General features: G+C 46.1%; 2 protein-coding genes across 17 annotated transcripts in view; one reads left to right on the top strand and one right to left on the bottom strand.

Moving 5' to 3' along the window:
* The window catches only part of PTPMT1 (protein tyrosine phosphatase mitochondrial 1), a 5,939-nt gene extending 1,849 nt beyond the window's left edge, over positions 1-4,090 (bottom strand). Inside the window, exons 1-3 of the mRNA XM_040409235.1 lie at positions 3,869-4,090; positions 2,287-2,367; positions 1-142 (exon numbers count right to left, since the gene is read on the bottom strand). The exon at positions 1-142 is cut by the window's left edge and continues 50 nt beyond it. Of these exons, the coding sequence (XP_040265169.1) occupies positions 1-142; positions 2,287-2,367; positions 3,869-4,021 (376 nt within the window). The 5' untranslated portion in view covers positions 4,022-4,090. The remainder of the gene's footprint in view (positions 143-2,286; positions 2,368-3,868) is intronic.
* A 21,597-nt stretch (positions 4,091-25,687) lies between these two features.
* CELF1 (CUGBP Elav-like family member 1) lies at positions 25,688-70,465 on the top strand. 16 transcript variants are annotated; one of them, XM_040409218.1, is made up of 16 exons: positions 25,688-25,782; positions 29,817-29,882; positions 50,287-50,377; positions 50,784-50,971; positions 51,179-51,261; positions 52,490-52,646; positions 53,055-53,189; positions 53,302-53,381; positions 57,757-57,918; positions 58,544-58,646; positions 58,848-58,976; positions 61,768-61,878; positions 62,074-62,259; positions 63,299-63,442; positions 64,253-64,419; positions 69,117-70,465. In XM_040409218.1, the coding sequence occupies exons 3-15, from the start codon at positions 50,307-50,309 to the stop codon at positions 64,378-64,380; spliced, it is 1,677 nt and encodes a 558-aa protein (XP_040265152.1). In that variant the 5' UTR covers positions 25,688-25,782; positions 29,817-29,882; positions 50,287-50,306; the 3' UTR covers positions 64,381-64,419; positions 69,117-70,465. The 16 variants fall into 16 exon arrangements, with proteins under 16 accessions (XP_040265152.1, XP_040265164.1, XP_040265160.1 ...); XM_040409230.1 differs by lacking the exon at positions 69,117-70,465 and having other exon boundaries at positions 52,490-52,538; positions 58,556-58,619; positions 64,253-64,391; XM_040409226.1 differs by lacking the exon at positions 69,117-70,465 and having other exon boundaries at positions 52,490-52,538; positions 58,556-58,646; positions 64,253-64,391.
* The last annotated feature ends 1,624 nt before the right edge of the window (positions 70,466-72,089 follow it).

Here is a 72,089-nt window from a genome sequence, read left to right as displayed (position 1 = left end):
TACAGTGGATGTAAACACTGTTGCCCATTTTCCTATGCTTGTGAACAAACTCAATACCGTTTTGTAAGTGCTCAAGGGTTGGCACCCCAGTGAAGTCAACAGTGCCAAGTCTCAGCTGCTCCACGCCCAAAGCAGTCCAGTCCTGTAGAGAGAAAAGAAAGGACTGTGACTGTCTGATACATGGAGAGCAAATGAACGGGCAACTGTGTACAAGGGATAGAAATAAGCGGGCTGCTGGAGCTTATGGCACGCCGCTCTGAAGTAAGGAAGGAGGCGCACGATCCTCACTGGCGGCGTAAGTGGCCTTGCTGTGATATTTATTTAGCAGGGATCCCAGAGATGAGCGCCTTGTTTTTCCCTATAGTGATGAGTCTGAAGCGCTCAGCCGAGCGCCGTCTCTCCTCCTTGCTGCGCGGTACTGAACACGGCCTCAATAGAAGGTCTATGGGACCGTCTTCACTACCGCGCTCAGCAGTGAGGAAAAGTGGCTGCGCGCTTGAGACTCCTGCTCATAGAAGTCAGCGGAGGTCTCAGCGCTGGACACGCCAACAGGAGACCAGCAGCAAGCAACACCATCCTCTGACTTGGGTCGGACAGCGAGGACACAGAAGGGAGACCCTCAGGGCAGGTCATTCTGTTGTCCCATAGCCATAAAAATAAAAGGAGGAGCAGCTTATAGATGCAGCACCCTGTGATGTGCCTGTGCACCCGCTGCGGGGCCCATTACATGCCTCCTGGCTGATACACAGATATCACAGCATGACTGACTTACAGATACCCCTACTCTCATTGCCAGTGCTAATCCTGGAGATAACAGGGGAGAAGAGAGGAGGCTGCAAGCACCATGGAACAGGAGGCTGCATGAGCGTTAGGGTCGGGTTCACACACAGACAGTAGTGGCCAAGGAAAAGCATCACTGTCCCTAATAGTATAACGGTACACAATCACACTACATCCCACGATGTGCTCTACCAAATTGCCCCTAAACTCCATTTCCGCTGAGTGTAACAGTGTCCCCAGCTTTAGGCGTTGACTGTAATAAGGAGTCTACTGTTCGCATCTATACCGGCAAGAACTGGTGGCAGTGGTCTTATGTTTAGTATATGATGTCAGCTAAATTTAAAAGTGTCCACATTTCCTATATATGCATGGAAGACAGTTCTAGAGTACTAGTAATGGTTTTCCTGCATAAATAGCAACCCCTTAGGCTGGGTTCACACCCGAGCGTTTTACAGCGCGTTCCTACGCGCTGTAAAACGCTCAACGGGCAAGAACCAATGATTCCCTATGGGAATGGTTCTCACCTGAGCATTTTACAGCGCGTACGAACGCGCTGTAAAACGCCCTACGCCCCAAGAAGTACAGGAGCTTCTTTGGGGCGTAGTGTCGCGCGTTCCCGTACATAGACTTCCGGGAACGCGTGACAATGGGCGTTCGCTTGCACAGGAGCCGCGTGTGTGAGATGCCCGTTAAATCGCGCATACAGAGCGCTCCATCCAGTTCGCTCAGGTCTGAACCCAGCGTTAGGGTACATGCACACGTTCAGGATTTATGTGCGGAGAAATCCGCACCGCAGGTCACAATCCGCGCGGACAAAATCCGCATTGTGCGCATTGAGAATTTCAAATTCTCATAGAATACAATGTACATGACCTACGGTGCGGATTTTCCTCACGCAAATCCACGCGCAATCCTGATCGTGTGCATTTAGCCTTAGCCAAGAGGTCAGACCTCCAAAGATCACAAAGTGATTGCATATCTTGTGTAGTAATATGCCATTCCTTTAGGGCTCATGCACACGACTGTATGCCCTCCGAGACATACGGTCCGTGAGCGGGCCACATGTCCCGGAGTGGCATGCATCGTGCGCACAGCATCACAGGTTACTATGATGCTGTGCGCATCGGGCCACCCGCGGGACTATTGTCCTGCACTCATATCATATGAGTGCAGGACAACAGTCCCGCAGCCGGCCCGACGAGCACAGCATCATTGTAATCTATGATGCTGTGCGCTCCCGTACGCACGATGTATGCCGCTCCGGGACATGTGGCCCGCTCACGGACCGTATTTCTCGGAGGGCATACGGTCGTGTGCATAAGGCCTTAAGGGGATATATTGGGAAATAAAAGCAGGGGTTCCCTTCAATATGCCCTGCCCACACAAATCTGTGTACAATGAAATTCCTTTACTCCGGCATCTGGTACTGCAGGAAGTCCTCCATGCCGCCCAGTAGATGACCTTTTCTACAGTGACATTCACAGGAACTGAAGAACGAGGACCCACCTGAGAAGAGTGACACAGCAGCCTTGTCTCATACTCTTCATTCATGGTGATGACTCCGCTTACGTTCTCTTCTTTAATTAACTGCGGGAGACATTGTCAGATTTACTTCACATTCACAGCATATAAAAGGGTGGATTTACATCATCCGTTTTTGGCCGAACGAGCCTTTTCCTGCAAATTGCTGTGGTTTTGCATTGCGTTTTTTTTTTTTTACACGTGAGACACATATACTTTACATGTTTTACCTGCAAAAGTACACGCATCAGGCAATTCGCAGAGAAACCGCTTGACGCAAAGGAGTACACAGATCTCATCGGGCCCCAAAGCTAAACTTATAGGGGCCCCCTGCACTTAGTTTTTTTTAATCAAGTGGAAAAAATTTGAATTAGATATAAATTGTATTTTACAAAAAAAGAAAGTTGCCTTTGGCCTCAACCACTTTATCCGACTTTTGTGTCGCAAAAAGTGGAACAGGTGCTTCAAATATACACATCGTATTTCTCAATGTATGTGAAACCAGAAAAATACATTGATAAATCTCCTGTTTCTCTTCTTTAACAAACATGGCTGCCTGCAGCCACCACTAGGGGGAGCTCAGTGAATAGAAATTAATATAAACTACAATGGAAGCTGTAATAATCTCTTTGCACTGAGCTCCCATTAGTGGCGGCTGCGTAAAAATGCAGTGTTTTCAAGCGGGGAAGAGAAAAACAAGTTCCCTCCCTCCCCCTGGGCCCCATAGCAGTGTATGAGGTGAAAACTACAAGCGCTTGAGGTAAAAGCATTGTCTGCAGCATAGGGGTGCAACTGAGGGACAGGCAGGCTTCATGTCTATGGAAGACACCCGTGACTGAGGCACTTATGGGGGGGGGGGGACTTCAGTGACTGAGGCATTAATGGATGGAAGACACCAGTGACTGAGGCACTTATGGGGGGAGGAAGCCCGTGACTGAGGCACTTATGGGGGGAGGTCGCCCGTGACTGAGGCACTTATAGGGGGAGGATGCCAGTGACTGAGGAACTTATAGGGGAAGGAAGCCCGTGACTGAGGCACTTATGGGGGGAGGACTCCCGTGATTGAGCAATTAATGGGGGGAGGATGCCCGTGACTGAGCAATTAATGGGGGGAGGATGCCCGTGACTGAGGCACTTATGGGGGGAGGACGCCTGTGACTGAGGCACTTATGGGGGAGGTCGCCCATGACTGAGGCACCTATGGGGGGAGGACGCCTGTGACTGAGGCACCTATGGGGGGAGGACGCCTGTGACTGAGGCACCCATGGGGGGAGGACGCCTGTGACTGAGGCACTTATAGGGGGAGGTCGCCCATGACTGAGGCGCTTATATGGGGAGGACACCTGTGACTGAGGCACTTATAGGGGGAGGTCGCCCATGACTGAGGCGCTTATATGGGGAGGACACCTGTGACTGAGAACTCTTCTCATTTATTATCAGGGACTATATATAATATTGCAGCTATGCTGTGCAGCGCCCCCTGCAGCCAGTTAGAGGTGCACATCTCATACACTGGCTGCTGTGACACTTCTGCAATACAACTATTACTTTGAGCATGCGCATTTACCGTGTCAGTCATTCCACGGAAGGGCAACGCTCCAAGGATAACCGTCTCGTCGATCCTGTCATACCACTTCCGGCTGGATATTTTCTCCATGATAACGTTATACAGCAGGGTCGGATAAAATAAAACGCGCGTCGCCGCCGACTGTAAAGACATGATTCTGACAGAGCATATTAACCACTATGACCCGTGAAAGCTGCACCAACCGCCTTTGTCACTGGCACTTCCGCCTCAACTCCTAACATGCCTAACGGCGAGTGTGACCGGAAGTAGGTTGCCGCCATGTTGTGTGAGGGCAGCTGTGCTCACTTTGCTTTAGATGTTATTAGTGCTGTATGATAGATCAGAAACGACTCTCATAATAGATACATTTTCACAAGTAAGGTGAAGCCACTTCATTTATATTTAATACAGGGAAAACACCAACAAACTGCTGTTGATGGATCTTGACACAGCACATGTGTGACTACTGTAGTTTCAAGTGTTGTGTCTGTGATTTACATGGACCCACAGACTATAATGCGCACGAGGGATCCGTAATCACAGACAAACTAGGGCGTGCTTGGGGGCTGTCGCCGCCAACCCACAGTCCATAGAAAACTACTGATGTGTGACTTGCGACTATTTTAGGCGTAAAATAGTCCCATGTCCCCTTTTTTAATCGTCCGTGCGGCTGGTTTTATGCCGTGTTCACCAGTTGGGCATGACGGGGAGGGGACTGTGTCTGGAGCTGGGACTCTAGTCCCGGCAAATTTACTAACATTCACGCCTGGAAAAAAGGCGTAAATGTAAGCAAAAAACTACTCCAGCCCCTGGCAACAGGCACAAGGACTGCCACAGATGCGCCAGATTTATGAAGAAATGCACCCTCGTCATTAGACAAATCTAACGGCAAGGGGGAAACTAAGGTCTAAAATGCTGTTCTTAGTAAATGTGCCCCAGTTGGTATATGTCCTGTCCGTGGAGATCACATACAGTCACATCCATGATTCACTAACATGTGAAAGAGGTCTGAGGACCCATGCACATGGCCGTTACCATTTTGCAGTCCACAAATTCGCGGATCCACAAAATACGTATACCGGCCAAGTGCATCCCGCACTCTCTTCGGTCCCTTTTTTATAGAAATGCCTATACTTGTCCGACATGTTCTATAACTTGCGGAACGGCCGCACGGAGTGGGCAGCAAACGGATTATATCGGTGTGCTGTCTGCATTTTTTGTGGGCCCCAAAGAAATAAATGGGTCCGCGTGTGATCTGAAAAAGATGCAGGTCAAACGCGGACCCTAAATACTGTCCTGTTCATGAGGCCTTAGGCTCAGTTTACACATTCGCACCCACCATGTTTGCGTTGGCAAAAATTCCACTACAGAGGTGACGCAGGCACCATCTGTAAACCCGACCTAAAGTGCTGAACAGAAACTCGTAATACAAGCTTGTCAACAACAGCTTGCTGACAGATTCCAGGTCCTTACAGATTTCTTTAAGGCAAAAAAAAGGGCAAAAATGCAGTAAAGGTAACTAAGATGTTGTGTAGTGCCCTGGAGCAGGGATACTTTGAAGTCTGGACATTTGCCACTGTTTCCCCTTTGCAAAGACAGGAACTTCTTACTTCATTTAACTTTAAAGGGTTAACTTGCATTGATTTGTACTGTTTAGTACTGTGTTACTACATTTTATATGTATGTTGTGATATATATCCCGTTCATTTGCACCATATTTGCGAGGCTCTATGGAAAGGTTATTTATTGAATACTGAGAGACTTTTGGGACTTTGAATGAGAAGCTGGTAATTTTCCACAGCTGCCATAGGGTTTAATGAAGAGCATGTTTTTGAAGGGAAAAAGCCGGACTTGTTTACAACCAAAGCCAGACAGACTGACCTTTTGAATGCCTGCTTTAGCTATGTTGTTATGTCTTGAAAAACTGCTGTGTCACTGCCATTGAGTATCATTGAAGCTCTAATGTAAGTCTATGACAGACGGGAGGTGCAACATTGTAACTGTTTGTGCTGAGTTTCTCCACTCCACCAGCAATCAGAGCCCCTAGTTTTCTGCAATTAGGGACCAGTGCTTGGAGGGGGAGACGCATACCAGTCTGTATGTGTGACCCGAAGAAGACGTTGAGATGGGGATGCTGAGCCACATACCATGGGTCACCAGCCCTGTGGCCAAGGAGCCACCCGGACTACTGAGCGACAGACCGTAGGCCTTCTGAGAGAGAGACGGACAGCTAGCTCAGGCCTTTCCTTAGCATCAAACTCTTCTTCTGCCAGAATGGAGAAGCCGGCCCTATGCCTGGCCTCTTGTGTTTTGCACCTGAATCCAGTAAAGAAGCACACTGGTTTACTGCAGACCCTGACTCTATGGACTTATTTACCATTAGGGTGCACCACGCTTTACCATCCCTTCTGGAGAGCAGCAACACGTGGTGACACCTCAACGGTGTCCGGGAACCCAGCGTAGTGTTGGGGCCACCCCAAACCCGGCACCTGCAATTGGTTTGCTGGTGATAAACATTATTACAGCAGCGTTGTAGAGCAGCACATGTCACTCGTCACCTCTTTTATGGATCTGACTGTGCCATCTTTGAGGCTTCATCTTGGAGGAGATGTGACACAGAAGCCCCCTTACCGATGCATCTCCCTAAATCCTCTCCAAAAGTCCAACCCCTTACCGGCCCAGTTTTTCTGCAACAGATTTTTCAGTTCCTCTATACTGACCATCTTCCTTTAGAAGACCACCTGTTAAGAAGACCACTTTTCAGTACAATTTTGGTTGGACACCTCCAAGAGGTTTCACTTTGCTTAAAACAGTAATTTGATATTTTTGCATTTTTATTGGCAGAGAGTTAAAGGGGTTGTTCGGGTTCAGAGCTGAACCCGGACATTCCTCCATTCCCCCCCCCCCCCCCCCGGCAGCCCCCTTGACTTGAGCATCGAAGCAGTTCATGCTCCGATGCTCTCCTTTGCCCTGCGCTAAATCGCGCAGGGCAAAGACATTTTTTGGAGATCCGGTGACGTACCGGGGCTCTCCATGGGGCTGCCAGGAATCCCGGTGGGCGGGATTTAGCGCTGCTCTAGCCAGTAAAACGGCTAGGGCAGCGCTAAATCCCGCTCATCAGAGCCGGTGACGTCACTGAACACACCGCCAGGGCAGTGTGTTATTGAAAACAAAATAACCTGTGCCCTGCGCGATCTAGCGCAGGGCAAGGGAGCGCATCGGAGCATGAGATGCTCCGATGCTAGCCTCAGGGGGGCTGCCTGGGTGAAAATAAGGGTATGTCTGGGTTCAGCTCTGAACCCGGACAACCCCTTTAAGTACATGGCGTCCTCTGCATGCAAAAAAAATAAAATGCACTACCAGTGATGACCACTAGATGTCATTACAGATTAAATCTTATATTAGTCCCCAACATAGAGTGAGGCTGGCCATGCTTACCAGATACCACCTGTAGGCTGGACACCACCTGTTTCTTCTGCCCCCCCATTCACATGCACTCTTGTCTAAGCCAAGCATGCATGTATTCTAAATGAGGAGAAACACCTCTGGCAGCAGCTTATCTACCAAAGAACAAAAGGATCAGGCATGTTGATATCCAACAACCCGATCTATAGCTGTCAAGTGAGAATCAGGAAGCCCCTGCACATTAGATGGCTGGCCAGTCCAGCCAACATCGGCGTGTTCAGCTGATGTGTATCTAATGTTGTACTTCGTGTCTGCCAGCGATCAGATTTGCCATGCTTTTAGTCCATTTCCAAGAGGATGCATCATTTGATATTCACCATTAAATAGAGCGTCGAATATGCTCTCGTAATAAGCTGGGCTGTGGGGAATATCATATGCATCGACCATACCCTGTCTGGAGTATACAGGCTGTAATAGAGCTGTGTCTGATGAAACCTAGCATTGAATCTGATGAAAATATCAATCCCCTGGCAGGTTGTCTGTCTACAATGACATAAGTTGATATGTTTGCATTAGGGAGTTTCTATTTAAGCAATATGCTGACATATTCTTCAGTATAGGCTTTGTCCTGCATGTGCAGAGACTGTTCCCCAAAAATGTATTGTAGGTCTAGCTTAGCTGAAAGTATTGATACCTTTCACTTACAGATACCTTTCACATAGCGATGATGTAGGTACAGATAGTACTGCCTCCCTGTAAATGATGTCAATACAGATATTACTGCCTCCCTGTAAATTATGTAGGTACAGATAGTACTTCCTCCCTGTAAATGATGTAGGTACAGATAGTACTGCCTCCCTGTCTCTCCCTGTAAATGATGTAGGTACAGATATTACTGCCTCCCTGTAAATGATGTAGGTACAGATAGTACTGCCTCACTGTCTCTCCCTGTAAATAATGTAGGTACAGATAGTACTGCCTCACTGTCTCTCCCTGTAAATAATGTAGGTACAGATAGTACTGCCTCTATGTATCTCCCTGTAAATGATGTAGATACAGGATAGTACTGCCTCCCTGTCTCTCCCTGTAAATAATGAAGGGACAGACAGTACTGCCTCTCTGTCTCTCCCTGTAAATGATGTGGGTACAGATAGTACTGCCTCTCTGTAAATAAAGAGACAGACAGTACTGCCTCCCTGACTCTCCCTGTAAATAATGTAGACAGATATAGTACTGCCTCCCTGTCTCTTCCTATAAATTATGTAGGTACAGATAATACTGCCTCCCTGTCTCTCCCTGTAAATGATGGAGGTACAGATAGTACTGCCTTCCTGTCTCTCCATATAAATGATGTAGGTACAGATAATACTGCCTCCCTGTCTCTCCCTGTAAATGATGTAGGTACAGATAATACTGCCTCCCTGTCTCTCCCTGTAAATGATGTAGGTACAGATAATACTGCCTCCCTGTCTCTCCCTGTAAATGATGTAGGTACAGATAATACTGCCTCCCTGTCTCTCCCTGTAAATGATGTAGGTACAGATAGCACTGCCTCCCTGTAAATTAAGTATGAACAGATAGTACTCCCTCCCTGTAAATGATGTAGGTACAGATAGTACTGCCTCACTGTCTCTCCCTGTAAATAATGTAGGTGTAGGTACAGATAGTACTGCCTCCGTCTCTCCCTGTAAATGATGTAGGTACAAATAGTACTGCCTCCCTGTCTCTCCCTGTAAATTATGAAGGGACAGATAGTACTGCCTCCCTGTCTCTCCTTGTTAATGATGGAGGTACAGATAGTAAATGATGTAGGTACAGATAGTACTACCTCCCTGTCTCCCCCTGTAAATTATGTATGTACAGATAGTACTCCCTCCCTGTAAATTATGTAGGTGCACATAGTACTGCCTCCCTGTTTCTCCCTGTAAATTATGTAGGTATAGATAGTACTGCCTCCCTGTAAATTATGTAGGTGCACATAGTACTGCCTCCATGTTTCTCCCTGTAAATGATGTAGATACAGATATTATCTCCTCCCTGTCTCTACCTGTAAATCATATAGATAAAGATTGTACTGTCTACCTGTATCTCCCTGTATATGATGTAGATACAGATAGTACTACCTCCCTGTCTCTCCTTGTAAATGATGTAGGTACAGACAGTACTGCCTCCCTGTTTCTCTGTGTAAATGATGTAGGTACAGATCGCGCTGCCTCCCTGTCTCTCCTTTTAAATGATGTAGGAACAGATAGTACTGCCTCCCTGTTTCTCCCTGTAAATGATGTAAATACAGATAGTACTCCCTCCATCTCTCTTTGTAAATGATGTAGGTACAGATAGTACTGCCTCCGTCTCTCCCTGCAAATGGTGTAGGTGCAGATAGTACTTCCTCCATCTCTCCCTGTAAATGATGTAGATACAGAAAGTACTGCCTCCCTGTAAATTATGTAGATACAGATAGTACTGCCTCCCTGTCTTTTCCTGTAAATGGTGTAGGTACAGACAGTACTGCCTCCCTGTCTCTACCTGTAAATGCTGTAGATAATTATAGTACTGCCTCCCTGTAAATGATGTAGATACAGATATCACTGCTTCCCTGTCTCTTCCTGTAAATTATGTAGGTACAGATAGCAGGGGCATAGCTATAGGGGGTGCAGAGGTAGCAGTCGCAGAGGGGGCCACTCAAGTGTGACACCAATATTATAGAAAATGCATGATGGCCAAGTTACACCTCTGGATGGAGGGAAGCGGTTGGGTCAAGAATTTGGCATGGGGGCGGTGCAGTTTCAATTTCTGCCTCAGGCAGCAGGAAGGCTATGTGCTTCCCTGCCCCTAGCCACAAAGCACTGAGGGAAGGGGGTCCAAAGCTGAACTCTTGCACCAGGGCCCATGAGCCTTTAGCTATACCCCTGACAGATAGTACTGCCTCCCTGTGTCCCCCTGTATATGATGTAGGTACAGATAGTACTGCCTCCCTGTCTGTCCCTGTAAATGATATAGATACAGATAGTACTCCCTCCTTCTATCCTTGTAAATGATGTAGGTACAGATAGTACTGCCTCCCTGTCTCTCCTTGTAAATTATATAGATACAAATAGTACTCCCTCCGTCTATCCTTGTAAATTATGTAGGTACGGATAGTACTGCCTGCCTGTACATGATGCAGGCACAGACAGTACTACCTCTCTATGTAAATGATGTGGGCACAGACAGTACTACCTCTCTATGTAAATGATGTAGGCACAGACAGTACTACCTCTCTATGTAAATGATGTGGGCACAGACAGTACTACCTCTCTATGTAAATGATGTAGGCACAGACAGTACTACCTCTCTATGTAAATGATGTGGGCACAGACAGTACTACCTCTCTATGTAAATGATGTGGGCACAGACAGTACTACCTCTCTATGTAAATGATGTAGGCACAGACAGTACTACCTCTCTATGTAAATGATGTGGGCACAGACAGTACTACCTCTCTATGTAAATGATGTAGGCACAGACAGTACTACCTCTCTATGTAAATGATGTGGGCACAGACAGTACTACCTCTCTATGTAAATGATGTGGGCACAGACAGTACTACCTCTCTATGTAAATTATGTGGGCACAGACAGTACTACCTCTCTATGTAAATGATGTAGGCACAGACAGTACTACCTCTCTATGTAAATGATGTGGGCACAGACAGTACTACCTCTCTATGTAAATGATGTGGGCACAGACAGTACTACCTCTCTATGTAAATGATGTGGGCACAGACAGTAATACCTCTCTATGTAAATGATGTAGGCACAGACAGTACTACCTCTCTATGTAAATGATGTAGGCACAGACAGTACTACCTCTCTATGTAAATGATGCAGGCACAGACAGTACTACCTCTCTATGTAAATGATGTAGGCACAGACAGTACTACCTCTCTATGTAAATGATGTAGGCACAGACAGTAATACCTCTCTATGTAAATGATGCGGGCACAGACAGTACTACCTCTCTATGTAAATGATGCAGGCACAGACAGTACTACCTCTCTATGTAAATGATGTGGGCACAGACAGTACTACCTCTCTATGTAAATGATGTGGGCACAGACAGTACTACCTCTCTATGTAAATGATGTAGGCACAGACAGTACTACCTCTCTATGTAAATGATGCAGGCACAGACAGTACTACCTCTCTATGTACGGTAAATGATGTAGGTGCAGATAGTCCAGTAAAAAATTAAAAAACAACAAACATTGAAAGCAAGGCAAAAAAAAGGAAATTGCGTAAAAAAACATGGGAAGATGAATATCTTTGACATTATATGGTTATTACCACAAATAAGGACATGTATTGCATATGAAGGCTGTGGCTACATCTCCATCGGAGCCTCCATCATATTTTCTGTCACAAAAGCCAGACAAAATCACGCCATGATGGACACCATGACGGAAACCTGTTGAACCCCATTATAGTCAAAGGGATTCATCGGAAGCCATTGGTGTCCGTCATGCAGCAAATCCGATGTTGCTGTTATCTTCATTGTTCTGATAGAGCAGATTAACGGAAATAAACACGTATACTTTTTTGCTGGACTCTGCAGGATGGTAAAGCATAGTGTACTACGCTTTTACATCCTTTTTTTCTAATGTACGGTATATGTTAAACTTGGGACGTGATATGAACCCACCCTTAAAGGGCATCTGTCAGTAGTTTTGCACCTATGACACTGGCTGACCTGTTACATGTGCGCTTGGCAGCTGAAGGCGCCTGTGTTGGTCCCATGTTCATATGTGCCCGCATTGCTGAGAAAAATGATGTTTTAATATATGCAAATGAGCCTCTAGGAGCAACGGGGGCGTTACCATTACACCTAGAGGCTCTGCTCTCTCTGCAACTGCCGCACCTTCTCCACTCTGATTGACAGGGCCTATTGTGATGATGTTTATACTGCCTGGTCCTGTCGATCAAAGTGCAGAGGGGGCAGCAGTTGCAGAGAGAGCAGAGCCTCTAGGTGTAATGGTAACGCCCCCGTTGCTCCTAGAGACTAATTTGCATATATTAAAACATCATTTTTCTCAGCAATGCGGGCACATATGAACCTGGGACCAACACAGATGCCTTCAGCTGCCAAGTGCAGATGTAACAGGTCAGCCAGTGTCATAGGGACAAATATGCAGACAGGTGCCCTTTAAAGTGACCGTGTGCCTGCCGGAATGTCGCCAACTATTAACAACAGCTACTTTGTAGAAAATAAAATGGCGTGATGTATGAAATGTGGCGCAACATACGTCAGCACTGAAAGAAACAGCAAACAGAAAAAAAAAAAAGAAAAATCTCGGATCAATAAAACTTAAAAGGCACTTAAGGTCGCCGCGAGAGGATCCTCCTGAGTGAACTCCAGTGGAAGAAGAGCCGCAGCAATCTGTGTGGTTTTCTCCTAAAGTAGTTTGAAAGCTAAATTGCTTCTCTATATTAAGTAGCCATTTTAGTGTTCCGCTCTGCGGTTTCCATGGCGACAAGCGAATTTGTACATCTGAAGCTCTATTCAAGGGTTCGATACGAAGACTCGACGACAAAGCTCCATTCTGTGGCAGATTATTATGTGCACCGCCGGAGACAACAATACGATTCACCTGCAAAATGCAGCAAGTGCAGAATAAAAGACGCGAGGGTGCGAGGTGTAACGTAAGAAGGAAAGCGGCATCATTATGCGTCTGATGATTAGATCGTAGAAGTACTGTAAACAGCATAAAAATAACTCCAGTGGGTGCAAGGAAGATCGCATCCCCCATATCACATCCTACACACGACGCTTTCCTGAATGCTAAGTCTGTGCTGCCTGCGCTTAAACTTAAAGGAGTATCCTTCCCTTAGTGCATCTGTTGATAAATAGTAAAAAAAAAAAAATTGATGGCAGTTGTCCCTACATTTGACCTCACCTTTACAAGCAACATCTCACTTCCCCAGTAGGCACAGCAGTCTGCCACTTCCCTAGTAATCACAGCAGTCCCCCACCTATGCAGTAGTCACAGCCGTCTCCCACTTCCCCAGTAGTCACAGCAGTCTCCCACTTAGGCCTCTTTCACACGAACGTGTGCACTCCGTGGCTGTATTGCGGATCCGCAATACACGTGCACCGTTCCGTTTGCATTCCGCATCACGGATGCGGACCCTTTCACTTGAATGGGTCCGTAAATCCGGAGATGCGGAACGGAAGCACAGAACGGAACCACTACGGAGTGCTTCCATGGGGTTTCATCCCATACTTCCGTTCTGCAAAAAGATAGAACATGTCCTATCTTTTTGCAGAACGGGCGGATCGCGGACCCATTAAAGTGAATAGGTCCACGATCCGCTGCGGCTGCCCCACGGTTGGTGTTCGTGCATTGCGGGCCGCAGCACGGCCACGGGGCGCACATGTTCGCGTGCAAGAGACCTTACCCAGTAGTCTGCCACTTCCCCAGTAGTCACAACAGTATCCCAATTATCCAGTAGTCACAGCAGTCTGCCACTTCCCAGGTATGCACATTAGTCTGCCACTTCTCCAGTAATCATAGCAGCCTACCACTTCCCCAGTAGGCACAGCAGTCTGCCACTTCCCCAGTAGGCACAGCAGTCTGCCACTTAGCCAGTAGTCATAGCAGTCTTCCACTTCCCCAGTAGGCACAGCAGTCTCCCACTTCCCCAGTAGGCACAGCAGTCTCCCACTTCCCCAGTAGGCACAGCAGTCTCCCACTTCCCCAGTAGGCACAGCAGTCTCCCACTTCCCCAGTAGGCACATCAGTCTCCCAATTACCCAGTAGTCACAGCAGCCTCCCTCTTCCACAGTAATTATAGCATCTTCCAGTCTCTTCTACTTTAGTCACAGCATTCCCTATTTATCCCAGTAGTCACAACAGTCACATCCTTTGCCAGTAGTCACATCAAGCTTCCATTATTCTCCAAAAATCACTGCTGCTCTCACCCCACTTCCCCAGTAATCTCATCAGCCCCACAGCCTCAAAATTCACAGCAACTCCCCCTTACTTCCCCAGTAGTCACTGCAGTCTTACACTTCTACAGTAGTGAAAAGAATCCCACTGTCTCATTAGCCCCACACTAGTTTATTAGTCACATTAGCATCCCACATTCCCAGTAGTCACAGCAGTCTTCCATTTCACCAGTATTCACAACAATCTCCTACTTCTCCAGTAGTCACCGCATTCCTTATCTACACCAGTAGTCACAGCAGTTCCCTACTTTGCCAGTAGTCATATCAAGCTTCTCTTATTCCCCAAAAAATCTCTGTAGATCACCTCACCTCCCCAGTAGTCTTATTAGTCCTTCACTTCCACAGTAGTCAAAAGATTCCCACTATTGTATAGTGGCTATGCTTGGAATTGCCTCTCAGACCCATTCACCTAAATGAGACTGAGCTGCGCCTAGGCCATGTGACCGATGAACGTGACATCACTGGCCTAGGAAGAGGCCGCAGCACTCACTGGAGTGCACTTTTTTAAACAGTTGTTCGGCAGGTGCGCCTGAAGTCAAAGCCTCACCAATCAGATATTAAAAACCTTTCCTAAAAGGTAGGCCATCAATATAAAAATTTTGGACAACCGCTTTAAATGGTAGAATTTTGGTTTCCTGCCACCTCCACTAGGGGGAGCTCACTGTGTGTAGATTTACAAACTTGACATTGAGTACAATAACAAGTCTGGGTTCATGGTTCCATGTTATATAGTTCTACAAACCCCCCCAAGTACCCTAACAGGGAAAATGATGACAAAAACAGCTGTTTGGATGGGTGGTCGCCAGAGTAGCTCTCGTATTAGCGGGATTGTCTGTGATAGACAGCCCTTAAACATACTATATATACTCTAGTCCAGGGCTGGGACAAGGTCCACCACCAACAGAGGCTGAGCTGCCCAACTGCGTACAGCGTGTCAGAGATCAGAGCAGCCGAGCCAGAAGGCGGAGCGGGGAGGGAGCACGTAAGTCAGTGCCAAGTGCTCACTACTCCCTCCGTCCTCCAGCGCGGCCGGCAGCCACAGCGACGTGGTCAGTGGCCTGCCTGCGCCCTGAGGCTGAAGCCTCCCCAGCCTCTGTGTCGGCCCGGCCCTGCTCTAGTGAAAATACTATGTCCAACTTTTAAACCAATTTTCTATGTCTCCAGTAATAAAATATAAATCCAACTTGGCAGAATTTAGTGGAAGACTGCAGGATCTGACTACGCAGTCTGTCACCATGGAGACGCATAGGTCTGCATAGGGGCTGTAGTTAATTAAAGGGGTTAAATCCAACGCCTATAATGACACCCCCAATTTAATTGTAGGGGTCCGACCTCATTTCCCGCTGATCCTGCAAATGAATGGGCCACAGAGCTTATTCTGTGAATGGAGCTGGCTGCAGATATCCCCCATCAAAAAGTAATGGCGATACTGGTGAGATCAGCAATCTAGGGCGATCATTGAGGTGTGTAATACCGCCATTTAGCCAGGGCTCTATGTGTCTATGTTTAGTACATTCCAAGGATGTTCTGTTCTGAAATGACATAGGGCATAACTGCCTTATTATCTTAAAGGGGCACTACCATCAAAATTCTGGCTTCTTTCACACGTTAGTGAATCACAGGTCTGTGGACTTCCCAGACCGCTCATGTACACAATGGGGGAGATTTATCAAACTGGTGTAAAGTAGAACTGGCTTAGTTGCCCCTAGCAACCAATCAGATTCCACCTTTCATTTTCCAAAGGAGCTGTGAAAAATGAAAGGTGGAATCTGGTTCTATGGGCAGCTAAGCCAGTTCTACAGTCGTGGCCAAAAGTTTTGAGAATGACACAAATATTAGTTTTCACAAAGTTTGCTGCTAAACTGCTTTTAGATCTTTGTTTCAGTTGTTTCTGTGATGTAGTGAAATATAATTACACGCACTTCATACGTTTCAAAGGCTTTTATCGACAATTACATGACATTTATGCAAAGAGTCAGTATTTGCAGTGTTGGCCCTTCTTTTTCAGGACCTCTGCAATCCGACTGGGCATGCTCTCAATCAACTTCCGGGCCAATTCCTGACCGATAGCAACCCATTCTTTCATAATCACTTCTTGGAGTTTGTCAGAATTAGTGGGTTTTTGTTTGTCCACCCGCCTCTTGAGGATTGACCACAAGTTCTCAATGGGATTAAGATCTGGGGAGTTTCCAGGCCATGGACCCAAAATGTCAACGTTTTGGTCCCCGAGCCACTTAGTTATCACTTTTGCCTTATGGCATGGTGCTCCATCGTGCTGGAAAATGCATTGTTCTTCACCAAACTGTTGTTGGATTGTTGGAAGAAGTTGCTGTTGGAGGGTGTTTTGGTACCATTCTTTATTCATGGCTGTGATTTTGGGCAAAATTGTGAGTGAGCCCACTCCCTTGGATGAGAAGCAACCCCACACATGAATGGTCTCAGGATGCTTTACTGTTGGCATGACACAGGACTGATGGTAGCGCTCACCTTTTCTTCTCCGGACAAGCCTTTTTCCAGATGCCCAAAACAATCGGAAAGAGGCTTCATCAGAGAATATGACTTTGCCCCAGTCCTCAGCAGTCCATTCACCAAACTTTCTGCAGAAGATCAATCTGTCCCTGATGTTTTTTTTGGGAGAGAAGTGGCTTCTTTGCTGCCCTTCTTGACACCAGGCCATCTTCCAAAAGTCTTGGCCTCACTGTGCGTGCAGATGCGCTCACACCTGCCTGCTGCCATTCCTGAGCAAGCTCTGCACTGGTGGCACTCCGATCCCGCAGCCGAATCCTCTTTAGGAGACGATCCTGGCGCTTGCTGGACTTTCTTTGACGCCCTGAAGCCTTCTTAACAAGAATTGAACCTCTTTCCTTGAAGTTCTTGATGATCCTATAAATTGTTGATTGAGGTGCAATCTTAGTAGCCACAATATCCTTGCCTGTGAAGCCATTTTTATGCAACGCAATGATGGCTGCACGCGTTTCTTTGCAGGTCACCATGGTTAACAATGGAAGAACAATGATTTCAAGCATCACCCTCCTTTTAACATGTCAAGTCTGCCATTTTAACCCAGTCAGCCTGACATAATGATCTCCAGCCTTGTGCTCGTCAACATTCTCACCTGAGTTAACAAGGCGATTACTGAAATGATCTCAGCGGGTCCTTTAATGACAGCAATGAAATGCAGTGGAAAGTTTTTTTGGGGATTAAGTTAATTTTCATGGCAAAGAAGGACTATGCAATTCATCTGATCACTCTTCATAACATTCTGGAGTATATGCAAATTGCTATTGTAAAAACTTAAGCAGCAACTTTTCCAATATTTATGTCATTCTCAAAACTTTTGGTCACGACTGTACTTTACACCAGTTTGATAAATCTCCCCCAACTTGCAGGATAACAGGCCGAACTGGATGGACAAATGTCTTTTTTCGGCCTTATATACTATGTTACTATTTGCTTTAATGTGTGTATTCACACACCAGAGGTTTTCCATGGACTGGGACACCACGGAAGCACGTGCAATTTGTCTCCGTGATTACAGATCCCTCGGGCACATTATAGTCTATGGGTCCGTGAAAACCACAGACACAACACTGATGCCATCCGTGTTTCATTGCAAGGAGAGATGCTCTGGAAATTGATTTTCAGCCTAACAGTGTCCGTGGAATATGGGCGACACATATGTGAAAGAGACCTAACAGGCCATATGTGAATATTCTATGTATTTTTATTTATTTTTACAAAAACAGGTGGATTTTTTTTTTATTTCCTTTTTTTGGGAGTCACTCCATGTATTCTATTTCCTGTTCTGTTCTAACTTCCTTTTTGTTTGGAGGAAACTACTTTCTGTCCTGTTCAAACTTCCTCTTTGTTTGGAGGAAACTACTTTCTGTCCTGTTCTAACTTCCTCTGTTTGCACGGCAGACAGTCTTGCTTAACTCTCTCAGTCAGACCATGCCAGTGGCCAGAAAGAGCCCCCCCCCCCCCTGTAATGACTCAATTAGAGCCTCACACATTACACTAATCAGTGCTCTTCTGTGGACATCTTTATCTAGGCCTCTCAAGAGAACGATAGAGCTGCCATAATGTTATCCCAAATAAAATGGGCATAATAAATGACAAAAATGGTAGGGACCTAACAGAAGTGGAAGAGATTAAGAAAAGATGGCAAGAATATACAGAAGAAGAACTGCACAAAAAAGATCTTAATGTCACTGATAAGCCTGATAGCATGAGCATTGACCAAGAGCCAGACATTCTAGAGCAGGGATGCTCAACCTGCGGCCCTCCAGCTGTTGCAAAACTACAACTCCCAGCATGCCCTAGTAGCTGTAGGATGTCCAGGGATTCTGGGAGTTGTAGTTTTGGAAAAGCTGGAGGGCCGCAGGTTGATCATCCCTGTTCTAGAGAGTGAAGTTAAGTGGGCTTTAGAAAGCATTATCAACACCAATATAAACATCAGTACATCAATATGCGTGGAGCCATAGCATGAAACCCTATAAAAATCTTACACCACACAAAATAATAAACAACATCTTTATTGACCCTTTAATATTAGACATACATCTATAAAATCACATATATAATGAGAGAGCAGGAATATGGAGAAAGAATCCCTCCAGAAAAACGGATCCGGTATTTATTTTTTTGCATGCACAAACCGGAAAGACGGATCCGTTTGTCCGGAACACTTAATGCCGGATCCGGCACTAATACACTTTAATGTAAATGAATGCCGGCAAGTGATCAATATTTTTGGCCGGAGAGAAAACTGAAGCATGCTGCGGTATTTCCTCCATCCAAAAAACGTAGGAGGGACTGAAGTGAAGACATTCTGAACAACATGCTCTCCATTCAGAATGCATTAGGATAAAACTCTTAAAGTGCTGCACTCAAGAATCTGGAAAACACACCAATGGCCACAGGACTGGAAAAGGTCAATTCACATCCCAATCCCAAAGAAGGGCAATGCCAAAGAATGCTCAAACTACCGAACAATTGCCCTCATCTCACATGCTAGCAAGGTTATGCTAAAGACTCTGAAAGCTAGGCTTCGGCAATATGTCAACCGATAACTACCAGAAGAACAAGCTGGTTTTCGAAGCGGCAGGGGAACCAGAGATCAAATTGCCAACCTTCGCTGAATTATGGAGAAAGCAAGAGAGTTCCAGAACAACTTCTGCTTCGTTGACTACACCAAAGCCTTTAATTGTGTGGATCACAATAAATTATGGCAAGTTCTTACAGAGATGGGAGTACCGGATCACCGAACATGTCTCCTGAGGAACTTGTATGCAGGTCAAGAAGCAACTGTGAGAACTGTACATGGAACAACTGATTGGTTCAATATCGGAAAAGGAGTACGACAAGGCTGTATATTATCACCCTATTTATTTAACTTATATGCAGAATATATGATGCGAAATGCTGGACTGGATAAAGAACAAGCTGGAATTAGAATTGCTGGAAGAAATATCAATAACCTCAGATATGCAGATGATGCGACTCTTATGGCAGAAAGCGAAGAAGAATTAAGGAGCCTCTTGATGAAGGTGAAAGAGGAGAGTGCAAAAGTTGGCCCAAGTCTCAACATAAAAAAAAAATAAGATCATGGCATCAGGACCCATCCCCTCCTGGCGAATAGAGGGGGAAGAAATGGAAGCAGTATTAGATTTTGTTTTCTTGGGCTCAAAGATCACTGCAGATGGTGACTACAGCCATGACATTAAAAGACGTTTGCTTCTTGGAAGGAAAGCAATGACACAAACTTGGACAGTGTAATTAAGAGCAAGAGATGTCACCTTGCCAACAAAAGTTCGTATGGTCAAAGCCATGGTTTTTCCTGCAGTAATGTATGGTTGTGAGAGCTGGACCGTAAGGAAGGCTGAGCGTAGAAGAATCGACGCCTTCGAACTGTGGTGCTGGAGAAGACTTCTGAGAGTTCCATGGACTGCAAGAAGATCCAATCAATCAATCCTTGAAGAAATTAACCCTGATGGTTCATTGGAAGGAGCAATACTGAAGCTGAAATACTTAGAGAAGGCAGGAGTCATTGGAGAAGACCCTGATGCTGGGAAAGATCGAAGGCAAAAGGAGAAGGCGACGGCAGAGAATGAGATGGCTGGACAGTATCATGGAAGCAACAAACCTGAGCTTAGACAAGCTTCGAGAGACAGTGGACCTGGCGTGCTGTGGTCCATGGGGTCGCAAAGAGTCGAGCACGACTGAATTGCGACTGAACAATGTTATCCCAATTCTACTAATCTACTATTATACTAGCAGTTAACATCTTTCCCTCACAGCAGCAGTAAACTCACAATGTATTGCCTATCTATACAGGAGTTTTATCTCCTTGTGCTCACTGCTACAGGAGGACGATATTTTATATGTAAAAGTACATGAATGAAAAAAAATGTTTTTTGTGAATACTGAATTTTATATATATTTTTTTAAATATCCCTTTCTGACGGAGGTGTTCTTTTTACACAAGCCACTTATGGGGAACAAATGATCGTATGAATGCTGGTCCTTGAATATTGTCCTGTGTAAGGCTACCTGCACATGATGTGGATTAAGCACGTTTTTTTCAGAGCATATTCTCATGCGGGAAAACCGCAGCGTAAATACAGTACCAGCAAAGTGTATAAGATCAGACAAATCTCATGGACACTTTGCTTTTTCATTCCGTGCTGAAACAGATCTGTCGCGCAAATTTTGAAATCTGCAGCCTGTCGATTCTTTGTGCGGATTTCACCCTTTTCAATGCAAAAGTTAGATTTGTGGTGAGTAACAGAAATCCGCCCGGAAATTTACCTGGAATTTCTCCACAGCCTGCACGTGTGCAGCCACCCTAAGGCCACCTGCACAGGTTGCGGAATACATGCAGCTTTTCAGCGGGATTCCAGTGTGGAAAAACCGCAGCGTAGTACAGCACCAGCAAATCTCATGTACACTTTACGGATTTTTTTTCAGTGCGGAAATTGATCTGCCGTGCGGATTTCCAATTTTACAGAGTGCCAATTATATTTGCGGTTTTATGGGGAGATCTGCGGCAACACCACATCAAATCTGCACCAAACAATGCTGTTAGTTAGACATTGCGGATTTTGGTGCGGATATGCTGCAGAAACGCACATAAATCCGTGCGGATCTTATGTGCGTTCACTCGCACTCTTGTGCAGGTATCCTAAAGGTGCCACTGATCACCCGATGGACAAGCAAATGTTTAACAAGCAAAAGTATCATTCATGTGGCGGCCAAAATCATCCTTTCTGTGCATTAGGGTTGCCAAAAACCTCTCGAATGTTGGTCAGCCCCCTATGCTGAAAATATACACCTCAGATTTCACCCCTCTGTGGTAAATCCACACGCAACACATGGTGACCGGCTATGTAAAACACGTAGAAAAACTTAGTGGCGTTGCGGACCGCACCGGGTGACACCATTGATGGGGTGACACCAGCAGGGCCGGCATTTACGAGTCATTTGTATTGCCGTCCTCAGGAGAGGGAAAGATGTGTCCGGGATTCGAACCCACGACCTTCTGTCAGCGATGCGATGCAGCCTCTTCCTGTGTCCCGCCCTGTATGTCCATATATGGAGTCAGTGCTTGTGTATTCTAATTTAGCCTGTATTTCAGAAAAGTTTCTGCTGGGATTCAAACCCACGACCTTCTGTATCAGAGGCAAAGCACTTAACCACACAGCCATAAGATCTGCCTTGCTACTGACTGAAAAAATATGAGACTTCTACTGTTATAGCTGGCTAAGTGTACATCTATACACATGACAGCTGCCCCAACACACCCAGCACTGCTATATCTCTATATGACAGCTGTCCCAGCACACTCAGCTCTACTATATCTCTATATATGACAGCTGCCCCAGCAAACCCAGCTCTGCTACATCTATATACATGACAGCTGCCCAAACACACCCAGCTCTGCTACATCTATACACATGACAGCTGCCCCAGCACACTCAGCTCTGCTATATCTCTATATATCTATCTACTGTATAGCAATACTTAGAGATATATAGAAGTAGCTGGGTTTCCTGGGGCAGCTGTCATATATAGAGATATAGTAGAGATATAGCACCTTTTTTGGGGGGGGGAAGGAGAGAGGGACTTGATACTGGCACTTTTGGGGGGGGGGGGGGGGGGGGACTATGACAGCTGTCCCAGCACACTCAGCTCTGCTATATCTCTATATATGATAGCTGCCCCAGCACACCCAGCTCTGCTACAAGTGCTTTGCCTCTGATACAGAAGGTCGTGGGTTCGAATCCCAGCAGAAACTTTTCTGAAATACAGGCTAAATTAGAATACACGAGCACTGACTCCATATATGGACATACAGGGCGGGACACAGGAAGAGGCTGCATCGCTGACATGGAGGTAAGTATAAGTGTTTTTTTTTTGTTTTTTTAATACCCGACTGTTACTGCCATGGGGGGAGCGGGAGGCACTTGATACTGGCACATGGGGGAGGGGGGTTGGCACCTGATACTGGCACATGGGGGAGGGGGGTTGGCACCTGATACTGGCACATAGGGGGGAGGGGGGTTGGCACCTGATACCGGCACATGGGGGGGGGGGGTTGGCACCTGATACTGGCACATGGGGGGGAAGAGAGAGGCACTTGATACTGGCACATGGGGGGGTTTGGCACTATGATACTGGGACATGGGGGGGAAGAGAGAGGCACTTGATACTGGCACATGGGGGGGTTTGGCACTATGATACTGGCACATGGGGGGAAGGAGAGAGGCACTTGATACTGGCACATGGGGGGGAGAGAGGCACTTGATACTGGCACTTTTTTGGAGGGGGAGATGGCATGGCACTATGATACTGGCACATGGGGGGGAAGGAGAGAGGCACTTGATACTGGCACATTGGGGTGGGGGATGGCACTATGATACTGGGACATGTGGGGGGGGGAGAGAGGCACTTAATACTGGCACATGATGGGGGGGCATCTATGGGGACACTTACTGGCACATTATTGGGGGGCATTATGGGGGACACTAGGCCGGCAGCCTATCAGAGGCCGGACACTGTGTGCATCTACTGGGGCACTATATATGGGGCATTTTATACTGGTACATTATGGGGGGCACTAGCAGGAAGGGGGGAGAGGAGCACTATGGGGGAATTTACTGGGGGCACTATATAGGGGTATTTTATACTGACACATTATGGGGGCACTATGGGGACATTAGCTCAACTGGGGGCATTACAAGGGGGTATTTTTGCACTGTCACATTATAAGGAGAATTATTTCTACTGGAGGGGACATTATGGTGGGCTTTATTACTCCCCCATGGTATGACCCCCTAGTAGCAGCACCAGCCTCTCCCTGCCCTGCTATTCCTCTGCCCCTTCTCCAAATCCTTATTATGAAATCTTTCTCATTAGGATAAAACACAACATCAGCTCCGCCGAGCCCCCGGCCAAAGTGTTAAAGTGGCGTCCGAGATCCCCAAGGGTCAAGCAACTGTAAGTTTTCATCTGAAATATGTTTGTTTTACACACATAACCTACACTGTGCCCCACAATATACAGTATACCGCTACACTGTGCCCCACAATGTACAGTATACCGCTACACTGTGCCCCACAATATACCGCTACACTCTGCCCCACAATATACCGCTACACTGTGCCCCACAATGTACAGTATACCGCTACACTGTGCCCCACAATATACCGCTACACTGTGCCCCACAATATACCTCTACACTGTGCCCCACAATATACAGTATACCGCTACACTGTGCCCCACAATATACCTCTACACTGTGCCCCACAATATACAGTATACCTCTACACTGTGCCCCACAATGTACAGTATACCTCTACACTGTGCCCCACAATATACAGTATACCGCTACACTGTGCCCCACAATATACCGCTACACTGTGCCTCACAATGTACAGTATACCGCTACACTGTGCCCCACAATGTACAGTATACCGCTACACTGTGCCCCACAATGTACAGTATACCGCTGCACTGTGCCCAATGTACAGTATACAGCTACACTGTGCCCCACAATATACCGCTACACTGTGCCCCACAATATACAGTATACCTCTACACTGTGCCACACATTATACAGTATACCGCTACACTGTGCAACACAATGTACAGTATACCTCTACACTGTGCCACACAATATACAGTATACCTCTACACTGTGCCCCACAATGTACAGTATACCGCTACACTGTGCCCCACAATATACAGTATACCTCTACACTGTGCCCCACAATGTACAGTACACCGCTACACTGTGCCCCACAATGTACAATATACCGCTACACTGTGCCCCACAATATACAGTATACAGCTACACTGTGCCCCACAATATACAGTATACCGCTACACTGTGCCCCACAATATACAGTATACCTCTACACTGTGCCACACAATATACCGCTACACTGTGCCACACAATGTACAGTATACTGCTACACTGTGCCACACAATATACAGTATACCGCTACACTGTGCCCCACAATATACAGTATACCGCTACACTGTGCCACACAATATACAGTATACCGCTACACTGTGCCGCACAATATACAGTATACCGCTACACTGTGTAGTCTGTTCTATAAGCACCCTTGTTTTGTGGCGGCGGACAGAAAATAATCTGGAAGTGCCCCTCCCGAGACCAGGCTCTGGCTGCTAGGGGGGGGTCTTCTGAGCTAACGGATGCCCCCTATGGCAGCAGCACCACCATAGCCCCCATATATGGCAAAAAAATTATTGCTTCGGGGAGGGGAGGGGGGGGGGGGGTGACACCAGCCCTAGCAACGCCACTGACCGCACTGCAACCGCCATGTGTGAATACACCCTCACGAAAAGAGAACTGAGCGTCGCCGACATCGCACAGAGGTTTGTCTTTGGCGCGCGGACGTCGCCACCATAGGATCGACCGACCCAAGGCAAGGCGGACTCCGGGACCGTTCATTAAACAAACCGTTTGGCGACGCGTCCGACGAGTTTGAAAATAGGGTGCAGCATGGCGCCAATTTTATATTAAGCGTCGCACAAACACCCGCAGGGTAAATATGGCATCTAAATTTGTGACACAGGCACCACAATACAAAGAAATATATAAAAATAATTGATTTGTCTACTTTAGACCCTCAGTAGAACTACAACTCCTAGCAGGCAGCGAGGTGATCCCCGCGGGCTCGCTCAGTCATGATTCACGGCTTATTCTGCCCCCCGGGACCTGTGTCCCTATCGATCCCGCCCAGGACACGCACTGATCGCCATGTTATTAGCCCCGCACTCACTCACACACACACATCATCACCCCTGCTGTGACCTATACCCACCCCTATTTTCAACGACCTAGTGGTCCAGCCCATTATTGGTCGCCTCACGCTGCCCCCCTCCCCCCCCCCCCTTTGAGCCCGCCTGTGGATCCGCCCGGAAGTGCCGCCATTTTGGATCCTCTGCGCGTAGAGAGAAGGCGAGAGGAGCGTGTGACCCGGAGACTGCGTGTGGTAAGCGGCGGGGGGATAACGGCCCGGTGGGTGCGGGGTGGCCGGGGAACACCTCACCCGTCATAGGATGGGTTGTTTATGTCCGTCTAACGGCCGCCGGAGAGGGAGGGGTGGGGGGGGAGTTGACGTAAACCTTGCGTAAGCCTGTAGCTCGGGGTAACGGGATCCTAGCGGCCGCCCCACCCCTGCTCGCCCCGGGCTCGGTGTCCTGGCCCCGTAGCTGGGCGTCCTGGCGGTGGTTTATAGTTTTATCATCCGTCCTCCTCACATAACGGCGCGGTGCTCTCCTCCCTCTCTGTGCCGCGGACTTTCCCGCTGCAGCCTCGGGGCAGGTTGGGAGCACAGGGGAGGTGGTCGTCAGTGCGTCCTTCTAGCCCAGATCGGGGATATAGCAGGGGGCAAGTACCTGCAGACCCCAGGGGCCCCTCCGCCCTCCTGGATTGGGCTCGTCTTATCATTTTTTTTTTAGGTGTAGAAATTGTTCTAAATCCACGCCAGCCTCCTTGATTTAGACTGACGCTGGATACGCCAAACTTATGTTGGGGCTGACGCCGCTATATAACGTCCGTGGATCTAGCGCACGGGGTTATTAAGACCGGCCTCTAGAACGCTGGTCTTAATAAGTGTATTGGTGGGGCTCCAGCGAGGTCAAGAGCCCTTCACCGTCTCTCTCCTTTGTATAAGGAAAGCATAGCATGTTCCTCCATAGAGGGCCAGCGCCAAAATGTGTACCGGTGGAATACACGGTTAGCGTACTTTCACACTAGCGTCGCTGGAACTGCCTGCCGGATCCGGCAATCTGTATGCAAACTGATCCGGATCCGTGTCGCAAATGTATTGCAATACCAGATCCATCTCTCTGGTTGTCATCCGGAAAAACGGATCCAGACCGCAAAACTGGATCAGTTTTTCCGGAACACTTAGGGCCAGATCCGGCATTAGTGCATTTTTCAATGTTAAATAATGTCGGATCCGGCATTCAGGCAAGTGTTCCGTAATTTTGGACGGAGAAAATACCAGTATTTTCTCAGTCCAAAAACCGTACAGTGACTGAACTGAAGACATCCTGGACGGATCGCTCTCCATTCAGAATGCATGGGGATAAAACTGATCCGTTCTTTTCCGGTATAGAGTCCCTAGGACGGCACTCGGTGCCGGAAAAGGAAAAACGCTGGTGTGAAAGTACCGTTAGGCTGCCTGCACACCGCGTGGAATACGTGCATTTTATTCAGCGCAGATTCTTGTGAGGAAAAACCGCAGCGTAATAAAGAACCTAACAAAGTGTTTCAGATTAGGCTGCACTTTTTCATTCCACGCGGATTCTGAAATCTTTATCACATCGATTCTTTGGTTATTTTGAGCAGATTTCACCCTTTTCAATGCAAGAGTGAGATCCGTGGCAAAAGCGCATAAATCCATACTAAAAACTGCAAGTAACGCGTGCAATTTAGCGGGGACATTTATGAAGTCTGGTATTCAAACGTTGCAACTGCTGGCGCAAACGCAAATTTTGGGACAAAGTTATGTAACTCCACTGTCAGTAGTGGGCTGGGGTTAAAGGGAACCTGTCACCGGGATTTTGGGTATAGAGCTGAGGACATGGGTTGCTAGATGGCCGCTAGCACATCCACAATACCCAGTCCCCATAGCTCTGTGTGCTTTTATTGTGTAAAAAAAGCCGATTGGATACATATGCAAATTAACCTGAGATGAGTCCTGTCCCTGACTCATTTTACGTACAGGACTCATCTCACATACAGGACTCCTCTCAGGTTCATTTGCATATGTATCAAATCAGGGTTTTTTTACACAATAAAAGCACACAGAGCTATGGGGACTGGGTATTGCGGATGTTCTAGCGGCCCTCTAGCAACCCATGTCCTCAGCTCTATGAACAAAATCTTGATGACGGGTTCCCTTTAAGACAGAATCAAAATGACACAAAAAAGCCACCACAAAGGATATATTCCTCTTTTAGTATGAAAACGCCAAGAAATCCGCACTGTGCGCAAGTATCCTTACAGTGGAACCCTACGGGCAATGTGTGTCTATACAGTGACATGTGTCGGAGGTATTAATTTGGAGACCTAAGGTGGTAACAAAAGACCCCCACACAACAGGGGAGGCTTGTGTCAGTGGTGACCAGGAGACCGGTCTGACGTCTGTCACGTGAGGAAATGGGGACCCCGTGTGTAATCTCGCATCTCTCACGTGTCCTGTCCTCTTGTGGCACTACATGTCCAGCAGGTGCCCATCTCCCTAGTCGTGCCATGTTTTTTCTGCCAACCTGAATGGACATGATTGTGAAGTAGTTATCCCTTATCTACTAAGCAGTCACACCTGCCTTAAAGGGTATTCCCATCTGAAGACGCTATGGAATACCGCTAGGATATGCCACCATTTCAGGGGGGCTGAGGTTCTTGCCCCTAGGACCCCCGCCAATCCAGAAAACAATGGGGCAGAAGCCACGTTGGTTGTTGCTCTGCAGCACAGTTCCATTCATGATGGGGGATTTAAGTTCAGTGATTCTGGGTATTGTAACCATAAGAAGGATGTTAGAGGATTCTCGGAGTCTGATATTGATGACCGATCCTCAGGATAGGTCACCAGTATCAGATTGGTGGGGTCCGACTCCTTAGACCCCGCCGATCAGCTGTTTGCAGGGACCACGGCACTCTGGTAAGTGTTTACGGCCTCCTCGCAGCTTACCAACACAGCGCCGTGTATTGTATAGTGGCTGGACTTGGTATTGCGTCCCAGGCCTATTCTTTTCAAAGGGACTGAGCCATGGGGGTGCTTGGAGGAGGCCCCGAGGGCTGAAGTTTCGTCATCAGTATTGTGCTCCCGGAAAGTCCTTGCAAATGCGACCTAGATCCAGCCAGACACATGAGAACACAGCTCGCTTGGCTGCGCATGCATAGGTAGTGAACGGGGAGAAAGCCTCTATCGGCAGCTTTTATCTATTCCTGATGATAATGAAAAGATTGGGCAGTTGAAATCCAACATGTCCGATCCTTACATCCCTCAACGTCCGCTGTCAGGAGAGAGTTTGCAGTTTGCACACAGACCTACACGTGGAAGCAAAGCATCAGGCATGTCGCATTGTACACGTCTGACCCTTTTCACACCGTATTTCCCATTTGGTAAGTGCTGGAATGGCGCTGTGCACATGACGGTCAACACATCCTTCCAAAATTAACAGGTTCCTTTGATTTTCCTCTAAAAAAGGCCTCATGCACACGACTGTTGACACAGATGGCGTCCGTGTGCGTTCCACAATTTGCGGAACAGCACGGACAGCCTTTTTTTTTTTTGCGGACAGCACACGGAGTGCTGTCCGCATCTTTTGCGGCCCCATTGAAGGGAATGGGTCCGCATCCAAGCCGCAAAAACTGCGGCTCGGAAGCGGACAAAAACGGCCGTGTGCATGAGGCCAAACCGTGAGACCTTGTGACCTCAGTGTTTCTGTAATCCCACATCCACTTTTTGGTCGGGGGTAGTTCATTATGACACTGCGTACAGACTTCCTCATTTTGGTGATGTCCCGAGCAGCCCCTGACAGACAGGCAGCACCCCTTTCACTCAAGTCTCAGTTTCTTGGGCGTACCAGTCCTAATTCTTAACCCTTCCCCCCTGCAGACAGCTGTGTGGTGTGCAGCGCACCCCTCCTGGGTCTCCCAGTGTTTGCTCATATAATGGCCGTGTGTCCGTGCCATGTTGATGTCCTGTCACGGCGCTGATAAGGTCTGGGAACACTGCAGAAAGGCAGAAGTAATGCGGAGGAAACACATGGCTTCCCTGCTCCTGCTGAAAGCCGGGCTGAATACTTGCCAGATGTAGCGATTATCCCTCTGGGCACGTGATCCAAACTTTCCAAGTATTTTACTGCTGAGTTGTATCAGACGATATGTAGCTCGCCGATGGCCTGAGAGTCACATATGGTTTATGTGCTAGTGCTTCCTATTATCAGCCAGTGGAGGCGCTGCGCAGGAGGGAGTTGCGATTTCATAAATGCTTTTCCTTCACCTTCTCAGGCACCGTTGTGAATATCGGGATCTCCGGGCCACTGCTTGTCATTTGAAGAAACAGAGAACGTTAATGTAAGTCTTATTTTTGGCTGTAGCAAATGTATTATTGTATTTATAACGTCTTTTTGTTTTGTTTTTTAAATCTAATTGGCGCTGTCTGCCTCGTTGGTGTCAATCATCCCGTAGAGGAATTTTGTGACTATTTTTTTATTTTATTTTATTCTTTCCAATAAATCCTGCTAAAAATCTACTGCTTTCTGATCTGCCGGTGGGCCTTACATTGGTGAACATTGCGTGGCGGGCATCACCACTGACCCCTCCTTTTTTACATTGACTCTCAGTTTTAAAGGGGTTTATGAGATTTTATTTGCAAGGAGCCTGTATAAAGTAGAGAGAATTCTGCACCCTTTAAATATTCCACCACTCCGTTCCTTGCTGATCCTGCATAGGTGATGTGGGCGCTGCAGCCAATCACTGGACTCAGCAGTCATGCTGTTTATTTTCATGTCACTGCTGAGGCCAGTGATTGGCTGCAGTGGTCTTATGAACAATGAACACCACATGAGTTTTTGGGGGGTAGAGGGGTCCCATGTAAAGGGATGTTTAAAGGGGTTGTTCACCCCCTGGAGCCTTTTGGCAGATTCCCCCAGCATGGCCATTCTTGCAGGGGGGAATCGTACTTGTCTGATCCCCACTGCTTGGTTCCGACTTGTATGCTCCCCCACAGTTCTTCAGTCTCCCTGTATCGCCATCTGGTCTCACGTGGGTCACGTGGCCTCTGCAGCCAATAAGTGGCTGCAGTGGTGACATGTCCCCCATGTGTTATGTCTCTTGGTCAAACCAAATATTTTGTTGATGGAGCCAGAGATTAGATAAGTATGATTCCCTTCTCAGGTCCGGCCATGTTGGAGGGTCTGTCGAAAGGCCCCCGGGGTGAACAAGCTCTTTAAAGGTTAATGGTTGATCCTTTTATTTTATACATGTACCTGCTCTTACAGTAAAAGGAAAAAACAAATCGGGCAAACCCTTTAAAGGTGTTTATCCTATGAAAATTATTCTTCACCTATCTTACAAAAGGGAATAGAGCTGTGAACCAGCATACTCAATACCACTCCATTCACAGAGGAGACTCCTGGACCCTCAGTTCTTGGCATTGCTGGTGGTCCTAGTGGTTAGACCCCCAGTCACCTAAAATTACCACTAATACTTTTAATGGGTAACCCAAAGGTTTTTTTTGGAGAGGAGGGCACCACACCCCAAGGGAGAGCAGAAGAGGATCCAACTTAAAAATACCACATGGTCAACCCGTCTTTAGCTGAGCAGCGGGCAGCAGATTTGCCCCCAGACTAGTGAGCTGCACCACATGTTCTCCTAGCTGTAATAGATGTAAATGGAAGGTAACCTACAAATTTGTTGAAGTGTGATTGTCACCAAAGTTTACTTTTGGTGTGTTCTCTGATCCTACAAGGGAATCATGAAATAATACATGGCCATCTGAACACTTTAGGCCCTCCTGATTCTCCCATACTCATGCATTTGGGGCTCGGCCAAGCGTGTGTGCGTTCTCAAAAGGGATAAGGGAAGACGCCGCTGCCAAACACCTCTGGTGGCTGATGAACTGCTGTAAGAACAAAGGATTGGGCATGTGGAAATTCACCAATCAACTGGTCAGGTGTAGCCGTGTCATTCTGGTGACGGATCTGGAGAAGTCTACTTTCACATTGGCGTTTTGGCTTTCCGTTTCTGAGATCCGTCATGTTCTCTCACAAGCGGCCCAAAACGGATCAGTTTTGCCCTAATGCATTCTGAATGGAAAATAATGCATCAGTTTGCCTCCGATCAGTCTCTATTCCGCTCTGGAGGCGGACATCAAAACGCTGCCTTGCTTGACGAAATTGAGCCAAACGGATCCGTCCTGGCACACAATGTAAGTCAATGGGGACGGATCAGTTTTCCCTGACGCAATCTGGCACAATAGAAAACGGATCCGTCTCCCATTGACTTTCAATGGAGTTCATGACGGATCCGTCTTGGCTATGTTACAGATAATACAAACGGTATTATTGTAACGGATCCGTTTTTGCAGATCCATGACGGATCCGCCCAAAACGTAAGTGTGAAAGTAGCCTAGGGCGGCAACAAAGGATTGGTTATGAAGGATTTCAAGCTGCCCCCCCCCCATACACATTATAAAGTGAGGACCTATTGCTAGTGATTTGACAGTGAGACCCCCACTGATCCATAGAATGAAGGGGATGCATGGCTGGTGTAGAGCGGGCCCCCTCTGAGATTTTCTTCCACTTCCAGCTGTGACGGGAACTGCAGCCAGGCCCATGCGTATGGCGTATTGTGCCTTCGGTGGGTGACTGTTTAGTGCAAATCTATTTAGATGTCCTGGAGGTTGCACCCCATGATTATACACTGCCAGCCTAGCACTGCGCCATTGCTTTATAAAATAGGAATATCCATGTAGACTGTACCTAATTTTGTTAAAATCGGCAGGTTTTGCCGGTACCTCTCTAATATCGCCAGCTTAAAGTGGTCGCCTGGTTTATTCTATGCATTTTCAAAGGCCCCCTTGGAGAGTTCTGAGTTAATAAGGACCTCACCCCAATTTCTTTTAGCCAAAGTGGTGAACGACAGAAGACCTCTCTCACTGGAGTGCATTACGTGGGTGGCCAATTGGTTTTAATGGGAGCTGTGTAGTAATGCTTGATTTCCCTCGTGTGATGCTGCAGGGGAACTGAGCGCTTGTTGACAGGTCCTCAACTGTACAAGTGTGACTTCTCACATGGTGGTGTGTGTATAAATATAATATATGTATAGAATAGATTTGTAATTGTATTTTTTATTTTTGTAACTTTCTCGTTTCTGATAGACATTGTAGGAATATAGGATTTCACAGGCTGTCACCTCACCCGGTCATGCTGTTCTCTGGCTGTTAAGGTGTTAATTTCAGTCTATGGGGGAGAAAATGACAGGTTTCTAATGTCGGAGCAATTACCTTCTCCAGACTTTGTCAGTAGGAGGAGGTGGAGAAGGAAACCTGGCCTCAGGCGTTGCAAGGTTATATATACAGGGAGTGCTGTTTGCCCAGTACTAATAAAATCTGCTATCGACCTATGATTAGCAGAGTCCATTGATGATGATGATGGCTGCGCAGAGCGGCTTGGATTATGGATTTTGATAACTGATGACATTCTGTAATATAGACGCACCTCCACCCGATGGAATAAGGATCTGTAGGTGATCGGCCACTTGAATATACCGTATAAGGATTTCTTTCTATTTTCTACGCTCGGGTCCTCTCGGATTAGACCGGGTTTACACAATGAGGTTGTGAAGCTGAAGCCGCCACGTAGTGCACTTATTGTGTGTGAAAGTTTGAACAACCCCCGCAGAAAAAAATAAAATAAAAAAAGACCCTGTCTGATAAATCCTGTTAGCTACTCAAAAGGCTGCAATGACTTCAGCGCTATAGACACCGTGATTAGAATTACTGCTGCTCCTGATCGGTCACGACAGGAAAAAACGGAAGCTTTTATGGCATTTCTGCAAAAAAGGGCTGCCTCTCCATTGACACTGATGCAGGTAGGGAGCGCTTTGCCTTGAAAAACGGGTCCGGGGCCCCCTGTTCTTAGGTTAGGTATGCCGTGGATTGGTCATAAATAGTTCAGATGGAAATGCCTGGTTTAACGGATTGTATAATATTAGAAAACAGCGCCACTCTTGTCTAGGAGCCGTGTCTGGTACTGTCTCCTTCACACATGGTGGAATGCATTTGCAGAAAAAGACTCATCATAAATATGTTTTAACTTTTTTTTTTTTTTTTTTGTATAATATGGAGTTTTAATCTCTCTACTGTAAAATCTGTGTCTGTACTGCGCTGCGGGAATCGTGATGTGTAGCAGACTTTGAAGCCCAATCTCTCCACAGATTTCAATGGGAAATATGAATCGGCAGTAAAATCTGAATCAAAAACCACACACAAATAAAAGTACACTTGGGTTTCAGTCTGAAGACTCCCTCATCATTCTGCTTTTGGGAAGGGGGAGTAAACCTCCTTTTTCTACCATCGTACAGCCCTGTTGCAGCTTTGCTTCTTCCGCTCTGATGGCTCGGTCATTCCTTAGGCCTCGTGCACACAACTATATTTTTTTAGCCGTTTGCTGTCTGCCTTTTTTGTGGAGAGCACACTGACCCATTAATTTTATGCACGCATCCAGTCCGTTTTGGTCCATATTGCAGAACAGTAGTCCTTTCTATTACCGGAAGTGAGAAAAACCTGGAATGTCCTCCAGAAGGTATCCATCCGTACTGTGCGGATCTGTTTGAAATACGCACACGGTCATGTGCATGAGGCTTTATTTCTATGGGGCCATGCACACCTCCGGATTGTGGCCGATCTGCAAATTATAGAACATGTCGGAACTTATAGAACAAGTAGGAAATGCGGTCTGAAGTACAGAGATGGTAGCGTGTATGAGGGGGTTTTCCAAGACTATCCTCAGGATAGGTCATCAGTATCTGATCGGTGGGGGGTCCGACACCTGGCACCCCCGCCAGTCAACTGTTTGAGAAGACAGCTGCGATCGCAGTAGCACCCTGGTCTTCCCTCAGCTTTCCCTAGGTCATGTGACATCACGTTCTTCAGTCACATGGCCTAGGCACAGCTCAGCCGCATAGAAGTGAATGGGATGAGCGCAGCCGCTATCAAGTGTACGGCGCAGTGCTTCGTGGAAGCCGCGGTGCTACTGTGAGCCGCGGTGCTACTGTGAGCATCGGTGCCTTTTTAAACAGCTGATTGGCAGGGGTCAGACCCCCACCAACCAGATACTGATGACTGTCAGAGGACAGGTCATCAGTTCTAAAATCCTCAAACAATTCTAAGGGCCTATTAGCCTGAGTGATGCAGGATTTTCAGGAACAAGCATTCAGTTTGCGTCAGCTTGTGAAATCGGGCGCGCGCCGACTGAAGCCTTATTGTACGTCGGGCAGTGTTCTAACACCTTTAGACATTTGTGGGACTGGTACCTGGAGCAATAAGTGCCTTATCTGCAGTCAAATTCTGTGTGTGCATTTCCCCTGTTGGCAGCAATGTCTCCGGCTGCAGCGGATATCCGATCTGTTTATCAACCTCTGAGGAACTCCCAGCTCCTTGGAGATCGCAGGCGATTGCCTGGTAAACAAGACGTGCTCGGCCAGTCCGCTCCACGTGTGTTTTTGGTTTTATAATCTAAGTCTTGTGTAAATGGCACGAATCAGAACGTGCGAAGCTGATGTCTCGGACACATGTCGGCTGTCGCTGCAATTTGCTTTATTCATGACCAGGGTTTTCAGCTGGACATAGGTGTGTGATGTTCATCTGCAATCAATTGCAAGATCCAGCTTATAATTTTAGCATGGCGGATCCTGCTAAATTTGGTGCAATTTTCCAGTGCAGCCTGAAGGTAGGTGTAGCCTGCAGAAGGATGAATGTTGGCCAAACTTCTGTCAGAGTATCTGACCATCTTATGCAGGGATCAGCAACCTCTGGCGCTCCAGAACTACAACTCCCCCTTTCACTTCTGTGGGAGTTTGAAGAACAGTAGAGTAAGCGTATGCTGGGAGTTGTAGTTTCACTGTAGCTGCAGTGCGGAAGGTTGCTGATCCCTGTAATGTATACGGGCGGAGAGCTGGTTGTCCTGTCTCTCTCAACAGCATGAGTCTGCATGGAAAATCTGCATCGTGTGCAGTTGCCCTGAAGAGGTTTTCCCATTGACGGGCTGATTTAAAGGTTGTTTTTTTTTTAAAGTTTAAAATGTTCTTCGTCCAACATTTCATCCGTGGGGGCTTTTGTCCCAGACAGCCCCCCTATCTGCACAAGCACAAAGTAGCTGTTACCCCTGGCGTGGATTCAGCAGGGAAGGGTTCCTCTGGTGATACCAGCTGATTTCGGGGGTCCCACAGCAGATAATCCTATTAACAGACTTGGGCCAGCAGACACCAGTCACCGTGTAGGTTTCCCTGCAATTCTTATTCTCCTGATCTGCCAGTCTAGAGGTTGCACAGAAACCTAATACTGGAGCAGCGGGGCAATCACCGGATCATCATGACACGGGTGACTAAAAATATGTGACCCTCCTCATCCAATCAGGCGCCTGCTTTCATTTTCTTTGTCCCTTACTAGTCGTGTAGCACTTTTACTTGTACACATCCTCTGATGTGACTTTTACATCTCTTTTGACCCCCCCCCCCCCCCCCCCCCCCCCCCCCCAGGCCAAGAAAACACACTGTCTTAATATTCACTTTGCATGATGTTTTGGAGCAGTCCCCTCTCCTGACATGTCTATTTTAGTAACTACTTGCATCCCCCATGTAACAACCATTCTGGAGTCTCTATTATTATCTCTCCAGGTTGTGCCATTCCTCTATTATGTCTTCTGGAAGTTATGAATGAATTACTAGCGGTTTGCAATTAAAGTCTGGATGGGTGTTGCCAGTGTCACACTGCGCAGGGACACGTCCCTCCAACTTGTAGCACTGATTGGATAGTGTAAGAGTAGGGACACACCCCTAACTAGTTACATCCATCTGGACCTTCATTGCAAACTGCTAGTAATTAATTTTATAAGTTCTAGCAGGAATAATACAGGAGTTTCACAACATAGTCATAGGAATAGATGCTCCAGAAATGCTGTTACATGGGGGATGCAAATGGTTACTAAAACCTGACTTACTGGTGAGATGAACTTTGCTATACTCAGACGGAGCCTGCAAAGTGCCGGAGGGCGCACCACTTATGTGCAGCCGCCCTTTAATTATTCCTATGGGAGTCCCATTGTAATGAATAGGAAACGCGCTGGGCAAGCGCGGCCACTGCTCCACTCACTTCTATGGGGCAGCGCTCAGCTATTATCGGCGCTCCCATAGGAATGAAAGGCGAGCAGCCGTGTGTACACTATGTGCCCTCCGGCGCTATTTTCTAAGAGGTCCCACCTCTGGGACTCGCATCTATCCTAGCAATATGCCCCCAATATCCAAGATGGGACAACCCCTTTAAATCATTGACTCAAAAGATTGGCAGTCTTCTAGGGAAAGAAAAATGGGACAGGCTGATGGCCACTAAAGCTATCTGCACACAAATCTCTATTTCTACAACAAAATGGCATGTGTTACTGTCACAGACGTTCCCGCGACAGGTGGCAGGAGATCGGTGAGACTGGCAACACGTGGTTTGATGTGACATGTTTTCTGTTTGGATCAAATGACGTCGGTGTTGTGGCTATTAGGGTCATTTAACCTTCTCTGTTTATAGTTGCTTCTCCCACAATGCTGTGCGGTTTATAGCTTCTGTTTGGGCCTTTGGATAGATTGTGGTTGGATCTCGGCTGAGTTCCTGGTGCTTCCATTGCTCCTTTTGAAGTTAAGTCTTTCCTTTCCCTTTTTGTATTTTGTTTCGTTTCTGTGTATTGCATTTCCCTGTTTGTGTTGGGCGTTTAGGAGACTCCTGTTCATCCTTCCGTTTTGGAGCAACAGGTAGTAGTCTCGTCCCTGCCATTAGTACCAGGGCTTGATAAAACTCTAGGTATTCCTGCGTATGAACTCTTACCTCTGGGGTCTGTTCATACTGGTAGTCAGTAAGGATTTTGGTTAGGGTTTTTCACTAGTAGGTGTCCATTTTCCTTCCCTAGTTCTCAGACCCGATTTCCCCCCCTCCCCCTTTCCCTCCTATGCTCGGTGTGGTGTTTCCCTCCCACACCGAAGCGCGACAGTTACTTGCGTTTTTTGGTATGTATTTGATGCGGTTTTGCTGCAGGTCTCGCCCTTCCATTGAAAAGGGTGAAACCTGCACAAAGAATCCACAGGGTGCGGAGTTCAGGCAGGTCAATTTCCGCAACGGAGCAAAGAGTACGTAAGTTTGGCGTAATCTCGTACACGTTGCTGGTCCTGTATTGCACTGAGGTTTTTCCATTCTAGTCCGCTTGGAAAAAACCGCACTGTGTGCAGGTGGTCTAATAGTTGCATCCATGTCAGGTCTGTGTGATCAGAGCAAGCCCTCGTCCTTGTGTAGATGATGTGAACCATTATCTTGGTGAAATCCTTCTTCTGAACGCCGGTGCAGGTAAAACCTTTCCTGTGTCGATTCTTTCATGGCCATCACGTTACGCCTGGTGCTAGAATTAGAATTCTGGATACAGAGGCAAAAAATAGAAAGCTGCGGTAGGCATGGAAACTGTCCCCGTGCGTTCCAGCGTATAAGCACCAGCTCCAAGTTCTTATACATTTGGAAAAGTTCCTTCATGTGGGAGAATTTCCAGAATTATGTAAGTGTATTTTTAGGCTTCAGCTGCACGATTGCTGAATGTTTGGAATTTTTGAAATTTTCTGAAAAAGTAACCATTGCACTCCGACTGTTGGCATCAATGGACTATCCTAGAAAGGCAGCACTTTATACTTTGTAGCTGCCACCTCAGGAAAAAAAAATAAGAGGACCCATCCCTTCTATTCACTTGTCTGTTTTAGTAACTGCTCACATTCTCCTTGTAATAACAATTCGGGAGCATCTGTTCTTATGACTCTATGATGTTCCATTATTATTCCTGCACAAAATTATGAATGAATTGCAATTAAGGGGCCACATGGATGTTACCAGTTTGGGGGTATGTTCCTACACAGTCTGACACCGGCATCGCTGATTTGGATAGTGTGAGTCTGTACAGGGACTTTAACCCCTTAAGGACCCGCGCCGTACATGTACGGCGGGATGATCGGGCGGGTGCAGGAGCTGCGCCCGATCAGCGGCACAGACTCGGCAGTCACTGACAGCCGGGCCCCTGCTGCATACACCGGTGTCTGTGAAAACACAGATTCCAGCGTGTCAACCCCTTGTATGCTGCTGTCAAAGCTGACCACGGCATGCGGAGGGTACGGGTTCCCTCCGCTTCCTATTCAGGTCCCTGCGCTCCGCTTCCTATTCAGGTCCCTGCGCTGCAGTGGCGGGGATACCATGGCAGAGAAGGCAAGCCCGATGCCTTCCATAGGCATTGGAGCTTGTCTTCTACCTGCTCTATAAAAATAGCACATGCTCTAACCGGTCAGATGAACATTGTAAAAAGCAAAAAATAAAATCGGTGCCAAAACAGCTATATTTTTGTTACCTTGCCTCACAAAAAGTGTAATATAGAGCAACCAAAAATCATATGTACTCTAAAATAATACCAACAAAGCTGCCACCTTATCCCGTAGTTTCCAAAATTGGGTCACTTTTTTGGAGTTTCTACTCTAGGGGTGCGTCAAGGGGTCTTCAAATGTGACATGGCAGCTTAAAATTATCCCAGTGAAATCTGCCTTCCAAAAACCATATGGCGTCACTTTCCTTCTGCGCCCTGCCGTGTGCCCGTACAGCAGTTTACGATGACATATGGGGTGTTACTGTAAACTACAGAATCGGGGTAATAAATATTGAGTTTTGTTTGGCTGTTAACCCTTTCTTTGTTAGTGGAAAAAATGGATTAAAATAGAAAATATGCCAAAAAAGTGAAATTCTGAAATTTCATCAGCATTTTCCTTTAATTCTTGTGAAACACCTAAAGGGTTAACAAAGTTTGTAAAATCCATTTTGAATACCTTGAGGGGTGTAGTTTCTAAAATGGGGCCATTTATGGGTGGTTTCTATTATTTAAGCCCCACAAAGGGACTTCAGACCTGACCTTGTCATTAAAAATTGGGTTTTGCTTCTAAACTTCTAAGCCTTCTAACGTCCCAAAAAAAAGAAAATGTAATTTACAAAATGATGCAAACATGAAGTAGACATATGGGAAATGTAAAGTAATTATTTTAGGAGGTATCACTATCTGTTTTAAAAGCAGAGAAATAGAAGTTTTGAAAATTGCGAATTTTACCAATTTTTTTAAAAAAAATTAATAAATAAAAATGAAATATTTTGACTCAAATTTACCAGTGTCATGAAGTACAATATGTGACGAAAAAACAATCTCAGAAGTGCTTGGATAAGTAAGTGTTTTAAAGTTATCACCACATAATGACACATGTCAGATTTGCAAAAAATGGCCACCTTTTGGGGGCATTTTTAAAAAAATTATTGCATTGTACACATTATGAGCTAGCAATCGACCGATTTATTATTGTCCGATATTCAGGATTTTGAAAGTTATCTGCATCTATTTTGCCGATAATGAATCGGGAACAAGGATAGCGCTATCTGTGTTCCCTTAGCAGCACAGGGGAGAAGGAAGCAGTGTCTCCCTCCTCTTTTCCCCCCCCCCCCCCTGTGCCGCTGCCACCAATGAGAGAAGAGGGGAGGGGCTGTGGCCACTGCGCCACCAATGATGTTGACTCATTCAAATTCAACAGGAGGCGGGAGCTGGCTGCAGTATCACATAGCCTTCTCCTGACCTCTATGACAAGTAGCTGCGATCTGCGGTAGTTAACCTCTCAGGTGCCGCACCTGAGGGGTTAACTGCCATGGATCACAGCTACCGCTCAGAGGTCGGGTGCGGCTATATGATTCTGCAGCCAGCACCCGCCTCCTGTATATGAATTAATGGGCGAGTTATCTTCATTGGTAGCGTAGTGCCCCCCAACCCCAGTATTAAAGACATTGGTGGCGCAGTGTGTCCTCCCCACCCAACCCCTTTATTAAAAACATTGGTGGCGCAGTGCGCCCCCCAGTATTAATCATTGGTGGCAGTGGCCACAGGGTCCCCTCCTCATTGGTGGTGCAGTGGCAGCTTCTGATCGGAGCCCCAGCAGTGTAATCGGTTACCATGGCAGCCAGGACGCTACTGAAGCCCTGGCTGCCATAGTCGGCTCAATGCTGCTGTGTGCACAGAGCAGCATGGAGTGTGAAGTCCTATTCACCCTGATAGAGCTCTATCAGGGTGAATAGGACAAAGGGTTCTAGCCCCTAAGGGGGCTAAAAGTTAGTGTGTAAAAAAAAAAAAAAAAAAAACACAAACACCAAAATATTAAAGGGCTTCTGTCAGCCCACTAAACCGTTTTTTTTTTTTTTTTTTTTTTTTTTTTTTCTTAATAATAACCCCTACACTGCGATTTATCCATACATAAGTAAAATAATAATTTTGGGTCAGTAGAATTTGCTAAAACCCTATTTTTATAATATGTAAATTACCTTGCTACCAGCAAGTAGGGCGGCTACTTGCTGGTAGCAGCCACATCCTCCGATGGTAATGACGCCCCCTCTGCTTGTTGATTGACAGGGCCAGCGGACGGGATCTTTCTCCGCTGGCCCTGCCTGTTTTCATTCAATATCTGGCGCCGCGGCCGTACCTATCTTCAATCGGCGCAGGCGCACTGAGAGGCGGCCTCTCACTCGGCCGCTTCATCCTCAATGCGCCTGCGCCGGGTGTAGATGTGACGTCATCGGCGCAGGCGCATTGAGGATGAAGCGGCCAAGTGAGTGGCCGCCTCTCAGTGCGCCTGCGCCGATTGAAGATAGGTACGGCCGCGGCGCAGGCGCCAGATATTGAATGAAAACAGGCAGGGCCAGCGGAGAAAGATCCCGTCCGCTGGCCCTGTCAATCAACAAGCAGAGGGGGCGTCATTACCATCGGAGGATGTGGCTGCTACCAGCAAGTAGCCGCCCTACTTGCTGGTAGCAAGGTAATTTACATATTATAAAAATAGGGTTTTAGCAAATTCTACTGACCCAAAATTATTATTTTACTTATGTATGGATAAATCGCAGTGTAGGGGTTATTATTAAGCAAAAAAAAAAAAACGGTTTAGTGGGCTGACAGAAGCCCTTTAAGTATAAATGAAAAAGAAAGATTTATAAAAAATAAATAAAAATCTAACAATAAATATGTTCATTTTCAGCAGATTTGTGTAGGAATTTTTTTTTCAAAAATGAAAATGCACAGAATATCGTATCGGCTCTAAAAAAAAAAAAATCTATCGGTCGATCCCTATTATGAGCTAAAAATCACTTTTTCAATTAGTCTTTATAAAAAATATGGAGCCCTTTTCTCTGTACAGGGCTGAGATGCATCACTAGCAGGATCAGAATTTTCTCTGCTCCTCAGGCAGCTAGCTGAGGGCTCCTTATCTCTGACATTATAAGCACTCATTATAGCCCAGTTCTTATCTTACTTTTAATAATGTGGCTTAAGTGTTTGAGCTCTTAGTAGTTTAGAGATATGGTTTATAAGATGACCAGCACAAAGTGAAAGTAGGATGCACACAACTAGAAAAACAGTTAACCCTTTGTGACAAAACGGCTCAATATTTTTAATAAAGACCAACTGAAAAAATGATTTTGAGCTCAAAGTGAGTAAATTGCAATCATAAAAATAAAATTGTCCCCAAAGGTAGACATGGCCTTTTAACTATTTTTTTTTTTTTTTTTTAAGCATGTTGGCAATTTTTTTTTTTTACCCTTTTTGATTTATCTTAAGCCAATATTGTACACCAAAGAGCCGTGTGCCGTATTTCCATTAGGGGTGAACTGCATGGTGACCTGCTACAATGCCAGGTAGTGGTCCGATTGAAATGCACTAGTAACAAGCACTACAGATTAGGGCTGGGCGATATGGCCTAAAATCTATATCGCGATATAATTTGAAGCATGTGCGATATAACGATATATTATTTTCTTCTGTATGTATACAAATTACATGGCCATTATCATCCATGTCCCCCAGCCAGCACCATTAGCCCCAGGCCATAGCCATCCACCTCACCCCCTGGTAGATTCGGGCCCCTGCTAATATACTTACCTTTCCTGCAGTGTGCGCGGCTGGCTGATAGAGTCCGCAGGAGACGGACTGCGTCTTCTTCCCAGCATGCACTGGGAGGGACCTGACGTGACACACAGCGTCAGCCAGCGCGCTGACAATGTGTGCATGCAAGGCCCCGGCCAGTGCAGCGCGGTGCAGAGTCGGGAGGCCACGGAGCGGTGAGTGAGAAGCTTCTTCAATTCACTACTGCTCCGTTGTCATCTATCGTGATATAACTATAACTAAAATCTATATCGTTGCCCGAATTTATGACGATAATATCGTATATCGCACACCCCTACTACAGATCCCATCACCTCCATGTTTTTTGTGCGCTCCGGACATACATAATTTTGCTTTTGTGTAGCCAGGCAGAACTGTGCTTGCCGTGGGTATTCTGATGGGGAAGAATGAGTTTATGGCAGAAAGGCCTTCAGCATAATGCATGTAGCTTTATATTTAAAATCCACAGCTTGGGTGTAAGTTGACCTAAAAAGTGGATTCTCTCTAACAAGGCAACAGACATCAGGGGGATGAGACTGGTGTGCTCCTCGCCGAACACGTCCGACACTGCCCCCACATCGCGCTGTCAGGCCGAGAGCCGGCGGCACTCAAACTTTTTGCTTCTGTGCATTCCTGATTTCTCTCGCGGATGTTGCTGGTGTTGTAATGATTTCTTCGGTGGCGGAGTGCCAAGTGCTGTCTTCTCCCTTGAGGGCATGACTTTGTCACCCAGAGAAACCAGTACAACTAAATCGGTGGCGATCAATAGAAATAGATCTGTGGAAATAACACTTTCCAGGCAGTGAGTTTTAACACTTTCTCATGATCTTTAGATATCAGTCAGATTAAAAGTTTCCGGTGACGCCTGTCATAGAAGTTGAAACATTCATATACTTGGCAATTATTATCATTTACACTTCCGCTTAAAGGGAGTGTCACTAGAAGGTTCACTGATAAGTCAGACACAGTGCCTTGTAGGGAAATATATATACACACACACACACACTGACACACACTCACACACTCACATTCTCTCCCTGCAGGCGGTCAGCTCCCCCACTGCCCCTTCTCCAGGCAGGCTGAGATCACAGGGGAGAGGACTGCTTTAAAGGGGGTTTTCCAAGATATATATTAGCAGAAGGACTCGGCTTCGCACGGGTATATTTCATCGACAGTATTTCATTTAATGTTTGTGTGTCGTATCCCCCCTTAACAGTGACCTCCACAGCGCCCTGCCCCTTTAGGGCTACATGACGACATTTTGTTACACCAATGTCGCGCAACAATTTTTATAATGATAGGCTATGGTGTCGCACCGCACTTTTACCAAGCCTGAGATATGAAGAGTTAAAGCAGCCCCCGCGGCCTGAGCTCTACTGGGGCTTAACTGCTAAGGGGTTAAAGCGAACACGTCAGTGGAATATAGTAAACTTGGCTGCTAGGGCTATGGACCTGTATCTAGCGCGCTGCCACAGGTATTCTGCTGACCGGCCTCCTAAGGTGTTGTCCTACTTGGAGTGCCTCCTTTTACTGTCCCTTATCTGGAGTGCTGTATGCTTAGGGCAAATTCATGACCCTTGAGAACATGTTTGTTAATGGCTGGAGGTACTTTCTTCACTATTATGCTGTGATGATTGTGATGAAGGGTAATTTCAGGTTATTAAAGCAAATACTTTGCCGTCATTTAGCAAATACGGTTTTGTGTTCCAAGGCGGCCCTGACAGCAGTTGCATCTACTTAAGTTGGGACGGTGTTACTTATGCAGATTGTAGTTCAATTGAGGTAAATGCGGTTGGCATGTAGATGGATGCAGAAAGCTGAGCGCTGGGTAGGAGTCCTAATACGGATCCCTGATGGGTCTCGGTGACATGCCAGAGGATGCATTAATGTGCCTCACCACTCAAGTGACGACCCTTTTGGTATAGAGGTATCAATAAATTTACTTATACCTGCTTTCCTTGGCTCAGTTGTCAATACGTAGCTTCCAAAAGACAAGTAACGTTCGCTCTTATTAGACGGCATTCACACCTCCGTATCCAGTTTGCGGTTTGTGTGCGATTCCCAGATCGGACACGAGCCAAAACTATGGTCTTGTGAATGCACCCTTATGCTCCCCGCACAATTTTTCTTCCAGAACCTGCAGGAAGGATCCACACTAAGGACTCGTGCACACGACCATTTTTTGGATTTTTAATTGATCTGCATTTTTTGCAGAATGCATGAGGACCCATTCATTTTTATGGGGCTGCAAAAAATTCCAGACAGCACACGGATGTCATACATGTGCTGTACACTTCCATGCAGACGTTCTGCAAGTTATAGAACATGTCCTATGCATGCCCATTTTGCAGATAAGAAAAGACATTTCTATAATGGGGACCGAGGAGAGTGCGGGATGCATATGGCCGGTATCCGTATTTTGCGGAACCATGGTCTGCGGACCGCCAAACGGCAATGGGCGAGTGCTTCAGGTTTTCGCCTTCCTTTGACTCCCTTGCCTGCTCCCATGCCAGTCTCGCCACTTCTTTCTGTGGCCAGTCTCTTTCCTGGCTGCTTTGCCACTGCCTGGCCCTGTCAACCAAAGCAGACGGGGCAGGGCTGTCCACAGAAAGGAGCAGGGCTTGGGTGCAACAAGAGCAATGGTGACTTCCCTGCTTGCACCAAATGCCTAATCTGCACATTAAGCAAAAGTATCATAACTTGGGAATGGATCCTCGGGTCAACAAAAGAAAAACTGCTTTTATTCAGGTGACCCACAGCAATGTGACTATGCAAACAGCTGGAGAGGGAGGGGACTGATTGCCTTTAGGTTCATTGTTTGTCTCGTGTTTTTGTCCTAATCCTTGGTCCTTCTCGTAGGTGGCCTTAGAAATATTGTGTTTTGTAAGAATAGTCATGTGGTTGATATCCTAGGGTCATAGACTTGCTCCTTTTTAAAAACGTTGCTATTGCACATGGAAAGAAGGGGCCTTAGGCCTCATGCACACGACCGTAGTTCTGGTCCGCATCCGAGCCGCAGCTTTTGCGGCTCGGATGCGTACCCTTTCACTTCAATGGGGCCGCAAAAGATGCGGACAGCACTCCGTGTGCTGTCTGCATCCGTTGCTCTGTTCCGTGGCCCTGCAAAAATATATAACATGTCCTATTCTTGTCCGTTTTGCGGACAAGAATAGGCATTTCTACAATGGGAAGCCCGTTCCGTTCCACAAATTGGAGAAGGCCGTTTGTGGACCGCAAAAACGGAACGGTCGTGTGCATATAGCCTTACAGACAGAGGGACTTAGATTCTGTACCTGGCCCAGATGCTTTAGGGCTCATGCACACAGCTCTAGCCGTTCTTGCGTTCCTCAAAGCACGGATACTTGCCGCGTGCGTTTCACAATTTACAGATTGTCCTGCCCGCTATAGAACTGACCTGTCATTGTCCGTAAAACAGACAAGAATAGGACATGTTACAGTGTGCTGGTGTGCATCTGACACACAAAAAAAATGTGCTTTGGATCCGTCCTGTGCATGAGCCCTTATTTGTATAGAAATCACAGTCTGGCCTCGAACACAATTATAGCAGCAGCCCTCGTGACATTGGAGACAGCACGTCGGGCTGCATTAGTGACGGCAAGGAGCTCGCTCTCCATAGACCACACATAGTTTCACATCGCCAGGAATCAGCCGGACACGAACAGCAGCGACATTTTTGACTAAATGCGTCCGGATCTCAACTGGACCTCATTATACTTAATATGGCCGGCAGGCATTCCGTTTACCTCCAGCAGTGCTCGATCTGGCGAATTATGGCAAGCTGTTCTCTACCGAAACATCCTGCCGGAATCCATGCCGTAGGCGTTAAACTAGATTAAGGCCTAGTTCACACATCAGTGTTTGGACAGTGATTGTAAGCCAAAACCAGGTGAGAGTCAAAAACACAGAACGGAAGCAAATCTTTCCATTATACTGTGTCTGTGCAGGTGCCACTCCTTATTTTGACTTTTATCTAGTCAATCCATGCATGTTTTTGGTACAGTTTTACCCCAATACACCCGAAGTTGCCCATACACTTTTGATGGCCTTTAGTCTACATCCATTCCAGCCAAGCATGCATGTTTTTTAATGGATAGCAGGGAATAAGCCAATGCAGGACCCATTTAGAAGCGACATATCACCTAGAGCAGGCATGCTCAACCTGCGGCCCTCCAGCTGTTGCAAAACTACAACTTCCAGCATGCCCAGACAGTCTACAGCTATCAGCCTGCAGCAGGGCATGGTGGGAGTTGTAGTTTTACAACAGCTGGAGGGCCGCAGGTTGAGCATCCCTGTCCTAGAGGAACAAAGAAAAAGGATCCCACATGCATGATCCTCCTTTTTCCAAACAGCCATGGCAATGAGACCTACATATAGATTAGATGTACAGCTGACGTCCATCCAATGTCTGTAGGCAGCTTAAAGGGGTTGTCCGGGTTCAGAGCTGAACCCGGACATACCTCCATTTTCACCCCAGCAGCCCTACATGCTCCGATGCTCTCCTTTGCCCTGTGCTAAATCAGAGGTTTCTGCCCGGCCGTGTGTTATTGAAAACAAAAGAGCCCGTGCCCTGCGCGATTTAGCGCAGGGCAAGGGAGCGCATCGGAGCATGAGATGCTCTGATGCTAGCCTCATGGGGGCTGCCTGGGTGAAAATAAGGGTATGTTCGGGTTCAGCTCTGAACCTGGACAACCCCTTTAAGGGGGGTGTCCCAGAATGACAACTTTGTTGGTGATAAGTAGGGGTGGGGGTCTGGTCGCTGGCACCCTCGCTGGGGTCCTGTGTCCTCAGGCGGTCGAGTATGTGCACTTCTGAGCCATTCAAACTCTATGGGACTGCCAGAGACTGCTGAACATGGGAGACCCTCTCCAATAGGGTCTTCTGTATTTAAAATAACGATGGCCCACCCTGAAGGTAGGTGATCAGTATAAGATCAGTCGTGGGTCAATTGAATGGGATGAAGGTTTAGGTCATCAGTATCTGATCAGTGGGGGTCTGACACTCGGGACCCCCACCGATCAGCTGTTAGAGAAGGCAGCAGCTCTCGCAGTAGGGTCGTGGCCTTCTCTCAGATTTCCCTAGACCAGGGATCAGCAACCTGCGGCTCTCCAGATGTTGTGAAACTACAATTCCCAACATGCCTACTTGCTGTTTTCTTCTCAGAACTCCCATAGAAATAAATGGAGCATGCTGGGAATTGTAGTTTCACAACAGCTGGAGAGCCGCAGGTTGCTGATCCCTGCCCTAGACCATGTGACATCACATTCATCGGTCACATGGCCTAGGCGCAGCTCAGCCCCATAGAAGTGAAAAGGGCTGGAGTGCAATACCAAGCACAGCCACTATACAATTTATGGTGCTGTGCTTGGGGAGTTGCAAGAGGCCTCCTTAAACAGTTGATCGGCAGGGGTCCCGGGTGTTGGACCCCCACCAATCAGATACTGATGACCTATCCTAAGGATAGGTCATCAATTGTAAAGACTTGTAAAATCCTTTTTAATTACGGAGTTGGACCCCCACTGATCTGATATTGATGACTTCTCCTGATAATAGGCCATCAATATTGTGAACCTGAAAACCCCCTTTAAATGTTGTATGTCTCGCGGTGATCTCTCCATAGTTATCTATGCACACGCATACCTTTTGTACTGCATTCATCTGGTAAATGTGCAGGGCTTCCATAGTTGGCCGGACACCTTTTAAAAAGCTGTTCCACCCAACACGCCCAATGTTTCTGTCCCCTGACATCCTCCTCAATCCGTTTGACAGCGGACTCCCTTGCAACTCGCTCATACACTTAGGCTCGACCGAACGTTTGTGTATTCCATAGGGAAAGGGGAGAAATCCGTTGCCAGACGCTTCTGGCGGCGGCTTGTCTGCCGGGAGAATAAGAGCGTCAGATGAAAATATTAATTTGGTATGATCCTCCTTTCCCCTGGTATCTTCTGTCACTGGAGAGTCGGGAGCTCCCAATACACATTGGACTGTGCCATCAATTAGGGCTGATTCACACGAACATGCTGTGTCCAGGAAATGCGTTCCCGTGTCCGCCACATCTCCTGTATCCACCGCGACTCCACTGTCCCGAACTGACTTCATTATAGTAATTCATGATGCGAGTACAGTCTGCTCGCGGTAGATAGTAATTTATGATACAGTCAGATCCTATGATGCAGTCTGTTTGGACCAGATGACACACCATTGGTCCGGGAGATGCAGCCGACACACAGCTTTTGTTTCCCGAAGCGATCGTGGTCTTGTGAATCGTCCGACAATGCACTAATTTGTATGTGGGCCGTAAAGGGGTTATCCAACCCTAAAAATGCCCAACCCCCTCACACAGATTGTTCTTGCCTCTCTCCCAGGCGTCTGCGTCACTTCTCATGCCCGCACGGCCACCCCTGCATCTCCCCGTCACGCAGATCAAAACGTACTTCCACAATGGGAATAAGCCCCATCTAGCATCACCTGCTGTGCTAGGGAAGCTCGATCCTGTCGCATCACCATCCCCGTCGCCGGATGTTTTGATCCTCGCAACGGGGAGATGTAGCGGCGGCCATGCAGGGATCAGGAGCGCCGCCAGTGCTGGGGAGCGAGGGAAGTACAATCTGTGTAAGGGGCCTGGGCATTTGGGGTGGCATTTTAGTTGGGAAATCCCCTCATACATTAGATGGCGGGCTGTCCCGCTGAATTAGCAGGTTTAGCCGACGCTCATCTAATGTTATGGACACCTTAAAGGAGTTGTGCAGAGGGTAAATGTAGATGACCTATTTTCAGTTTACGTCATCCATATCCAATCAGCAAGGGTCTGAGTTCTGGCAATCGGTTGTTTGAAGAGGAGGCGGCGCTCAAGACTACCTGCACGGCGGCGCACAGTTACAACTGCTCGTCCCATTCAAGTGAATGTATTGTAATCACACTGCAGGGCGGGGTGCGCAGGTAATCTTGTACGGGAAGCAGCACGAGCGCCACCGCTTCGTCAAACAGCTGAATGTCGGGTGTGCTAGGACTCGGCCCGCCACCTGAGGATAGGTCATCTTTATGTACCCACCTCTCAACCCCTTTAACACTCATGGTCTGTATGTAAGGTACTTTTGGAACACTTTCCTCGTTCCCTCATCCAGTCCTTCACCCACTGCGGAGGCACACGCTTTATATGTGCGTGCAGTGACCTATAATGGAGCAGGATATCCTCAAATGGGGCTCTTGAGGCAGGCCTGGACTGTGTGCGCGCCGTTTGGGTGATGTTTCCAACACCCGGGCTGAAGCGAGCGGTTGTTTTATTTCATTCCGCTCTGTCACTCGCCCCTATCCCTATTGATCTGACAGTCTGTTTATCTGATGCTGCACTCAGTAATGCTTCGCCAGGGAAAAATGCACAAAACAAGCTCCGTGCATCAGCATTTTCATTGTGCCCTGAGCTGAGCCTCCCTTCACATGGTAGCGTCCCCTTTCAAATTGAACACAAACTTTTTTTTTTTTTTTTTTTCTTTTTTTCTTTTTTTCTTTTTTCCTTATTGCACCCACTGTGCCTCTCCCAGTCCAGTCTGTCCTGTCCAATGCTGGGTTCACCGAGGACTCCGCTTGTCGTCTCTCCCTCTAGTGTCTGCTCTCGTGCTATGTTCCTCCTGTCCTGCTCCTCGTAGTGTCTTTCATCTGTTCTCCCGAGCCTTGTCCGGGCGGAGTTGAGCTCTGTCTGCTTGTGTTTATTCCAGGGGGGCTAATTAGACAGACCATGGCTTCATTTAAGCTTGATTTCCTGCCCGAGATGATGGTGGATCATTGCTCTCTGAATTCCAGTCCTGTGTAAGTGGTTTTGTTGTGTTTTTGTTTTTTCGAGCCGCCTCATTCTGTAGTTTTGAGAGGTATCACTGCTTTAAATTTTTTTATTTTTTTTTGTGCCTTTTCGTGAAATCTGCTGCTTTTTATATCACTATTTTTGTCAATGACTCTGTGTGATGTCACCTTTTAAATCAGCTAAATATCACCTCCACCTGTCTGGGTTCATGGTTGCTCCGATTACGCGCATAAATCTAATCTTGAGAAGCCAGCCATTCTCTGTATTTGTTCTGTACATAACACTGGATTAACTCCTGATTTGTGGAGCTTTCTTTAACTCTTAAGTGTACTTTTAACTTCTGTAAAGTGTTACGCATTCATCTTGTTTTTTCGAACAGCTCATTAACATCTACCGCTCCATTGCTTGTTTTAGCTCAAAGAAGATGAACGGCACCATGGATCATCCAGACCATCCGGATCCAGACTCCATCAAGATGTTCGTGGGACAGATTCCTCGCAGCTGGTCCGAGAAGGAGTTGAGGGAGCTGTTTGAGCAGTACGGTGCCGTGTATGAAATTAATGTCCTGCGAGACCGAAGCCAGAACCCTCCGCAGAGTAAAGGTGAGCCTTTCTCTAGATGCTTCCACCTTCTCCGTTCTCGAACCGGGCGTTATTGTAGTGGTTTGGCAAACTTTGATTTAATGCATGGAAACGATCTTATGCCCAGCTTAATTTTACATGTCAAGGCAGACCTATGTAAGACGTGTTTGTCCTTTTGACCAAGATTTCTCATTTGTCATACAATCCTCTCTTGTTTCTTGCCTGAAGGGTGCTGCTTTATTACTTTCTATACACGTAAGGCTGCATTAGAAGCACAGAATGCATTGCACAATATGAAGATTCTCCCTGGGGTGAGTAAACTAGGAGCTGTGCCGAGTTCGGTTCACGTCTCATTTCTCTCTATCCAAACACTTTACAACGGCTCTCTGCAAACAGATCATCTAAACCAGGGACGCCCAACCTGCGGCCCTCCAGCTGTTGCAAAACTTCAACTCCCAGCATTCCCAGACAGCCTACAGCAGGGCATGATGGGAGTTGTAGTTTTGCACCAGCTGGAGGGCCGCAGGTTGAGCATGCCTGATCTAAACTAGTGCTACATTCACTGTATGGAATAAATTTGAGGTAGTGAGCAGATATATTTTGGTCAAGATAATTTGTGCCCATCTATCATGGCATGGTGACCTCTTTTAGGCCTCATGCACACGACCGTTGTTTTGGTCCGCATCCGAGCCGCAGTTTTTGCGGGTCGGATGCGGACCCATTCACTTCAATGGGGCTGCAAAAGATGCGTACAGCACTTCGTGTGCTGTCTGCATCTGTTGCTCCGTTCCGTAGCTCCGCCCAAAAAATATAACATGTCCTATTCTTGTCCTTTTTGCGGACAAGAATAGGCATTTCTACAATGAGCCTTCCGTTCCACAAATTGCGGAAGGCACACGGGCGGCTTCCGTTTTTTTGCGGATCCGCGGTTTGCCGTCGTGTGCATGAGGCCTTAGATGGGACCCTACTCTATACTGACTCCTCTCCTAGTTCCAACTGGCCTCACATGAATTCAGGGAAACCGGGCTCCAGCTATTCTATCTAGCTTAGGTCTAGGTTTCTGCTACAAAACAGGTACATGATCTCCCACGCTCATTTTCAAATGGAGTCCATTCTACCACAGTGCTCACTGTACGAAATCTGCCGGTTAATGATTTGGTCATGCCAGGTGGACTACTTAATTTGAAATATGAAATACAAAAAAAAATATATATAATATGCATACATACATTTCCACAGTCCTCTCTCCCTCATATAAATGATATAAATACAATTATGTAATATAACTTCTCTGTTCCTCTACATAGTAAAGTGTAGCGGACTGTGCATGCTTATATATACATATAATAAATATGTAAACATATTCCAAAAAGACTCTCTTAGCATGTTCTAGGATATATGGGTCTATTAGGATATATGTTGACGCCAGGAGCTTCCTCTGTGCACTCACTGAATGTGCAGGCCCTACTAGATTGTTTCCAGTCCTGATCATGCTATTGTGGCATCCAATTGGGCTAACTCCCTTTTGCTTGTGTCCAGATGCATCATCCGATACAGATGAAGCCGGCTGACAGTGAGAAGAATAACGGTATGTCACCTAGTTCTCGGAAAGACGTCCCTGGGCTTTTCATACATTCAGGCCAATTAAAGTGTCAGCCACACTTTAGTTACTCTTCCTTCCTGTGTGAAGCCAACTGTGAGTTGTTAAAAGCCTATTACTTGTGGTCTGTTGCAGTTGTTTGTACTGTCCTGTCCCTTTAAACCTTTCAGCGTGGTGTTAGCTGGAAGTAATGCTCTCTTGCTTTTTCTAAAGGAGTCATTTTAAATGTAAATGAAGTCCCCACTGCCTAGATCAGTTCTTTACAACAGCTGGTGAAACATGGGGCTAATTGTAGAATACATCTACCTTAATATGTTTAGTTGCACTGTCCTGTTAATTGAATTGTAAATCTGGGTGACAGACATGTGGTTGTTAAGCACCAGCTACCAATGTGATAAGTTGGTTCATTCAGATCAAAGTGTCATAGTATATAGAGTCCATTCCCATTTGTTTTCTCAACTGACGAGCTGTTTTGTCTCTTTTTTTTTTATTTTATTTTTCAAGCTGTTGAAGACAGAAAGTTGTTTATTGGCATGGTCTCCAAGAAGTGTAATGAGAACGATATCCGGGTCTTGTTCTCTCAGTTTGGGCAGATAGAGGAAAGCAGAATTCTGCGGGGACCTGATGGGTTGAGCAGAGGTATGTATGAATAATGAACTGTAAGCACATGCAATGCACATTTTCTAACTTTTTTTTTCTGGAATGTGACTTTGTGATTTCCCCTCCTCCCCGCCCTGTTTGCTCTTTGCAGGCTGTGCATTCATCACATTCACCACCAGATCTATGGCACAGAATGCAATCAAATCCATGCACCAAGCACAAACCATGGAGGTGAGTTTTGACTTGATTATATATTTATCACCATGGCGTCTAAAACGTCTGCCCAACTGAGTTTTGCTCCCCACACTTTAAAAGGCACTTGTCAGCAGATTTGTACCTATGACACTGGCTGACATGTTACATGTGCACTTGGCAGCTGAAGGCATCTGTCGTCCTATGTTCATATATGTCCGCATTGCTGAGAAATGATTTTTAAATATATGCAAATGAGCCTCTAGGGGAAACGGGGGCATTGCTGTTGCACAGAGGTTCAGCTCTCTGCAACATAATCACTCCTGCCCGGCCCTGTCAAAGTGCAGAGAGAGCAGAGCCCCTAGGTGTAACGGCGACACTCCCATTGCTCCCAGAGGCTAATTTGCATATATAAAAATTTCATTTTTCTCACCCTCATGTGGAGTTGGGATATGCCACTGACTGAATCCAGCTTAAAGGGTAACTGTCATGTTTTCATCAAAAAATACTCAATTTTAGCATATGTTACTGCTGCAGCAACATTATGCATAAAGCAATCTTTAGTTTCTTCACATACCACTGTTTTCCTTAAGTTTTTTTCCCTTAGTTACGGCTGTTTAAACATTTACAATATGAGGACCTTCTCGAGATGGCTCCTCTGCCAGTTCTCTGAGGCCAAAACTGCTTTATTATTTACTTTTAATCAGATAATTTTTTATTTTGCCCAAGTATCATGACCATACAATGTGCACATTAGAATTTTACATTCCAAGCAGGATCACAGGTCATATAACAAAATCAAGATATAGCATTATCTCCAATAATATAAACGGTTATTACACATAAACCCACAACATTACCCCCCCGCCCCACTTGAGACAGATTTAGAGTATTACAAAGCAATTTCCAATCGCTTTAAGGCATTAACAGTCGAATGGTATCCCATAGAACCTAGTAGCCGAAGTAAATCTGATCCATAACAAACCCCAGAATTCACGTAAATATATTAACATGCACATTACTCATCACCCTAGATTATCCCTAATCCCTCTAGTAAGAGCTAGCCACGGGCTACACACTCCTGATCTATTCATCCAAAGGCCCCAGATATTTTCAAATTTCGACAAGCAATTGCGCTTAATATACACCCCTCTCTCCATCCTTATTACAACATTCAATCTTGCAATAAATTCAGCGGCATTAGGAGGAAGAGGCTGTATCCACTTAGCAGCCAACGTTTTACATGCTTGATATAATAATCTATTAATTCCAGTGACAATATAATCTTGTAAATTATCAGTGTCAAAAATACCAAGCAAACACATTCTAGGATCAAGATCATATTGTGCACTATATATCTTGTTAATTAACGTTATCGCATCACTCCAATACCGTTTTAGGGCACTGCAGCTCCATAACATATGGAATAGTCCAGCCTCTTCCTCACGACATTTCGGACATGTGGAATCTCCTCTATATCCAATTTTAAATAGAAACGCTGGGGATTTATGCGTCCTGTGTAACATGTACAGTTGTGATAATCTAGCCGCTTCACTAAGGGACAAATTTGGGGTCAGAGCCAATGTTTCCTCCCACTGGGTATCAGTTATTTCACCCACATCCTTTTCCCATTGCATTTTTACCTTCAGAGGAAACTTTTTTTTAAATACTCTCCCAGGAGCTCAAGGTAGATGGTTGAAATAGCTCCTTTCACTGAACCCACCTCTACTATCTTACCAAGTATTCGACTAGAAGTAAACTGCAATGATATAATTTTGGACTGTGATTCAAGAGCATGTCTTAATCGCAAGTATTTATAAAAATGAACGGAAGGTAGCTTGAACTCCGAACTTAACTGCGGAAACGGTTTCAAAATACCCTGAGAGTATAACTGACTAATATTCCAGAGGCCATTCCTTTCCCATTGGGAGAAGCCTTCCAGACAAAACAGCTCTGGCTAAGGGCTTTTTCACACCTGCGTTCTTGTTTTCCGGCATAGAGTTCCGTCGTCGGGGCTCTATGCCGGAAGAATCCTGATCAGGATTATCCCAATGCATTCTGAATGGAGAGAAATCCGTTCAGGATGCATCAGGATGTCTTCAGTTCCAGAACGGAACGTTTTTTGGCCGGAGAAAATACTGCAGCATGCTGCGCTTTTTGCTCCGGCCAAAAATCCGGAACACTTGCCGCAATGCCGTATCCGGAATTAATGCCCATTGAAAGGCATTGATCCGGATCCGGCCTTAAGCTAAACGTCGTTTCGGCGCATTGCCGGAGCCGACATTTAGCTTTTTTTGAATGGTTACCATGGCTGCCGGGACGCTAAAGTCCTGGCAGCCATGGTAAAGTGTAGCGGGGAGCAGCATACTTACCGTCCGTGCGGCTCCTGGGGCGCTCCAGAGTGACGTCAGGGCGCCCCAAGCGCATGGATCATGTGATCGCATTGGACACGTCATCCATGCGCATGGGGCGCTCTGACGTCACTCTGGAGCGCCCCGGGAGCCGCACGGACTGTAAGTATATCGCTCCCCGCTCCTACTATGGCAACCAGGACTTTAATAGCGTCCTGGGTGCCATAGTAACACTGAAAGCATTTTGAAGACGGTTCCGTCTTCAAATGCTTTCAGTACACTTGCGTTTTTCCGGATCCGTAGTGTAATTCCGGCAAGTGGAGTACATGCCGGATCCGGACAACGCAAGTGTGAAAGAGGCCTTAGCCTTACTATGCCATATAGGTGAGATGTGTATTAACCCTGTGATTCCCAAAACCTCTTTAATCTTCCCCCATACCTTCCTCATAAGCCCAATAATCGAGGCCAAAACTGCTCTCCCTCACTTCCCATACAGACTTGCTGTAGCCAGCAGCTCCCTGCCAGCCAATCAGATTGGATTACTGAGAGACACGCCTCCTCACTCTGAAGCCTACTGCAGGCATGCAGTGTGAAGGACCGCCCCTCTGTCTTCCTGTCTTAGCCAGAGACAGACGAGCCCTAGCAACTGTCTTTTAAGGGGGCAGAGGGCATTAATGAAAGCTGTTATTATAAGGTAATTACAGATCTTTTGTCAATCATTGACAGACTAACTCAGGTATACATGCCTAGCTCTAGTAAACTAGCAAAAAAAAGACAGTTACCCTTTAATTTCTGCTATCAAAACTTTCCTGTAGGGCAGAGCAACCAGGATGTTCCTCCTGCTTCAGTTTCTCTGTTAGCAAAGAAGGTACATGCATATGGCAATAGGCTGGTTGTATGTAGCTTCCAGTCAGCAGAGGGTGTATAGGAGGTGAGTAGATTATTGCTGTGACCCCCAGGGCAGGGGAATGTGATTTGACTACTGGAAAACTGGAAGTGGGGTACTGCTATGACTGCTAGCATGTGCAGTGAAGGAGCCGTTGAGTGCTCGTACACATTTACATTCACACAGGGTGATTAATGTTGCAGTACTGCATCACAGAGACCAAAAAAAAGCATTTGAGCACATTTGGTTTTTGCCTTAATTATGGTACCACTGCAGTGAAAATGCCTGTTATGTAACTGTATTTTGGCAATTTGAAGGACAACCTTGAACATCCCTGCACACCTGTGGACCTGGCCTTATAGCACAAGACTAAGGCCTCCTGGACACGACCGTATGGATTTTTCAGTTTTTCACGGATCAGTTTTTTATTTCAGTAGTATTTCAGTTTTTTTCCGTTTTGGTTTCCGTTTGTGATCCATTTTTTGTGGATCGCAAACGGAAACAGAAGCATAGAATAATGTTTAACCTGTAAGTACATTACAAAAACTCGGCTGGGCATAACATTTTCAATAGATGGTTCCGCAAAAACGGAACGGATAGGGATGCATTCCGTTGACTTGAATGGAGCCACGGATCATTATTTGCGGGCAATAATAGGACATGTTCTATGTTTAAACGGAAGACATTGAAATGAATGGTTCCGTATACGGAACGTAAAAAACGGAACGTAAACGGGGGGTGGGGGGAAACGCTCGTGTGCAGGAGGCCTAAAGGATGTATTAGACTGCCAGGTTTTCATAGGAACGCTCGTTAGCGGTTATCTGGCAGTCTTAATACTGGCTCCAAATGCTCGTTTATAAGGCAAGTGTTAAGCAGCACAATGGCACCTGTGGCTGAACACGCTATGTAATATTGATCTGCCACCGGCACACTTTTGCTCTGCATGGGGACGAGCGATGGCATAGCGATTGCTCCTCCCCATGCCACAGAGGGCATTGCTGCATGTAATAGCAGCGACGTCCTCCGCTAGCTATCTGACGATTGCCGAGCGGGAACGCTTCCCTCCCGACAATAGTCTGTGGCATCGGGGTGTCTAATACACTCTTTAGATTTGTTCAGTTCTGCTGTATATGAACACAGGCTTCAGTGTTTCACATCTGACCTTTTCATTTTGCAGGGTTGTTCCTCCCCAATCGTTGTCAAGTTTGCAGACACCCAGAAAGACAAAGAACAGAAACGAATGACACAACAACTCCAGCAACAGATGCAGCAGATTAATGCAGCCTCTGTGTGGGGGAACCTTGCCGGGCTCAACAGTCTAGCACCACAATACTTAGCAGTAAGTGTCGTCAGGTTTGATCTTCTCCACTTTGGTTTTTGGGCAACCTCCGTGGCAGCGAAAAACCAACGTCTTTTTAATGAAGCGAGGACTGCACAGATTCTTCTGCCTTGATTTGAGCCGAGCATCTAGAACTAAGCTGCTCAGAGACAACTGCACCGCAGTCTACTCTTCTTGTCCCGTTACCATATCATAAACCAGGCTTCTTTGCTGACCTCTAGGTGACGACGCACTGGGTTTCAGCAAAGGCTCAAACAGCTTCTTCCTAACCTTGAGTATCCAGAAGAGCAGTATTTCCATACATGTGAACAAAGCACTGGATGTTTGATATGGTTAGCTTAAATTTTTTTTACATTGCAGTTCTATGTGTTCAGCTCACTCTTGTGCAGGTATCGCCAGTCCGTGGACAGTGTGTGGTGGCTTGGCATTGCCTAACCCTTTTGCAGTGGAAATCTATAATTTTTTTTCTTTTTGTGATGGTGTTTGTTCTAACTCACCTAGCCCTTCCCGCTCACTCCATCTCCCGTTGTACACCCTGTGGATAGCTGTGGTGTGATACGTTTTCTCCCCAGACTGGAACAAGCCCTCACTCTCCTTCTCGTTTTTGTTTTGGTGTAATGTCTAGCTTTATTTGCAGCTCCTCCAGCAGACAGCCTCCTCCAGCAACCTCAACTCCCTAGGTGGCCTCCATACCATGGGAGGTGAGTACTCCATGGGGAGAACATCAGGTGTGTGCTTTTTATTTATTTCTTTACCTTTTTTTTGTATTGCTTTAAAGATTCTGTTTTGCATGTTAAGAATTTCAGCATTTCATCCGTCACAATCAACATGTGCCGTCTTTTTTTCTTGAAAAATTAAAATCGCAGTTAGACTTGAGCATCTTGGCTGATGCACATGTGGCGTTCTCATGCCTGTGTTGCGTGTTACAGGACTCAGTGCCATGCAGATACAGAACTTGGCAGCTCTAGCAGCAGCTGCCAGCGTTACACAGAACCCAACAAGCGCAGGCTCGGCACTCACTACATCCAGCAGTCCCCTCAGCATCTTGACCAGTTCTGGTGAGCTGCACATGTTTTCTGCAAACTTTCTTGTGTCCGTTTCGGGGCAACTTCTGACGTTTGTCTTCCAGAGGATGGTGCCATTTCAGTCTGGGGCTGAAAAGATTGTATCATCATCCAGAGATAGTATTGAGAGACTAAAGCGGTTGAAGAGGAAGAAAAGAGGAAATTCTACTTAGAATGAAGATCTTCTATTATAGGGGCTGGTCTCGTCCAGTAGATGTAAAGAAGATTGCAGCTGGCCTCATTTTACTTGAATTAACTTTGTAGTTCCCCTGCACAGGTCGTAGCCAGGGGGCTGCTGTGCAGGGATAGTCTGTTTAGGGGCCACGTTGCTTAATCAGGCTGTAGCCACATTACTTCATGGAATGCATTTCAATGGTGTTGCTTTGGGACTTGCTACATGCTGCAACGGAACAGTCGCAAAAAATCCATCCAAGTCGGGTTTTTCTCTGACCTGTGGCATCTACCATAGCGACTCCATTGCAATGTGTTATATCAAATATCTCCATGTAATACGACCAGTGTAGCCGGACCCTTATTCTCAGGATTGATAGGGGCCAAATATCCTTTCTATATGCCATCACTAATGAGGTGGGAATACCCCTTTAACAATAAAAGCTGTAAATGGAGATCCTAGCTTGTATTAGATTTCTTACTGTGCCTGTGAATTTTAGGTAAGCAATATTGTAATGCCCTGATTTATGATGGGTGAGGTTTTTTTAAGTGAATAACCATTTTATTTTTTTGTATAATTTACTCTCTTCCCTGCAAAAGTAGCACTTATATTAGTTATGACTTTGCTACCTGCACCATATCCAGGCAATTTTTAAGGTAAAATCATAGTAGTTATAGGGTAACCCCACTCAAAGTTCCTCAGTCGGATGAAGCCATGGTGCACCTATCAGTCCATCATTCACTTGTCCTTAGCTGATAAATGCTGTTTGTGGGATAACCGCTTTAAACCTGGCAGGCAAAAAAAGTATAGGGTTTTTGGTCTCTTGAAAATATTAGAATGTTCACACAGACTGTTCTGGTTCTGAGCATTATATGCGGGGCTGTTTTGCCTGCGCTGCAAGCAATGTCGAACCTGTCCTTTTAACAGATTTGGTTTAGGATTGTGCATAATGTAGACGTGTTCTTTGTTCCGCGTTAGAGCAGCGGTCTTCAACCTGTTGGGAAGCTACATCTCTCATTATTTGGCTGCCTGGGGATAGTGACAGTTACGTGGCATCCAGAGAGCCACGTGGTTGAGGTCTGTGATTTCAATCCCAGCTCCCAGTTGGGTGTGACTGCACCAAATGCCTAATATATAAAGCTGAGTGTATGTGTGTATGTCTGCTAAAGGAATCCGCACCGTCTCATTTACAATCGTGAAATTTGGCACACTGGTACATCAGGTGTCCGGGAAGGTTTTAGGCCAGGTCTAAAATCTCTAGAAGATACCATTCAAAAAAAAATTCAAAATATGGCACCATCACATGACCCACATTAGCCAAGAGAAGCCTGCAGGTCTTTCTCCTCATATCCGAACTGCCATACACGGTCACATGACCCTTATTAGCCAATAGAAGCTCGCAGGCCCTTAGTCTCCACATACACACAGTTTTATACCAGGTTTCTATAGCAACCCAGCCATTTTTCTTCACTGTTGTAGGTCAGCTTTAAAGGGGCAGGGCGCTGTGGATGACACTGTTAAGGGAGCGGAGTGCTGTGCAGGTCACAGTTAAGGGGACAGGCTGCTGTGGAGGTCACTGTTAAGGGGCAGATTGCTGTAGAGGCCACTGTTAAGGAGATGGGGTACTGTGGAGGTCACTGTTAAGGGGACGGTCCGCTATGGAGGTCAGTGTTAAGAGGGCAGGGAATGGTAGAGGTCACTGTTAAGGGGGAGGGGTGCTGTTGAGGTCACTTTTTAAGGAAACGGAGCTCTGTGGAGGTCACTGTTAAGGGGGCGGGTTATTATGAAAATCACTGTTAACGAGATGGGATACTGTGGAGGTCCCAAATACAGCGCTGGCAGCTGTGGAGGTCACTGTTAAAGGGGCGGGCGCTGTGGAGGTCACTCTTAAGGGGACGGGTTATTGTGGAGGTTACCGTTAAATGGGAGGTCACTGTTAAGGGAGGAGGGGACTGTGGAGGATACTTAAAGGGGCAGCAGGATACTTTGAGGTCGCTGTTAAAAAAAATAAAAACTTGGGAAGGTGTACACACAAGCACGAGGTGATATTGCCTATAATGACCGAAATAGAAGGCATCTGGTTATCTCCAAAATGGTGAGATTGATGCAATATGAGGGGGACAAAAAGGCTATGACGGGCCGGTAAATACTGATCACTCTTAGTCCACTACACCCTCACAAAATAGGTCCCATACCCTGTTGTCACACCCACTAGAGGTCTGGGAAGCTGAGGCATGGTCAGATGTTTGGTGTCCCATTAAATGGACTCCCTGTACATCAGCTTCCTGCACCCCTTGGAGTGCGATTTGTCTGGATAGCACTGTACACAGTCAGTAGGCCTTGCCGAAATGAATCTAATGGGTTCACCTGTAGTTTTATAGCAAAGTTAGATCAAGTACACAACTAATACAAGTTTACTTATGTGTACGACCAATTATCTGTTGGCATGGCTGCAACAAAAATACTGCTTAGTATGATGGGTTTAGTCCCTTTGGTTGATTTTTGGCATGGTGAATCGAAATCATTTCCACTTTTATTTATCTCCATCAATATAGCACAAGATTGTCTATTAACTCTTATGCATATTTCTCTGGTTTACCCCTTTTTTGTCAGGTTCATCCCCTAGTTCAAATAACAGTTCATCAGTCAACCCCATGGCATCTCTCGGAGCTCTGCAGACCTTAGCCGGGGCCACTGGAGGGCTCAATGTTAGTTCTTTAGCAGGTAATGTTCCACATGGCTTAATAGTATGTACTTCACGACACCTATGCTTCTAGATTCCTGTTCAGACATGACATTTTTGTTGTGGCTACTGTACCAGAAATATAAGGCGTGGGTGAAATCCACGGTAAAGCCACATTTAACACATGACACATTTTTCTGCAGATTCTGCTACTCTGGACGCTTTCTTTCCAATAGGTATGGCTGCTTTAAATGGTGGTCTGGGCAGCAGCGGTCTCTCAAACGGCACTGGCAGCACAATGGAAGCCCTGAGCCAAGCTTACTCTGGAATCCAGCAGTATGCAGCAGCGGCATTGCCCTCACTCTACAACCAGAGCCTGTTATCGCAGCAGGGCCTGGTTGCTGCAGGCAGTCAAAAGGAAGGTATGCAATACTGCTGGGGTGACCTGTGTGTGGTGTGCTGTGAGGTCTCCTGCAGAAACAAAATAATGGTGACGATTGAATTGTTCCTAGAACCTGAGGAGGCCTTGCTGACATACTTGTATGCTATGCAGAGCTGTTAGTCATACCTCTTTGTATAAGTCTCAGACTAAGGTGGCGCCCTACAGCCCGGTCTTGCTGTTCATTCTAGAGCTGTAGGGTGTTTATAGAAAGAGGAGCGGGACTAGTTTGCTTTTTCTAGACACTTTTTTTTTTTTTTTTTCTTTCTTACACCGCCTGTCGGTTAGTTTACTTCACACTATTATTTTGTGGTAGAATAATGGTCTGCACCAACTAATCGGACACAGCATTTCTCTAAGGCTACTTTCACACTAGCCTTTTTTGTAGATTCATCATAGCAAAAACGCTTCCGTTACAATAATACAACTGCATGCATCCGTCATGAACGGATCCGGTTGTATTATGTCTTCTATAGCCATGACAGATCAGTCTTGAACACCATTGAAAGTCAATGGGGGACGGATCCATTTTCTATTGTCAAAAAAAACAAAACGGATCCGTTCTTCGTTTGGCTCCCCTTCATCAGGTGGACAGCAAAACGCTGCAGGCAGCGTTTTGGTGTCCACCTCTAGAGCGGAATGGTGACTGAACTGATGCATTCTGAGCGGATCCTTTTCCATTCAGAATGCTTTAGGGCAAAACTGATCCGTTTCGGACCGCTTTTGAGAGCCCTGAACGCATCTCACAAACAAAGCCAAAATGCTAGTGTGAAAGTAGCCTTAGTCATGCTTCGTTTTTTAGGCCATTTCAAAGCTGTGTAGTGTGGCGAAAAGTTCCTGAAACACATGATTGGAGCATGGGCCTATATGCCAGTCTTTTTAGCAATTTTTGCTCTGTAAATCTCCCCCTTTAGTCTTGACGTTTAGTATAACCAAGTGCAGCAACTGACCGTGTGTTCATCTCTGTACAATCCGTTTTGCCCCCTTTTTGCTCTCTCATCTAACCAATCTTTGGCTCCTAGGCCCAGAGGGAGCAAACCTCTTTATATACCACTTGCCACAGGAGTTCGGTGACCAAGACATCCTGCAGATGTTCATGCCATTTGGAAATGTTGTGTCTGCCAAAGTTTTCATTGACAAACAAACGAACCTCAGCAAATGTTTTGGTAAGTGCTTTCACTGCGACGCCATCCACACCACTGGTCTCCAGCGTGTGACTCCTCCAGTTGGATCTACAGAGGGCTACAGGTTGGAGACTAGTAGTCTAAACTTAACAGACTTCAGAGCCATAAAGTTTTTAAAGGGAACCTGTCGCCGGGATTTTGTGTATAGAGCTAAGGACATGGGTTGCTAGATGGCCGCTAGCACATCCGCAATTTACAGTCCCCATAGCTCTGTGTGCTTTTATTGTGTAAAAAAAACAATATGATCCATATGCAAATTAACCTGAGATTAGTCCTGTCCCTGAGATGAGTCCAGCGTGAAGGAGCCCAGCACCGCCCCGCATCCTCAGAATCTCCTCCTTGCTCCCCGACGTCAGAAAGCCAGAGCGCCGTAATCTCGCGATGCGCGAGCTAGCTCATGCGCAGTGCCGTCAGTGTTTCTTTCCTGTGCTGGCATCAGCCTCAGGGAACTAACTTCGCATGCGCTAGCTCGCGCATCGCGAGATTACAGCGCTCTAGCTTTCTGACGTCGGGGAGCAAGGGGGGGATTCGGAGGATGCGGGGCGGTGCTGGACTCCTTCCCGCTGGACTCATCTCAGGTTAATTTGCATATGTATCAAATCAGTATTTTTACGCAATAAAAGCACACAGAGCTATGGGGACTGGGTATTGCGGATGTGCTAGCGGCCATCTAGCAACCCATGTCCTCAGCTCTATACACAAAATCCTGGTGACAGGTTCCCTTTAAATTTTTCAGTGTCTCCATTTATTTCTTTTTTTTGTCTACCCAACCACTGTGCTTGTCTCGAGCAGGTTTCGTAAGCTATGACAATCCAGTTTCCGCTCAGGCTGCTATCCAGTCCATGAACGGCTTTCAGATCGGAATGAAACGTCTAAAAGTTCAACTAAAGCGCTCCAAGAACGACAGCAAACCCTACTGAACTGTACTGCCCTGGGAAGTGAGCGAAAAGGATGTTCTGGTAAGTGTGGGATGGAAAGGCCAAGACCAGGATGTGTAACTGGAGGAGAGCACTTAGTGAGAACACAGACTATGCTGTCTTTTTAGCAGCCCCAAATCATCTACATGTGCTTAAAGCCAGAAGCCTCTTTCCCTTCTAAAGACTCTGGGTACAACTCCTTTTTTTTTTTTTTTTTTTGTGAATTTTTGCTTCATATGGAAGAACAGCTTGTACTATTTGTTCCAAGTGTTTCATTTTGGAGTTTAGGTGCCATATCAGTGATTTTTATTCTTATTATTCTGATTAATATTATTTGGACTTTTGCTGTGTTTTGTACAAATGTGTGTGAACGTCCCAACACCAGAACCCCTGGGAAAAGAGAACGAGCGGCTTGTTTTCTGGCACTGAACAGCCTCAGAAAACGATCTGTCTGCTCACTGCTCCACTTGCCATTTCTCTGCGACTATCCACAATCACCGTAGGGTGCCGTTAGTTTTTAGATTGCAAGTACAACTAGGGCCGCCATGTCACCCAGTTGAGACGGTTATTTTCAGCCCATTGAATGACACGGGACGGGTCTCCTGAAAGACCTGTTGCAGATCGTTCACTTGCTGCATATTGCTCAGTTGTAACATACATGCAATACGCAAACCTTTTTTTTTTTTAAAGGCCTGGTTTTTGTTTTTACCTGGCTTTACATGTTAACTGGTAAGGGTTGTTTTTATTGTTTTTTTTTTTTTTTATTATTTTTTTGCCATGGATGGCAAGCGGGGCATAGCGTTGACAGTGTGACGAGCTGCTCCTCTCGGAAGTTGGTGGACTGGCGTCCGGTGTTGTGTGGTAGAATAGAACGAGTATTTCATGTGCCTGTGTGTGTATGTACCAGAGTGCATACCTACATGCATGTATCGTGACGTACACGACAAAGATGAACTGCTAAAACTTGAATAATGTATACTCAGAGAAAAAAAAAAATGTGTTTTCAAAAAGTTTTTGATTTGGTATAATGTGAATCATATAGAGGCTTCCAGGCTCCTGATATAAACTTTTTATACGAGTGTATAAAAAAACAAACAAACTCAAAACCGAAAGACAATTGAAGGAAAACAAAGCCTGTTAGAATGTCATTTCTATTTTTATAGAGGTTTTATACAGCTCGGACGAGTGAGCAATATTTATTGCCTAAATTATTTCACTGGGAAAAGATTTTGTAGAATTCGGAAGATGGCAACTTTATTGTGTTTTTTTATACAGATTATTCTGCATCGTGTTTTCGTAGGCGACATGCGATGTGTGGGGAATGAGGGGGAGGGGGGGGGGGGGGGGGGGGGGAAACATGTAAAGGATGCCTGGCCGATGCATAAGTCCGGGATATAAATGTGAAAACAGGGTCTATTCATGAATGATTTTTTTTTTTTTATTTGTCAGTATTTTTAACAATTTTTGCTCAAAAAGTTTACGGATTACTCCCGCGGTCACTCGGCTCTGGTTTTCAATGGCTCCTGCCTACATGACTTTGCCTAATGGCCTTTCCTTGTAATGGGCAACCACAAAGAAGATAAAATGGTGTAAGAAAGCAGGACAGGCCAGGGCTTAGATTAAATCTCCTTACCTACTTAGCATGTTTTTCTGCTAATTGCAGGAGGGCTTGAATGGGACGGTTTTGCTTTTCCTGACTCAGTTCTCCTTGGGAGGGGGAATTAAATAGCAGTGGTTTTCGTTTATAGTATTGATGTCTTAATGGTATATCTATTTGACATTAAGGGTCTATTCAGACGTCCGTAGAATGGGTGCGGACCCCGGAAAAGATGTGGACAGCACACAGTGTGCTGTCTGCATCCTCATTTCCGGTCCGCGCCCCGAACTTCCGGTCCACGACACCGCAAAAAAATAGAGCATGTCCTATTCTTGTCCGCAGCTGCGGACAAGAGTAGGAATCCTCTATTAAGTGCCGGCGATGTGCGGCGTCAATACTACTGACGTCTCTCAATGGGCCCTAAGTGTGTTGGTGGGAAAGACTGTTTAAAGGTACAGCCCATGCAGCACACTAGCAATGCCAAGTGCAGGTCCTGAAGGGACGGTGCATGACCTAGGGCACCGCATTAACCAAACGGACCCTCTGCACAGAACTGATGCACTGTTATAACTAGTGCAGGTCCTGAGCTGGCAGGGTGTTTTAAAAAAAAAAAAAAAAAAAAGTGCCATTCATCGCCCGCCGCCTGCCCTGCATTAGTCGAACAGTATTGGTTCCGCCTGGAGTGTTCCCTTTAAAGGGGAGACTCATCTATCGCCAGGACATACCTTTCACTTAAACAATTAGTGGGAGTCAGGCTTATGACCCTCGCTTGTCCTGAGAAGCTTAATTGGGTTATCCCATGATTAATGTAAATCGGACATCCTATAGCACATGACAATCTCTTTCTAAGAAATTTTTAACCAGCTCTGCACGCTTCACGAATCCAAAGATCTTCCGATTCATTGCTCTGCTAGACTTATTTCAAGCTGGCAGCTCAGGAGTCATGTCCTTTCTCAGAGGGTGCGTCCTTTTTGCTCCAGCTAGTGGCAGTTCAAGGATGGAACTGAGCACGTGCTACCATCTCAGTAAACTGGACAAAGAATTAAGAAAAGAGCAAACAGCAGGTGGCGCTATACAGAGAGGTTTCTGTGAATAGCTCAGTGCCTATACTAAACTTTTAATTACATGCAATTACAAAAGTATTCAGATCCAGGTGCTGGTTTGTTTTGTTTGCTGGTTGTTCGTGGGACAACCCTTTTTAGTTCAGTACTCTTGCCCCATTCCCTGTTTTAAGGGGCCGTACAGGGAACTGCAGCATGCCTCGTTCACTAGTGCAGAGCAAGATTGTGAAGGGGCCACAGTACTGGATTGGCACTGCCCCCCTCACTGATCCGCAGCTAATCAGAAAGTAATGGCATATCCACACCAAGATAGGAATACCCCTTTAAGGGGCAAACACTTCAGCCACAATCTTCCCATAACACCACATTGCACATCATTCCACCCAGTATTTCTCTGTGGGTCTTATGGGTGCTTTCAAACCAATAGAAGTGAATGGTAAGGCGCCTTTCACATGAGTGAGTCCCACGCATTGGACTCACCAGGAGCACCTGTCCTGAGCTCCGAGCGCTGCTGGCGTCGCATAGCATTATATTGAATTTAGATGATATGTAACCCTTAGAGGTCTGCAATGTGTTGAATAAGACCTCATGCACACGACCATTGTTTTGATCCGCATCCGAGCCACAGTTTTTGGATGTGGACCCATTAACTTAATTGGGGCCGCAAAAGATGCAGACAGCACTCCGTGGGCTGTCTGCATCCGCAAAAAAATATATATATACACTTGTTTGTTATGTATATAATGCCACATGTGTTAATTCATAGTTTTGATGCCTTCAGTGTGAATCTACAATTTTCATAGTCATGAAAATAAAGAAAACTCTTTGAATGAGAAGGTGTGTCCAAACTTTTGGTCTGTACTGTATATATATATATATATAACCTGTCCTATTTTTGTCAGTTTTGCGGACAAGAATAGGCAGTTATATCAATGGGACCGCAAAACACACAACGGTCGTGTGCATGAGGCCTAACACTGACATCATTATGTCAGTGTTATCCAATACATTCCAGAACTCGAAGGGTTACATAGCATCATAAATCAATATAATGCTATGTGACCCCCGTCAGTGCTGGGAGGTCAGGACGGGAGCGGTTTCATCCGGAGCGTGACACTCGCTCATCTGAAAGGGGCCTAAAGCAAGTTTTGCCCAACAAGGATAAATGGATAAATGATGATGCGTGTTTTGAGACCACATGACCTGCCCCTCGCCCCCAGTCTTTGGCTCCTCTGATGTTCACATCACAGACTACCTAAACGAGCATAACCCATACCCCAAAAATGCATATATCCTCACGCGCCAGACCTTATCCTGCTGTGGCCCAGCAACCGTATGCAGGAGGAGACTGAAAACCAGAGTTTGGACGCTGACTGTTTTGAAATGATTTTTATTTTATTTTTTAAATGCACATTAAGTGTTGCCGAAAAGAAGAGAATTCCTCCTTGGCTCCATGGGAAGCTTTGCGATGATCACTGTACTTGTGATAAAAGTGGCACAATAAAAAAACAAAACGCAGCCTCTGCTTTACGTAGCGGTGTGTCAGGCAATAGTGAGATTTTTTTTTTCTGTCTAAGGTTCTCTCCGTTAGTCAATGTGTTTGTATTCAGAGCTGGGATGTTGTCTTGGAGGTGCTAGTCAATGTGACCACAGAAGCCCATAGTTTACATGGAGTGGTTTGGGTTCTGTCGGTCTCCACACTGCCGCTCCTGTCCCATTGTGTCCATGTGGGGTGCTGGGCTGACTTCTACTGGGTTCTTTTTTTTTTTTTTTTTTTTTTCCTTTTTTAAATATTTTGTTTGCATGGTGATTTCTAGTCTTTCTAATTTTCTGTCTGTTGGATGTCGTGTCCCTCCCAGACCCTCTCACAGTTCTGTGTACATGCGTGTGTGTGACATTTTGTTCTCCCTTCTAAGACACCCAGGACCCCTTTTACTTGTGGTAGGGGGGGTCCTCCGTGTCCTCTGCATGTCTAGCGAGCTTTAGGCCCTGGCGCCTAGCTCCGTCTCTGTGATTTGATGTATTGCGTTGTGTAACTCAGTGCTTCTCCCTGTTTTCTCTGGTTTGTTTTTGTTTTCTAGATCCCTTCCTGCCATTTGTCCATCATTGTGCCTCTAAAGCATGTCGGTGTGGCGTTCAAGTTCATCGTCCAAATCCTTGTTTCTTCAGCTTCTTTGATGCTTGAACTCTCACCTCTGAACTTGTGTTTTTGACTTTTTTTTTTTTTTTTTATGCTAATGTGTTGTATTTTTTACCATGTTGTGTTTTTTGTTTTGTTTTTTCCCTGTTTTTCTTTGTGTGTTGCCAAATTGGCTTTGCTACAAAGACCATGAAGAGGGACACAATATTTAAAAAAAAAAAAAAGAGAAAAAAAATCTTGCATTTGATTATTAAAAAGCAAAGAATTATATAAATCTATTTTTCTAGAAATTCATAAAGTAACCACTTAATTTTTTTTTCGGATTATACTTGGTGCCTAATCTTTTGAGCAGGCCTAGCTGGCACACTGTTTAGTACATTGTCCTTTTCGTTGCGTTTCTACCAACCAAATTCAGTCTGTATCTCCTCTCGACTGGTGTTATGTTGGGGGGAGGTTATTTATTTGTCTTTTTTTTAATTTTACCAAAATTTTGGAATCGGAAAAGCGGTCACTTTTTGCTGCCTGCCAGTGGCTTATTTTTGTGTATTGACCCCCCCCCCCCCCCCCCCCCCCCCCCCACCTTATATCATAGCCATCTGTGTATTGTGTAGTGTTGCTGGCGCTCCCCGAATTTTGGGTTCTGCACAGCTGATTTCAGCCTATAACATGAACCATTCAGGGAGCAGCATCTTATTTTTTTTAAGGAGCCGTGTCTGCAGCAGAATGTGACTGTTTTTGTTGTTTTTGTTTTTTCTTTCATTCAGTGGATTGTGCCAAAAATTACATATATAATATTTCTGCCTTGTCCTTTGTCCGTTTTTCTTCACCGCTCAGCTATTTCAATAACCACCCCTCCCACGTGGGGCTGGCTGAGCTGATTTAGTTCTGTGTTTTAGAGGTAAAAGTGCAAAGCAGGGGTGTAAAATATATATATATTTTTTTTTTTTAGGAAAAAGTTTGTTTAGCCGCATCCTTTTTAATTCGTTTTCTTCGATGTTTGTTAAATGTGCAGTACAAGGTATCTCCGCTGTGTGTTCAGGCTGCACTGCGGCTTCTTGCCCCTAACTTGCAGGGTAATCGCGCTGTCTAAGACAGCATGGCGTTTTGTGGTTGGCACCGTAAACGTGACGCAATTGGTCATCGATACAGGGCAGTGCTAACACTAAGGCCCCTTACACGCGGGCGTCACGGATTTTGTCCGGATGCGTTGCGGGAAACCCGCGCGAGTGCATATGCAATTTCAGTCCGTTTTTTTTCGTGTGAGTGCAAAGCGTTTTAATGCTTTTTGCACGCGCGTGATAAAAAACTGAATGTGGAACCCGGACTTCTTCACTGAAGTTCGGGTTTGGGTTAGGTGTTCTGTAGATTTTATTATTTTCCCTTATAACATGGTTATAAGGGAAAATAATAGCATTCTTTAATTCAGAATGCATAGTACAATAGGGCTGGAGGGTTAAAAAAATAAAAAATTACTCACCTCATCCACTTGATCGCGCAGCCGTTATCATCTTCTTTCTTCTTCTTGCAGGACCTGCAAAAGGACGTGCGCTGACGTCCGCGATGATGTCAGAGCACTTCCTTTTGCAGGTCCTGCAAGAAGAAGAAAGACGATGATAACGGCTGCGCGATCAAGTGGATGAGGGGAGTATATATATATTTTTTTTAATCCCTCAAGGGACATTATACTCAGCATTCTGTATTAAAGAATGCTATTATTTTCCATTATAACCATGTTATAAGGGAAAATAATAAAGTGAATGGACCCCATCCCTATTTATTATCATCTCCTTAGCAACTATCTGTGAAAATCACATTGCATCCGCACTTGCTTGCGGATGCAATGCGATTTTCACGCAGCCCCATTCACTTCTATGGGGCCAGCGTTGCTTTGAAAAACGCGGACTATAGAACATGCTGCGATTTTCACGCAACGCACAAGTGATGGGTGAAAATCACCGCTCATGTACACAGCCCTATTGAAATGAATGGGTCAGGACTCAGTGCGGGTGCAATGCGTTCAACTCACGTGAAAGGGGCCTAAATCGACAGTTTTTTTTTATTTTTTTAGGGCTACCATAGAATTGCCTGTATTAGAAGCACCAGAAGGGGCCCAATCCTTCGATCCATAGGATACAAGGATTTAAAAGACAGACATTTCATGATAACTGCCCGATTTCTTTTTTTTTTTTTTTTTTTTTTTTTTTTTTACTCGTGATGGGTTAAATAAGTTGTATGACAATAAAGGGGTTGTCCTGAATTAGAAAAGAGATGGCTGCTTTCTTAAAAAAAAAAAACAGCACCACGCCTGTCCACAGCTTGTCTGGTGTCGCAGCTCAGCCCCTTTGAAGTGAATGGGGCTGAGCAGTAATACCGCGCGCATCTTGTGGACAGGTGTGGTGGTGTTTTTGGAAGAAAGCAGCCATCTTTCTAGTCCTGGAGAACCCGTCTAACATAAAATATGGCCTCTTTGGCCTAGAAATGGCACAATTTGTCTACTGGCCGTACCTGGTATTGCAATGTAATCCTATTAGTTTATAACGCAGTATCATTTGGTGGAAATGCCTAGTAGTAAGGCCACGCACTGCCTCGTCACATTTATATACCCAATTAATAGATCCCTCTTACAGGCCGAGCCAGAGGTCCCCGTCATAAGCAGCATTTCCGCCTCACCCTAGTTACATCCTAGTGTTCCCCATGGTGCTTCTTCTATCCACAGGGTATAACCCACGCTCCGAAAGTCAAGTTGCACACCCTCGGGGCTTGCCGTTTAAGCTCCAACTTTTATGTTTTATTTGTACTTTTGAGGCAGGAATCGCCCAGTACAGTCTCAACACACAGCTCCAGGGCCGGGCACGTGACGCCCGCTCAGAAGGGAGTGACTCCTTCTCTTTATCCTCACAACCTGTGTCTTGAC

Source organism: Bufo bufo, chromosome 10, assembly GCF_905171765.1.
Source record: "Bufo bufo chromosome 10, aBufBuf1.1, whole genome shotgun sequence".
NCBI lineage: Eukaryota > Metazoa > Chordata > Amphibia > Anura > Bufonidae > Bufo > Bufo bufo.
This window is presented reverse-complemented; position numbering and strand designations above follow the sequence as displayed.

Excerpts from the sequence above, each read along its gene's own strand:
- CELF1 (XM_040409218.1), top strand. The coding sequence starts at position 50,307 with ATGGCTTCATTTAAGCTTGATTTCCTGCCCGAGATGATGGTGGATCAT. Across the intron at positions 53,190-53,301 it reads ACCTGATGGGTTGAGCAGAG|GCTGTGCATTCATCACATTC; the intron begins GTATGTATGAAT and ends TGCTCTTTGCAG. Across the intron at positions 57,919-58,543 it reads TAGCACCACAATACTTAGCA|CTTTATTTGCAGCTCCTCCA; the intron begins GTAAGTGTCGTC and ends TGTAATGTCTAG.